This window comes from Haemaphysalis longicornis, unplaced genomic scaffold (genome assembly GCF_048455015.1).
Source record: "Haemaphysalis longicornis isolate Haplotype H1 unplaced genomic scaffold, Haemaphysalis longicornis Haplotype H1 scaffold_18, whole genome shotgun sequence".
Lineage (NCBI taxonomy): Eukaryota > Metazoa > Arthropoda > Arachnida > Ixodida > Ixodidae > Haemaphysalis > Haemaphysalis longicornis.
Window position 1 is genome coordinate 6880081 of NW_027526282.1, and position 71948 is coordinate 6952028.

Consider the following 71948-nt stretch of genomic DNA (forward strand, 5'->3'; position numbering starts at 1 on the left):
TGTACACGCCGTGTCGCAAAGGGATGGACACTGCCAAAAGCGTCTTCTGCGGGCAGTACTGCGCGGGCTCAAGCGAAGCTCGGCCCACATCGACCGAAATTCGTCGACAAACTTCGCCCATCGCCCAGCGGCAGGAGCCGCCAGAACGTGCTGCGGACCCTTTGCCCTCCTAGACCCCCCATATTCCTGCACAGTCGACCATGGAGGAAAGAATACTCTCAGCTGTGCATATAGCAGAGCTGTATAGCCGGCGAACAGTCTGTGTCGTCTCCGCGACCCTGAGTTTTTCCGCTGCAACTTCGATGCGTATGGGCCGCGCGTAGCAACAGCTACGGCATCAGTGATAGGAGACTGACAAGAGGCTCAAACTCCAATCGTGCATGTGCTCGTGAATGTGAACACCGTGAAACACACAGCTGCTATGTAGAAGTAGTGCAATATCAGTTACCCCCAGTGAGCCAACGTTTCTACGTCTGCAAGGCCCTCCTTGCACGGTCAACAGAGAAAGTGGCGACGCTGTACAGATGCTCCGCACTTATTCCAGCAAATTTCACGTCGTCAACGCATAAATGAGGCAATCTCAGCATCATTTATCGACACAGAAGTTTGTAGTGAAAATAATGGTTTAATATGCCGACCATCAACGGGTTTTCCCACTGGCGCGGCAGCGACCAAGCTGTCCCTAGCGTTTCGAGCCAGGCGGTCTCGAGAGCTTCTGGCCCGTGCGGGCAGCCTTCCTCTCGGCCCGGATGCGGGCGTTGCGTCGGTAGGCGAGCATGGACAGGTAGAAGAGCACCATGCTTGTTATTAGAATGGACAGCAGGCCGTAGAACAGGCCCCTGGCCATGCCCTCGTTAGCGTAGGCTACGCAGTTGCCCATCGAACCACAGGAGCGCTTCCACGTGAGGCACGACTGGTCCACGATGCCACCGAAGATCACCGGCGCGGGGATCGAACCTGCCGGGACAGTGCAAAAGTCCGAATCAGTATGACTCCGACGCATTGGCAGGAGGTTGCTGTATTTTAAGAACAGCTGATGCGGGAGAGTGCCTCATATACTGCCAGTGTGTATGCGGAAAACACTTTTATTCACCTAAAAGGGGGGCTAAATGTGGCAACCACAGAAGTCACCCGGCCTCCTGGTATGTATCCCCATTGTGCGACATGTCTTGTACAATTTATTTTTTCGAGAAAAAAAGGTCAGCCCAACTGGAGCCTCATGAAACAGATGTTGTTATTAACTGAAAACTTGGTAGTACCGCATACCTAATGCCAAGCACAGTTTGCAGCTTCGCGGGTACTAATCTGTAAAAGAAATAACGTGCGGGTCTTTATCTACCGTAACAAGAAGTCTTTGACTAAGATATGTTGCACAGAAGGAGCTCTTTTAAACCAAGAAACATGCTGGCAGCATTTCAGGTTTCAGGCTTATGTATTTGGAGTTTTAAACATTACGTTTTTAATCATTACAACCCTATATGGCGAAGGTAGAGCGGTGAGGTAAGCTCCGCTTTATAAATTTGTCGAGATGTAAAGTAGCATTAGGAAGGTGGACAAAAAGTATAGGCTTACGCTGTCATTTGATAAAACTCGCCAATAATAAAATATACTATATACACACAAACAACACCTATAAATATATGATGCCTGAAGAAACCCTTCCCTGCCTTAGCACTGCGTTAGGATCCACAAATCTATAGAATAATTGCGAGTATGTTCAGTCAGCGTGGACGAATTGCGGAGCACACGTTATCAGTTCTCGAACTTATGTCCCCCTCCTGGCCGCAGTGTACGACGAGTACCGACTGGTATAGGGTTTGAACCCGAAAAGTTCCCAATCTCTCTGCCGTGACAGCGACAACCAGTGTGGTCAGTGGGTGTTTGGCGAGTCTTCTTAAGAACAAACAAACGGCAGAGAAAACGACGCAGGAATTGCTTGCAGATACCAGGTGGTCGAACAGGAGCTCGCACCAAGACGTCATAGCCGGGGCAATAACAAACATGACGGCGAGAAGACCTCATCATCCATTCCTTTAAATATGTGCTTGATTATGCAGGGTTCCATCACACAAGGATCGACGCGCGTGCACAAATCAATCACATCTATGTAACTCATAAATGTCACACCGGCTTGTTAATTTCGTACACTCTATCGCTCCTCGGCGCGAAGATTGCGTGCTGCAAGGCAACCGAAGACTTACACATAGCTGGTGCGAAACGCAGACCAGGTTCAAATGTCTGATTGGTGATTACGGTATAAGAGGTTGCCGCGCCAGTTAGGTAGGATATGACGTCAAGTAATTTGGTGCCGTCGCCTCATTGGTTCGTACTCATGCATTCGTACGAAGAAAGTCCACCCTCGAACTCATTGTCATTGACATACTCAACGTGCCTCAAACCGGAGAAAATGATAAGTGCCCTTGCACATTCGACGGTCGGCGGTTTATGAGACATCTCAGGCAGCATCCTGTCATGTAGCTTCAGGTTTGAAGGGGTTGTTGCTCGGCCACCACTTGTGAAGGAGATATACGTCACGTCGGTACGAGGTCGTGGTGGTTAATTTGTGTGCCATCGCGCAGAGCAGATACAGGCAAACCCAGCTCAGGCGCGTAAACGTTCTAGGCGGTGCTTCGTTTTCTCCGGGAGCACGTGCGAGGGCAATTGGTGCTGCGGTGATCGTAATGGGACCAAAATCTGCACCCTTACTCTGATGATGGCAAGTCCCGTGCCGATACGGTCGTTAACGTCCTTGTTATTTTTCTTCCCGTGCGTCGACTTTTCAGAATAATGTTTCTACGCACTCCTTGGCAGTTTTCTTTTTCGACCCCTCTACCCAGCGCATGCTGGTAGAGAGGGCAACGCGAGCAGGTCACCTCCAAGGCATCCTGGACTGAGGACGCCTCTCACCGGGCGGGCGCCCTAACATCGCGCTTGCTGTTTTGAATAAAGTTTATTCAATCAATCAATCAATCAACTCAGTCAGCCTAAGAAGTTTACTTATAGGCAGATAAATGGAGTTCCTTTTGACAGCGGCGGCAGTTTTAGGGAAAGTATAACAATCGGTATTGGCGTACCAATACAGGGACTGCAAAAACCCGAAAATGGACAAAAAAGAAACACTTTGCGAAGATAACATGTAAACAAACACGTCTTCAGACGCACAAGCTACTTTAGAGAAAACAGCAGTTTTACTGAGGTAAACAAGGGGTGTAAGCATGAGAATTCAAAAACTCACCGAGAAGACGGATGATGATGGTTTTAAGGCCCAGAGCGAGAGACCGTTCAGCGGCCCTGACGCACCTGAAAGCAAGACGTCGGTCTTGTCAGATGTCTGCGACTTGCATTACAATTTGCTGCTGCTGCAGCGGCAGCAACATCGCATTCTAAATCTTTGTGATCCTCGCTTGCTCATCTGCGAGAATATTTCCGTAATTTTTGCTGCAGCCTTAAAGCACCAGGGAATAAAGCCGCCGTGTTGGGTAGCGATCATGTCGGCCTTCTTAATTTAGTAGCGCCATTCTGGTGCACATTTTTGTTGGTTTCAAAAAGACTAAAACCAAGACTCAGGTTCGTGTCACAACATGCCCGATTGAAAACATGGCTATAAAGATAGTACACAACTTCTTTACTCGTTGGACACAACAGTTATTACGCTCAGTAATATGAGAAAAGGGCCCGAGTGTTGTACAGTAGCCGACCGTTTTTTCGGGCTCAGAAAATTCAGACTAGATGGATATTTTGGACTTTGCCGCGGAACCACCTGTTGTGCCATGGGAGTAACGACTCGCGTGTTTTTCTGACTGCTCATTTATTTGGACTATTTTTTGCTCCCCTACAGGTGCGAAAAAGTGATCGGCTATGGTTTACACGGGAATGGCTTTGGATGGAGTTTGCATTTTATATTAACAGAAATATCCCAGAGAACATTTCTGGTTTCTTGGCTACAAATAAATGTCTTGAGGTTGACTTAAAATTGCAATCCGCTCAAGTGGCTGAGATAATTCGACTTCCTTAGGACGTGCCGTGACAATCGCCATATTCGAACCACTACATTGACCTCACCCGCGTAAAACAGGCGTATTATGCACGCTGAGGCACTCACCAAGTCGCACCTAATGAACTATGATAACAATAAAGTTTATTAATTAATTTCCATTAAGAGAAAATTGGTAATGAAGGATGGGATTAGGTTACGTTTAACCTAGCGTCACTAAATAAAGGCTTTTAGAGTATCGGCACTCTTTTCTCTCATTGTTATGAGCCGCCACGATTTTCATTGGTCGGTCGCCACCATGTGATATTCGTTTACATATGGGCGCAGCCAGTTCTCTGCTGCGCGTACGCTACAGCGGCGGTACTCTGCCCGTAATAACCGGCGGCGGTTTTGTTGGGGGAGATGGCAACACTGCAAGCCAGAAACAAAATGGTCCCCAGACGCTCCGGGAGTATGGTGTCTGCCAGACACCATACCGGGAGCACGAAGAGGCGGTACTCTTAAGCGCAGCTTATTTAGTGACGCTAGTTTAACCTATGACGTTCATTCTTGACTCCACAATTATGATCTTCCTGAAGCTGACGAGACCGTCAATTTTCCAGGGTGCACTGTATAATCCGGCTGTAGCTACACTTGAAACGGCGAGAAGAGATGGCCCTCCAGCCAGCCCACCTGATCGAGGCGGCGGTGGAGGGCGCTGCGTTGAGGAAGGTGGAGCTGAGCGACAGGAACACGCCGAGCAGGTACGGGTGGAGGAGGGCGCAGTCTACGGGGCAGCGCGACCGCGTGGCCTGCACGCCCGCCAGCAGGACTTCCTCGTCGCTCACGCCAGGAACGCGGACCATGGTGTCGTTCAGGCACAGGCACTCGCTGTACATCTGCGCCGCCACAGAGGAAGGAGAAACAAAAGAACCCCGTTACGTGCGCTATGGCGACCATGAGCCCAAGTTTCTGTTTTGTGCTTGGACCAGAACAGGGCTCAAGGTGAGGCCAGCTGGCACGGCAGCGTTGAAAATATCATGCCGCCGTGTTACGAGGAAAAGAACAGAACGCATTGGTGTTTCATTTTCAAAACGGGATAGAAAATGGGGCAGATGACATTGCGTTGAGGCAGTCACCGAGTGCGAGAAATCGACTGAACAAGCAAGCAAACACTTAAGCCGGATAGAAAGCTAATGAACTGCTTCGTGATGGCCTGTACGCTACAGGCAAGACCACAAACAAGCCATTAAAGTTTACAAAGCAGCAAATAAAAAGTTTACTTTGGAATATGAATCGACATACGGCCACAGAACCACGGAAAGTATGGCACAGTAAAGTGATAACGCAATTAAAAGGTGCACGGGCTGCTAGACAAGGGCTTAGCTTTCGCACAGCCACGTCGCAATGCGGAGGGGGTGCTTACAGCAGCGGCAGCGGCAGCGGCTGCTGTTCCGCGGCCGCGCTTGGGACCGTGAGCTTCGCCCTCCGAGTGCTTCTACTGCTCTCGCGCAACGGAAATTCATCCACTAGTGACCCAGGGATAGTCTTCTCGGCCCGGGGCGCTCCCCGGCCTTGAATTAGACATTCAGCCGCGGTGAAAATTGCTTAGACATCTTCGGAGCTTTTTTTTGTGAACCCCTGCATTAGAATGCCATCAATCAAACACGCACCTACACAGGTGGAAGAGTTGGTAGTTGGTTGTGGCTGCAGGGAATAAAATTTCGTAAGTGCGCTATTAATGTTTAACATTCAAACAACACAGGATTGCTTCTTCAACCAAAAGGCCAAGAGAAACAACAATTATGTGCGCTGTGCAGATTATTTTAAGTACGTGAACTTTACAGTAACCCCAGCGGCGAGTCTTTACACCTGTCGGAAGCAACGGAGCAGTTATCCCAACACATTGAACACAGGGATGGTCTTGGATAGTGCAACCTCTTCCCCAGTTCTTACTCATTTTTGTTAGGTCCGTGCGACTTTCTACGGAGCAAGGGAGGACTAGGCAGCGGCTACCAGACAGCGAGTACTTGAGGGTCAGCTGGCGACCCAACATCTACGTAAAGTGAAGCGTTCAGGCTAACTTGTTAACGCTGCCTACGAACTAGGATGCGGTGTTGTGAACTATGGCCCCCATGCGCAGCGTCATTAATCCTGTGCACTTTTGCTGAGTGGGAGCTGCGCAGTGAGTAAGTGTCCCCAATCCGCACTGTGTGCTTTCTGCTTACGAAAAGAGCATGAGCGGATGGGTTGTCAGAGCTATATTATGTATCGCCACAAGCAGTGCTCCCGGCTGTAGGTTCCAGAGAGTCTGCTTACTTATTCACCGATGTCTGCCGTCACCTTGCCAGTGGTGAGCCAAGCTAATGAAACGAACTACAGCTCATTTCGGTTCATGGGCGTCGCCACGCTCACTTCTGTAAACTATCGCTATGGAGAATACAGGTCGGGGCGAGCCTCCTTTCTGCGGACGGAGGAGACAAAATATCTGACAGACAGACCAATTTTTTTTCTTGTAAACTATTACCAGTGTGCGTTACGCTCGATTAAGACCGCCCTTTTAAAACACGACCATCACTTGTGACTTCAAAAAAAAAAAAAAAACAAAAAAAAAAACCGAGAACTCTTTAGCACCTCCCTCTCAGATGCCTTTCTCGTCCCTTCGTCGGATAACCGCTGATACGGGGGCCGCATGGGGGGCCATGTCTAATTTTTTTGCTGCAGTTAAAACGGAGCCGGATGCGCTCTGCTTCTATGGACCACGTGTGTTCCCAAAGCACGCATTTGCGAGCGATGTCTTATGGTTTATCGGGTGATGGGGAGGCACTCTTCTTTACCTTGTACAGACCGGTTTGCTGTTCTGCTGATTGCGCTTCCTCAGAGTGACAAGGCGAGAAAAAAGTTTACATCCACCAACCGGTTGTACTGGAACTCTAAAAGTTGTTATCGTATGACTCATCCTTTGGAACTTCATTTTGTCCGTCCCTCCATCACTTAGTTTTGCTCTACGGAGTATACATTGTTCCCATCCCGGTGGTGAAATTAATGCTAGATAAAATCACGCAGAGTATCCCACATTGAGATGCGCACAGCGCGCCAGGTGTTCTCGCTGTGCAGATGGAGCGGTATCGCTGTACCTTGATACCATTGATCTGTATCTCTCTTCGGCATCCCGCCATGCAGGGCGAAAGGTACACCACGTTGTCTGCGCCGCAAATGGGGTTCAGGCCACTCTGAGTACAGTTGCACTGTAGGTTGCAGTTGAAGTCGAAGGGCGTAGTCCTCCTGCATAACGAAAGCAAACGGGAAGACCTAAGTTAACGAGAATTGGCATGACTATGGTTATTGATTTCTGCCTCAAGGCCGACTACGGGAAAATGCGCAAAAAAAAGAAGTTACTTCACGGCAGTGTTGTGAAAGTAAATATTAAAATCTGTCCACAGAAAATAATATGAAATGAATTTGAAGACAATGAGAAAGGCTGGTGCACATGACAAGCTTGTGATTACGAGTGGTATGAAATGACCGGTTAAAAGTGAAATCTCTGATAAAAACACGCGTAATGAAAACAATGGGATCGTCTGATAAAGAGAGAGAGAGAGAAAAAACTTTATTTCTGGTCAAAGAAGTATGATTGGTTTAGAGGAATATGTTGCCTGTAAAGCTCTGAGAAGTGTTTGCGTCGCGTTGAGTCAAGTGCGTTGGGCCATATTAGACTGTGAGCTACGGACAGGCCGCCCCCACACCAGCTACACACGGGTATCGGTGACCCAGTGAGCAGGTGCGAGTGCCTTGCATGAGCGGGGCCTATCCGTAACCTGGTTAAAGGGACAGACAACCGATTTTTGTCGCGTATATGTTCTCATAGCTCATATGAAAGCCAGCGTTTTATATAGCCCGGTAACCACAAGCAATTTCTAAACAAATCGGCGGAAATAATTTTAATTTGGCAGAGAACTTCCTGAAATCGGAAGGGTGGCGGTTCGTAGTGTCGAAACTGGGCACTACAATATGTGTCCCTGTCACGTGACCTGCAAACCTAGCAGCTACTGTAACTGCTGAAACGTTTATTTACATATTGAAAACCTTTCAACACAAGTATTTGTACAAGGTTCACTTGTACATGGATTTCTAAACATTATTTTGAAAATTCTAAAGACACGCCGCCCGCCGCCGCTGGGTTGCTCTCAGTGTGGCTAACTGAGCCACCATGCCCAGAATCAACGGCAGCGTTCAGTAAACAGGCCTAGTGAAGGAGCTTTGACGATTCTGCCTGAGGCAGATTTGTACTGCCAAAATATTTGATTTCAGTTCCAAATACGCCAACGGCAGCTTAAAAAAAAAAAAAAAAAAACGGTGCGCCCGGGGAAGAATCGAACTTCCCACCTCCGCAACGTGAAACCAGATTCTACCTATCGTCTATCCCAACAGATGGCGCATTCGTGCACAATAGAGCGTTGCACTGAAAAAACACATAAAGGAACAGGAAAGCCTGCGATTCAAACTTTTTTTGCTGGCGACAAGTTTTTAAATATCGTTTTTCATCTCGCATACAGGCAAAAGTATGTTGCCGAGCTACTCTATGTCATGGTTGCCAACATCATTTTTGGGAGGGACACATACGGCGCGAAGATCTAAAAATTTTGATTTGAAAAGTTCTAGGGCGTTATCAGCAAAACCGTTTCTCGTCAAGGTGCTTTAAGTGATGCCCTTTCATACGGGATATAGAATATATACTCGACAAAAATCGGTTGTCTGTCCCTTTAAGGCTACGTATCTCTGTCTGTTGCGGGAGTCAGTTTTGTATTGTCACAAGAGTGGTTTTATTACGTGTAGTTTGTTGTTCGTCAGTGTACTCCACTCTGCTTGCTATGTTTTACGAAGCTGTGATCTGATGTGGGGCTTGAGGTCACTGTAGGGAACTGTTATGGTCCACTGTGTTTTTGAGTGCAACGCCAGCTGCCACATTACGTCCGCGACCGCTTTCCCGGCGATCCCGGAGTGGCCTGCCACCCAGAACATAGTTATTTCGTTATCTGAGGCATATGCAAACAAAATGCGGACAAATGCGGACAAGAGTGATTATATAGTTTTCAGAAGGCTTTCTTGATGACAGTGCACGCACAACGCTTAGGGTATAAGTGTAAACAGTGTAATGTGAAAGGTGTGTTGGACAATGTGATTTAAAACAAATACGATGCCATAATCTCCTGCCACGAAAATAATGTTATGAAAGTTCATTGTTTTACAGGCAATAAAGTTTGGTTCATGCCAAGCTCAAGACACAATGAAAGTAGTTTTTGACGCATCGGTGTAGAATTCTGCCCACCCGTACTTGTACTGCAGAAAAAAAGAAGTGCTGTAGGATTGCCCTTCTTGGTACCCTAGTTTTCTTTATTTGCATAACAGACAGGCCGCAAGACACTAGGCGCGCTGTCATGGCGGAAGAAAATCAATGACGGGTGTCCTGTGGGTGTCTGAAAAAAGGACCTCGAGTTCAAAAGCTCCTTCTCTCACTCTGAGAGAGGAAGGCAAAGAAATAAATGACGTCTTTAAAAAGACGTAATTGTGATGTGTTTAATAATGATGGGTTTTTATTAAAAGTATGGTTGGTGAAAGATATAATTTTAAACTAACAGAGCAAGTCCAGATCCGCTGATGCCCTAGGCACAATTTGTCGCACTCTGTGTAGACTCTGGACAGGGCTAGTGCGGAAAGCGCCACAACGTAATAGTGATGGATTTAAAAGTATGGTTAGTGAGAGATATAATTTTAAATGAACAGAGCAAGTCTAGATCCGCTGGTGCACTAGGCACCAGCTGTCGCACTTTGTATAGACTCTGGACGTGGCTAGTGCGGAAAGCGCCACACGCAAAGTAAAGCTCCGAGCGCAGCACAGGGTCTGGCATTTTTAGCGCTGTTTTTCTTGCTGACCCATACACAATACTCCCATAGTACAAGCGAGGCCCTGCCAAGGCTTAGACCGCCTTGGCAGGGCCTCGTAACAGCAGTTGTTTACCGGCACCATATATAGGAGTGGTGCGAGAGGATTTTAAGACTGTTGATTGTTTTTAGGAATCTATATTGAGTTGAATGTGAGGAACAAATATGATTTTTCCGTCTAACACTAGACCCAAAAGCTTGGGTTCGTTCTATGCATGAATGGAGTCACCGTTGTGTTTAAAGGAGCCGTGAAGAGAAAATGCAAATTGGTTTTATTCGAAAGATTTCGTGTTTTATAGTGCCCCCAGCGCTTGTCCGGATACAAACGATGTTTTATTCACTGAGAAATTAACCAATTTAGGTTAAAATTTTGATTTTCCCGCTAAATCGTTTGTTTTCGGTGTCTGCAATGACATCACAGGAACCGACCGCTCTGCAGCCTAGAATACCTTCATTCTCCACCGTACAGGGTAGAGACACGTATACACTGGTGCCGCCATTTTGTGTCGCTCGCTCACCGCCGAAGCAAGTCATTGTGTCAAAACCGCGCTAAAATTATCGCCGCAACGCGGTTTACTGAAGGAGTTTGAATCATATTGTCTGTTTCGCGTTGCTAGGTCTCGTGGGAAACGAAAAGAACAACGCGTTGAGCCCGTTGGCCCAATTGCGGCGGCACGGGACCGTTCAAAGGTTGTCTCCACCCTGTACCGCGGTTTTGGGTTTTTCCCACGTTTCTTTACGTTACCCGAACCTAGATGGCGCGCCACCATACCGTGTCAAGCGTTTGGTTTGTTTTTGCCCGTATTTAAACCTGGCTTGTTTTTGTTCTGGGAGAAAATATTCGTTCCCTGAAGCAGTGCTCGCTCGACAAATGTGGTCACGTAAGACACCGTTGCTTGCGTCAATCGGCCAGTGTCGTCTGAGACAACCCCAAAACCCGTAGTGCCGTGCAGCTAAACCAAGCATGCTGTGCGCAGTACGAACAGCAGTACGCATAAGTACTTCTATGTTTACATGTGCTTTCGTAACTTCCACTGTTTGTCCCATCATTCTTATTGCTTTGTAAAGAGTGTGCGCTAAATTTAAGCGCAAATCGCTCGTTCGGCTAGTTTGTAAGCTCTACCTAATTTGCGTCTGCTTGTGCCGGCATTCGCCAATCGCAGAGCTCGCTCGAATGACATCATAGGTTCTGTTGCGGGAAATGAGCTGGTGGGTCGCATCGTCATTCCCTTTTTTCCTAATTATGTAGCTTATTTGAGCGAAGTTTACGTTAAAAGTGGTGTCAGTATGATTCTAACGAGGCAATCTTTTGAATGAACCAAACTTGTGTTTTCTCTTCATGGCTCCTTTAACGTCAGTGTAAGCCTGGATCCCGCGCCTCTTTAAGAATACAACTCAAGTATTTTTTGCAGGATTAAGTTTAAAACCATTGTGATGTGCCCAGCGAGCTATTTTATTACCCCCAAGATGGACTTCGGGTTGGCAGATGGGCAGATTACATCATTTAAAATAAATTGGCACGTCGTTAACATATATAGAATAAGAATGTTAATTTTTATAATAAATAATGTGCAGCTCAAGGCTCCCGCATGAGGCATACCGTTGTCTTGCACATCAACCCAAGAAAGTGCAGAACCTACGCTCACCCGAAATGTTCTTTTGACATGTAACGAGCAAGAGTGTTCAAAGTGTTGCCCGATAAACGGATTTAATGTCTCTAAGAATGCTGTCGCGCTATGCCGTATCATAGGCCTTTTGGATATCAAAAAATACGGTCATGCAGTACTGTTAATATATAAAGGCATCCTTAATATACGATTCAAGGGGCACGATTTTATCGTTCCCGTATAGCCCCGCCATGAAACCTGGCTGGCAGCCGTCGAGAAGACCATTGTATTCTAAAAAATACATAAATCTGTGTGTCATCTCGAGCAGCTTGCACACGCAGCTGTGTTACGATTCAGCGCGCTGTTGTGCTGCATATTTCGTGCAGTGCTTTTGTGCTTTGTGGCAGAGCCTGCACTACGTGCGCCTTCCGCGTGGGCTCCTCTCTGTCGGACATTCAAGCTTGCAGCGACAGCCAACAGATTCCAGCATGCCACAACGCGCCTGAGAACGGTCGGACCGCTGGCGCCTCGCAGTCAGCCTGATTCAAACTTCAGCGACGGCAAACGCGACGTGTGGATGGTGGTGGTGGTGGTGAAAAACATTTATTAAGACTATGTACAAGTGAGAGATAGGGGCGGCCTTAAGGGCCGACCCTGTACAAACTCTAGGAGGAGTCCCTAGTCCGGGACCCCTGTGGCTTCCGCGGCGGGGCGCGCGCTGGCCACGAGGGCTCTTTGGCCCTCCAAGGTCGAGCAGCCGAGCAGGGCAGCCTCCCAGCTCTCACGGGTAGGGGGGGAAGGGGACGTGATTGGTGGGACCACCGGGTTGGATGGGCAGGCCCACACCATGTGGAAAGTATCCGCAAACGGATGATCACAGTGTGGGCATTCCCCGGAGAAGGCCGGATTGAGGTGCCTAAGTATCTCCGGGCACAATACCGTGTTTGTGTATAGCCATAAGAGCCAGCGCTCGTCCGCCTTAATCAGGCCCGGCGCCAGAGGCGGAAATCGGAGCCTGTTCGATTTGTACATCGCTGTGATGTCGCGAAATGAGCTGACCGGGTTAGGTTCTGGATCGTCAAGAGATGGAGGGCGAGGAGGGTCCCGGGAATCAAGCGCGCGGGCTGAGGAATCGGCAGCCTCGTTACCACCTAGTCCTGCGTGAGCTGGAGTCCAGATGACGGAACGTGTATTTGGGCGGTCCATATAAATAACAGCCCTTGATGATTCGAGCAGCGCGAATGGTGATGCGACCTTTGGTAAGATTTTCGCACGCACTCCGCGAATCGGTAATAATGATCCGAGATGCGGGGTCCGCTGCGGCGAGTGCTATGGCGTCTTCCTCCGCATGAGAAATGTCCGGTGCTCGAAAAGTGAGCCCTTGAACAGGCACGTTTTGATGGATTACGGCTGCCGTGTACCACCCCCAGTGGTGAGGGCCAGACGCGTCCGTGTAGAATACTCCAGGCCGGGACCCATAGTCTGAAGGACGTGGAAGCCGCAGCGGAGAACCCCTCTTTCCCCCTCTCCCGAACTCAGCAAGCCCTACTGCTACCGACCCCTCACGAACTCTGGAAAGAGTGTTTTGTGTGTCTGCACTGCTCGCGCCGTGTGCAGAAAGCAGGGGGAGCGCTTGTTTGATCGTTAGCGCCTTGGGTATAAACACGATTCTCAAAAGCCGAAGTGCTGTCATTTTGTAGCAGTAAATCAATGATGTCGTTCTGTCGAATCCTGTACTGTAACCTCGTCCGGAAGGGCGTTGTTCTTGTCTCGCTTCGATTCATCTGTCGGCGTAGAGTAAACAAGTCAAGTTTGCCTTCGGCCTCTTGTCGTCGCCACCAAGGCAGCAACTTTCACTGGCCGCTCACCATCACGCTACCACACGCATGACGGAGGCGACGCAGCTCGACTCGGGGACGCCTTCCCGTATGCAACAACGGGTACCAGCGGTGAGATGGTAACCTCACAACACTGGGCAGGGCAATTGGACAATAACTTGCGGGTGAAGTTCCGTGCTTTAAGCGGACAAAGTGGTACCCCCTAGGTCTTGCCCCACAAAGAGCGCTTGTATGCCTTCGGTCTCATGCTCCGGCAGGCCAGTGAGTGAAACCAGCGCATAATAAAGATGCCGCCGTGCCACTGAACGTGCATAGAAGCGTCCTGCACTCACGGCGCGCCGACAAATCCCTCGGGCGTGGCGTAGGTGTTTTCCTGGCAGTAGAAGAGGAAGGTGAGCACGCCGAAGAGCGAGAAGCAGGAGTTGTACATGCAGAGCCGCATGATGCCCAAGTAGTCCAGGTTCCAGCGACTCACCAAAGCGCCGCCCATGATGGCGCCAAAGCCCCCGCCCACCAATATGATAGGACCTGTGGCAGCAAAAGATTTTATAACCATAATTCTCAACACCATCATCACCCTTACAACTCGTAGTCCTGTACTAAATGAAAAGCTAGATCATATTTCTCTTCCAGATGCTGCAAATGCTTCAAACCTATCTAGATTTAAGATTATTTCCGGGAGAATATGTTCGTGTAGCAGCAATTTCTGCCGAAAAGGCGGCGAATCACCTCACAATTTTATCGCAGACCCGTACAGTTTGCTCATGTCGATCTACTAGGGAATATTATTCAGCCACTCATCGGCTACTTAGAATACCTGAAGCGTTTGTTGAGATGGTACCTACAGTTTCTTTATGCGTCCAGATTCGAGCGTGCTGTCTTAATTCGATCAGTTTCAATGTAACTTACGACGCCAGTAAACTTCGTATAATTTAAGCGCATTAGTGCTTGTTTACGATGACAAAAGCCCATGAGCCATCACCAGTATAAAGCACATTCTCGAATCCGCTTCCAAGTCACTGGGTCAGCTTCGTCTCATTCCACAGCTTTCCTTTGAAACTTCAAATCCGCTTTAATGAACTACGGTTGAAGCTCTGGCTAGTTGGTTGAAGTTTATTATGACTTCACCAGAAGGACATTAAGACAAAAAACACTTTTGCCTTTGTTAGCCTCGGTCAACTAAAATGACATGTCCTTGCGGTGCAAGAAACAAGCACGCCTTTCTAAAGAGTAAGCACCAGCACGATGCTGAATACTGCATGACTCGGACACTGGAGACCTGAGGACGCGTTTAAGGAGGACGCAACTTCACGAAGGGGCTGTTGACAAGAAAAATGATAAATGAAACTGCGAGACTGAGTGCTCAAGAGGATTGAGTGGTGCTTGCAGTTGACTTGGTGAGTTTCTATGTGGGAATGGCCAGGCAAGTATAGCAGACAGCAACAAACGTTGACGCCGGGGCTCTCAATAAGCGCATACATTCTTTGACAGTTCCCCCTCAATTATTAGTTATGGATGCAATACATATTCCCGCCGTTTCACGCACAGGTCATACAAGCATGCGGTGCCGCTATTACGGATCCAATAGCTCTCTATAGTGCAAAAAGCTGCAACTTCACTTTTTCCCCATAAAGAGTTGAGACTTCCATAATTATACTTGGGACAGCCATAACAGTATTTATGAGAATAACACATGAAAAGCGACTTTTGTTTTATTACACAGCAAACAATGTTTTGCTTTCAGAAGTACAGGAGTACAAATATTTCGGTGTTTGAATTTCAAATAACCTCTCTTGAACGAAACATATCGATGTAACCGCAAAATGTCTTCGGGAACTTTTTCTTGCGGCGTTGGTTGAATTCCGCCATACCGGATCTACGTCTTGAGTACAATTCAATTATTCATCCAATAATGGTGTACGCAGTCGTCATTTCGGACCCTTTCACTAGGAATAATATAGAAAAATTAGAAAGAATACAAAAGAAAGCCGTTTAATTTATGTATAATTCATATGGTCGCTCCTCCATTACTGAACTCCTAAGCAGGAGTGGGTTCCAATCAGTTTCCCAGAGAAATCACATCTGTCGCTTAAAAGTTCTTTTTCAGTTAGTTAAAGCAGTTAGTTAAAGGGCACTACCGTGTAGATACTTCGCACATTCTATCCTATTCTTCGGGCTATGCTACCAGAAAACTGCACTCCCTCATGATTACACCACTTGTTCCGCGAAATAACTGTTTTAAATATTCTTTTTTCACTCGTACCATTGTAGACTAGAATGACCTGGCGAATGATGTTGTTTCACAACGCTCATTATCCTTATTCGAGTCGCACTTGCTTTGATTGTTGTTGTTGTAGTGTGTCATATTTTTCTATTACCTGGCATCGACTATGTTTCTGTATAATTCTGTGTCATGTTATGTACTCGTTACAAATATGTAACCCACCCTGCCAAGATCTCGTTACGAGATCGCAGTGTCTACTAGTAACAAATAAAAAATAACTATCAGACTTCGCATAAACTTTCCATTTTAATTCTTAATATGAATAGGGCATCAAATATTTCTGGCTGTAATGTTTAACGCCTCAACGTTTTGAAGTCATTTCCACGATAGTGTCCATTCATTTCTAAACGAGGTACCAAAGGCTAATGAGCCTACGTAGAATAAATAGTTGAAAACTCACCTATTACGCCCACCATAACCCGAATCTTGTCGCCAAGTGCACATTTCTACTTAATTTCCAGCAGCCCATCCGCTTTGCTCGGCACCGACAAAGACAGTGTCGCACACACATCGAATGAAGCTAATGACGCGATTGAGGCATTCCCTATAGGTGAATTACTCTATGATAGTGGTGTCATGTGCTAGTTACCATAAGAGGCAAAAGTGGCGCTCAGGAAAGCAACCTCCCCTTGTGAGCTCACCGGTCAAGTAGGCCACCCTGGATGAGGGCATCCCGAACTGCGACTGGAAAAGCTTGGTCATCATGGAGGTGATGCCGATGGCGAACATCTCTGTGTGTGCAAAGTAAAAAGGAAGTTAGAAAAGATCGCCTCACAGCGGTTGCAGTAAATAAAAAAGCGAAGATCCACCGCACCATTTGTCGAACTATTGGACGAAGTTTGAAATAACTGACTAACGTGCGATGTGTGCATGCTAAACGCCTTACAGTACATCCAACGTTAAGAGCTCTGATGAAGATGTCATGAATTCACGTTCGCAGGTCTGTGGGTAAAGAACGGGTGATTCATTCAGCTGAAGAGAACGCGGTTACGCGGACACGTGCTTGTGAGCGAAAAAAATTCAGAAATGAGAAAAAAAACGGAAAAATGAGAAGTAATAAAATAAAATAAAATGCCGCGTTTGCCTCTTTTTTCTCTAGTGAGGTTCAGTGTTGGTGGCCGGTCGGTTTTTCTTCAAGCTAATCACATGTACGGACAGGTATTTGTTGGGGGTGATTTTGCTGCGAAGTTTGTGCGAGATCCTAAGATGATAGAGACAAAGCAAAGAAGAAGAGAGAGCAGTCATCATCTTTAGTGACGATGACGACTGCGGTTCACCGAACACAGAAGAAGATGAGATCGTGTCGAACATTGATGTTTTAGGCGAGATCGAAGTCCGCACTTTCATTGCTCAGCACAATGACGTACCCGATGAGGTGTTGTGCAAGGTGGAATATGTAGAGGCATTCCTAATCGGTCGTGCGCGCTGCACGCCCCACGAGAAAATCGCTCATCTTCAAATAAAGCAGCTTTGAAGTGAGCGCAACATTTTAATTTAAGAGTTTGCCTGTCTGGAGACGCACGTACTGCTAGCGTACGTCATTTTCATTCCCTGCTTTGAGCACTGGCTTATAACCGCAAGTTTTTTTTATCACAACAATATACGAACGATTTTCGGCGCCTCCGCGTGATTCGTTAAATCGAGATTTGGCTGTACTTAACATTTTATGAGTTGCTCTATCTGCTTCTTAATAGCTCAGTATAGTATTGATGCATATGCGCTGGTCATTCGCACTGCATAACGAATACTTGTATGCAGCCTTGATATACTGGCTAGATCCCAATGCACGTGGTTAGTCCTATTGCTTACCAGCACAATTTGTTTTGTACCACGGGCTGCTAACGTTTCGGAAACGAAAACAAAGGCGTTTAGCGAGGCTTGAAAGGCAAAACTTTAAATAAATATGGTCGAAATTTGAAGTTCCCCCGTTTACCTGCAAAACGATTGCGATGAGTTCTCGCACCCCTAATTACGCAAAGTAGGGCTGAAACCGCCAACTTGGGGGCCATCTCACTGCAGTTGGAAGAGCTGACCAATCCATGTCGGGCATCGAATTTCAGCGCATCGTGCAATGACCGCAACGGGTAGTCGCCGTATCGGCCTGTCATATGTGACTAGATTTTAGGGGCGAAACACCTTAAACAGGTCATGAAGACAGAACACTAGTTTGGTTCATTTAAAAGTTGCCTCGTTAGAATCAGACTGATACCACTTTTAACTTAAACTTCACTCAAATAAGCTATATCAATAGGAAAAAACGGGAATGGCCATGCGATCCACTAGCTCGTTTCCCGCAACAGAACCTATGATGTCATACCAGGCAGTTATGCGGTTGGCGGAGGCCGGCAACAGCAAACGCAAATTAGGCAGAGCCTATAAGCTTGCCTAACGAGCTATTCGTGCTTAAATTTAGGGCACATTATTTTTAAAGCAGTCAGAATGGCGGGACGAAAGCCCACGTTACGAAAGCACACGCAAACATAGAAGTACCGATAAGTAGTGTTGTTGCTACTGCGCGCACTATGCTTGGTTCAGCTGCACAGGACTGCGGGCTTTGGGGTTGTCTCAGACGACACTGGCCGATTGACGCAAGCAACGGTGTCTTACGTGACCATATTTGTCGAGCGAGCGCAATGTTTCACGAAGCCATTATTTTCTCCCTGAATACAAACAATCCAGGTTCAAATACGGTCAAAAACAAACCTAAGGCAAAAAACTGCTTCCCGCGGTATGGTGGCGCCATCTAGGTTTACTAACGGGAAGAAAGTCTTCAGAATAGGCTGCAGAGCGGTCGGTTCCTGTGATGTCCTTGCTGACGACGAAAACACACGATTTAGCGGGAAAATCAAAATTTTAACTTAGATTGATTAATTTCTCAGTAATTAACACATCGTTTGCATCGGGACAAGTGATGGGGGCACTATAAAACACGAAATCTTTTGAATAAGACGAATTTGTATTTTGTCTTCATGGAAACTTAAAGGGCTAGGGCGGTTGGCGTCTCCGGTCGTCGCCGCCTGTAGTCACGGCACTAAAACACGGGACACATGTTTTCCAACGCCTCGCGTTGGAATGCTTAAGCCTTCAAAAACACGAGACTTTAACAGCAAAGTTGTATACCTCTACCCCCACAATGGTTTCATCTGTGTGGGCAAAATTACGGCCAGAGATCTTTCCCTCTTTTAATTGCTTAACTCCAGTTCAATGCAAGAGAGGGTATATAGGTATATAGGTTATATACCCTATACAGTAGAACCCCGCTGATACGTTTTTCACGGGACCGCGGAAAAAAAACGTAACAACCAGGAAACGCAAGAGCCGAGAAACGGGGAAAATGAAAGAAATAAGCGTGCGCAGAATTTTATTGCATTATTTCTGTAATGTAGGGCAGGTGGCGGATGTTCTTCAAACAGCAGCCTCGCCGTTCACAGTACGGTAAGTTATGCCGTGCCTGTTTTTGAAACCGTCGATCCAGCCGTTAGATGCAGTAAAACCATTGATGCCGAGCTTGTCGGCGATCTCCAAAGTCTTTTCCCGCAGGATGGTGCCGTCGAAGTTTACTCCTCCTGCCCTGGCTTGCTTAAACCAAGTGAATACGGCCTCATCAAGATGAGTGTACTCTGAACTCCGGGCTTGCTTGCACTTTACGTCGAAGACGCGGGCGTTCTCTTCAATTTCGCTTCTCTTTGCTACAATGGAATTCAATGTGGAGGGTGTCAGTCCTAGCTCCTTCGCTATGTCTACCCTTTTCCGCGTAGGGTTTTCTTTCACGACGCGGATAATGTCCAACTCCTCTTGAAGTGAAAGCGCTTTCCGCTTTCTTGATGCCATCCTGTGTTAAACTAGTAAAAGGAAGCACTTGGCAGACGCACGTTTCCACGGCCGGCGCGACAGGTACGCAAAGAAAAACACATGCGAGAAGTTCGCAAAAAGCACACGAGTTGCACTGGTTGGCGATGGCGATGGCGATTGACGATAACGATGACAAGAATGACGATGACAATGAGTCTAAGCCAAGAAAACAGGCAGGCAACAACCGAAAACAAGTCCCCGGTGACATTTGCAGCTAAGCCTATAACCAAGCCAGGCCAATCAGCGGAAAAAGCCAACATGGCCGCTCTCCATGGCCGTAACACGCTGGAACGGGTCCTACACTTGCGACGTAATGGCGGGGTTCTCAATACATTGGATTCAATGGGAGGTATACCGGGACCGGCCAAAAACAACGTAACAGCCAGGAAAACGCACCACCCGGGAACGTAACTGCGGGGTTCTACTGTATAGGGTATAGGCGTGCGCCATGTGGCAAGAGAGAGAGAGAGAGAGAGAGAGAGAGAGAGAGAGAGAGAGAGAGAGAGAGAGAGAGAGAGAGAGAGAGAGAGAGAGAGAGAGAGAGAGAGAGAGAGAGAGAGAGAGAGAGAGAGAGAGAGAGAGAATCTTTCAATACATGCACTGCACGTTTCGCCCCTCCCCAGGTTTCACGTTTGTGGAGACGACACGAGATTTTTTTTCTTTTTTCCTCATGGTTGTTATTTTCCGAATCCATCTGCAAAATGGCGTTCCAGTGTTTGTTAAGATAACGTTGACACCTTTCCTTAGGCAACTTTACAGAGGCATTTGATTGACACAGTTTTGTTAGGTATATAGGGTGTCAAAAATACCAAAATACTGTCCTTAGTTGTTACTCACGAAAAAGCGAAAAAAGAAATTGCCATTCCATTCTTACAAAGGGTAAATAGCGAAGCTGCGCAGCAAACGACACTGAGGTTACGCGGAATTCTGAAGAGAGGTACAAACCTAAGTAATGCGTTTCCAGAAAAGTAAATTAAACTCGGTGTAATCATAGGGTGATCTTTGCGGCAAATTGTTGTATACGCTTTGTTGCGGAAGTACCGGTGAAATAACAGTTACGGACGTTTTCTGCAACCGTTACGGGCGTTCTGCAACCATTAGATACCCGTGCATCAACAACAGACGAGTAAATGAGACTCAGCGTATAACAGAGTCAGCGGTAGTAAGACACTGTTGGCAAAGTAGAAGTCGTTCCCTACATACTCTGGAAACGCAAGTGATGTCCGCGCGACCGATGCCCTGATGCCGGTAGTTCCTGGATGTACAGTATCATCTTAGCGGCCAGCTGTGATACTGTTTTGGGGAAAGTTTCGATAAATCAGGAGATAGAGCCGCTTTGTTTTGAGCATTGGCGTAAAGTTCACTTTGATGAACGGTGTTTCTGCAAGCACACGTGAAGGGTACATGGAATGTAAGCCATATAAAAGTGCTCGTTAAGAAGTGGGCCACTCTACAAGTGATGTGCAAGGCGGAGGGTGGGATGTCTGGTTTCATTGTTGAACACGGCGGGTGATGGCGGCTACTTGCACAATCTGCATTTTGGAACTGCAGACGGAACCGAGAAGAAGCCCACTACTCACGGTTGAAGGACATGGCGAGGTTGAGGAGCATGAAGGGCTTGTTGGTGAGCAACCGCCGAATGGCCTTAGGCAAGTCGGTGATGCGGCGGCCAAATTCCCCCGTCGGAAGCATGCTCAACATGGAGACGCCCGACGCGTCCGCTTTCTTCTCGGCATAGACGGCCGCGTAAGCTGCGCAAGAGGCCAGGATACAAAACCCGATCGGACGCCATCTGGACGGCAACTACAAGGCACCACTCGTCACAATTAATGACCCCAAATAGGTACTTACGGTGGCGTTAGATGTCTCAGCGGTTCATGGTCTTTAGAAAAAAATTACCAGCGGGGGCAAATGCCTTGCGTTTATCTGACCCGCAGCTCTGCTTAGCCACTCGACTCCACTAGCTTGCGTAAAATTATTATGGGCCCCGTACCTTCTCAGCATGACGAAGCCTGCTTAAATATATTCTGGACTCGGTGGGAGCCGGGCTTATGTGTGCATGTAATAACAACAAAATGTTTATTTACAACTGTCTTGTATATGAAACAAGAAGTCTTTGTAGCGGGCATATTAGTGTACCGGCGGTCAGCTGGCGTCCCCGCACGCACTTACATGACAGGGGTAAGTTAAAGAAAAGGCACCCTTCAGCACGAGTTATGGGAGCGGCGCTGAGTATGCCCCCTTATAGACGTACAGAATTTACCTACACCAAACATACGATGAACGGGGGGGATTAGAAATGAAGATAACCATTTTTCGTGGGTGGTACTGAACCCATGAATTTCGGGTTGGGCGTCCGATGCGTTATCGACTCGCGAACTGGGTGACGGTATTTAAACATTAATTCGCCACTTCTGTGCTTCGTGAAACATAAGAAACGTTAGAAAGACATCGTATATATGTAACCGATCCATGGGTGTGCGTCTGTGCGTGCGTATTGTGACGTGCATGACCTATTGGACGCCCAGCTACTGTTCCCCTCTTATTAAAGATTACAGGGACACCCTCGGTCTTGCGGCTCATCGTAAAAGCTGTACACACATGCATTTGTTTCACGTACAAGGCAGCTGCTTGGGAAATGTGCTTGTGAGGACGCCCAAGGTGACGCCCATCATGGAAGCTATCAGGAACCCCAGCCACCAGGCGCCGATCCAAGAGGGGCTCTTGCTGGTCAGGCCGAGGCTGCGACGACGCAGGCCAAAAGAAAGGAGCGCTCGTTACAGTATACGATGAAGCAAAGGAACACGCGCTGTTAAGAGTAAACTTCGCCTCTTTTGGACAAATATTTTGTACTAAAGATATGCATTCCGGTAAAGAGAACGAGAACGCAAAACTAGATTTTACACTCCCTTGCCTGCTCCTGTGTGTTGAACCGTCCCGCCCCTGTCCATATCACTCTGGTAAAGCAATCCTTACAGCGAATATAGACCTATTTGCAACAGAGACAACTGCACAAAACTAAACCCAAAGGTGTTGTGTTTCGCCTAAGAACAAACGCTCATCGTCATTACTGCACACATTTTTCTATGCATTGTGCACTCTTTAGGAGGAACGCAATACATGCCTACATAGATCGGCAGCCTGTACGGACGCATTGAAATTACGGAGGAGAGAGAAAGCAGTAGCAACACTGATTTATCAATCGCATTCCCGTCTACGAATAGTGTCACGACTTACCAATATTGCGAGTACTAAAGAACCGGGTCTGGTCTATAAACCGCGTTGACTCCTGACATTACAGAAACAATGCTAACCAAATATGGAGTGGGAGGTGAAGACTTACGCAGAGATATCAGTAGTAATGTCGACGTAGTGTGTCAGCGTGTAGCCGCTCACTATGAATCCGACTGCAGGACCAATGATGGCCATGCTGTTGAAGATGCCTGCACGCAGTGGGAAGGGAACAGGAGCAGTGCCTTTGACTACGGGTTTTCAAGTCCAGGTAAGCATTTGAAACAAAACAGTGCCTTCTAGACAAGAACTATGACCGCTTAGCAGAGTCACCACGGAGGCAATCCTGCTGAGCGAAATGGGGCAAATTAAAAACCACTACAGGCAAAGAAAAACATGTAAGCCAATGCGATTATTCATGTCTTTGAAAGTCACGGCATCCCTACTCATCACAGACCTGAGATTAGACGGTGCAATAATGCAGGTGTTTTTTTTTTTAATGCGTAGCATTCTTTGCCGAGTATCTCCACAGCCAGGACCAACTAACACCCTCCATTTCCACACAATGCAGATTTCGCGAAAGTTGCAAATGTAATCGTGTGATAACTTACAGGGAGATAATTTGTGGAACAAAATTTTGAAAATCCAGGAAATAAGAAAAATATTTTAAAAATATGGAGAATGTCCTTACGTCTACCGCATGTCATTTCCACAATAATGCAGATTTCTGGAAAGTTCCGCCTGTAATCGCTATAATAGCGTAAATGGACATCATTGGTCGAACGTAATTTTGAAACAAAATAATAAGAAAAAAATATATAATTACGGACAATGGCGAACCGTGTAACGCAATGCATTTCCTCAATAATGCAGATTTCGTGAAAGTTCCATATGTAATTGTTGCAATAACGTAAATGGAGATATTTGGTCGAAGAAATTTTCGATAAATCTAGAAAATAAGAGAAATATTAGAAAGTGTCAAAACGTATGCCGCATGTCATTTCCATAAGACACCCCCTGCCACTGCATCGGAATGACTTTGGGCCCCACGCTGCTTAGCTACCTTTGGCGGTAGCGAAACGGCCTTGCAAGATGAGAAAAACAGGGGGTGTGTTGCCCTAAGAAGAACAGCGGAGCAAATGACGCTCCCACAACAGATATTTCCTTGCGCGCGCGTGTGCCCTCGCCTATTCTGCCGGTGAACACCGTGATAAGGCGCCGACATGCCGATCGGTCGTCGCTCCCGCTATATTATTAAAAGTTTCGGAGGCTGTACATGCCATCGGACTGTTCTGAGCACGAACAGCCACACAGATCTGTTCTTATGTCAAAACACTGTTAATGAGCATCTTTCTGGTTTACGTCACACCTCCGGTGACCCTTGGTTTCCGTCATGGCGTACTACACGTTTGCAAAAAAAAAAAATCATTAATTGGTTAGAAAATGTTTTGGTATCAGATGGAGCACCGCGAAATGCCGTGACGTGCCCTCGCACTTGCGAGTGTCGAGACAAGAAAGGAAAAGTTGTAAGGAAAACAAGTCGGCGTCACCTGCCGGGCGAAATTCACCTAATACGATCTTTGATTTAAAAATTGAGAAAAAACAGCGTTTACGTAAGGCAACTTGTTGATTCTCCAGTGCGACGAAATGTTATATCAGCAGCAGGGATCGATCATCCGCCCTGCATACATGAGCGTTTCAATGCTTAAAGGGACCCTGCAACACTTGCCATCGACTACTAGTAATGTATTTTGGGATAAAGTCTATTGTCCCAGAATTCTCCTCTCGCAACAATTATGAAACTCCGTTCACAAGTAACGAAACTACGCGCGATGAGAAATCGCGCATAATCGTTCCCTCTCAACTCGACCGCGGACAACGCGACGAAAGCTGCGCGCTCTCTCCCGGAGAGGGGGGCGGCTCGCGGCGTTCTCTTCGGCGGCCTTCGATATATTACATGCCGGGTAGTTTTCTCCTTTTCTCCGCAATGCGGAGGGGCCTATTTCCGGTCTGGTGCCACAAAAAAGCAGGCATAGGTGCCTGCTCGCAAGTGCGCGCTTGGGCTGGTAGGGCGTTTTTGAAGTAATAAACGTTTGTAGTCGAGTGGTCCCGTTGAAAGGGAAGTATTGAGCTCATCACTCAAGCTCCGCGCGCACTCAAAACACAAAAGAAACGGCAAAATTGTGCCTACAGGTTCAGGCATAGAAGAGGTTCGTACACAGCGATGACGACGACGGAAATGGGAGAATCTAGCCGCAAAGTTGACCAGTGACAGCCGATCGGGCAGCCATGGCCTATGTGACGTCCCTTAGGCCATGCCAGGGGTTGCATAATGAGGACAACTGAAGAGAGAGCGGTTGGTTTTTCCGCGTCTTTCACATCGATTTGCGCGCTCACCGCTTCACGTGCACGTGTAATATTTGGCTCAGGTATTCCTGGCAGTGTAATCTAAACGTCGCGCAGGTTTACTTGCACTGCTCAAAGAGTGTTGCAGGGTCCCTTTAAGCATTCTTTGCCTAGTTCATCAGCGAACCAAAGCTGTACAACCCTGTATTGGCACACAAATGCATAATTGGTGACGCTAACACGTGTAATTGTTAGAAAAGTATAAATGGATATTGGTAATCGAAGGATATATTGATCGTTTCTGAGTTAACCGATAATCATGGGAATGTGTGCACATTTATATACGAGCAGAGGATCCCAACTGACCGGGCGGGCATCTTCCAGATCCCCCAAAAGCTTGCGTTTTTGTCTTTTGACGCACCGTGTTTTGACGTCCTACGTGTAAACCATCAGCATGCACACTGAAGAAAAGAAGACTCCTACATGTACGCACCAATGTACAGGCTGGACTTCTTCTTGGGCAAGTTCTCGTCCAGGTAGGCGATAGTTACCGTGTTGATGGGTGTGGCGCCCAGACCAGCCATCAGCTGACCGGCCATCAGCATGAACCGGAAGTTTCTGCGAGGGCAGGAGGTGCCTTAGAGCCCTATATATACGAAAGAATTTCTGGCCCTGGTTTGTCTGCCGTGTACGATTGCCGAATTGAAATGGTATTCCAACGATAATATTGGCGTAGTAAATGTGTAATAATGCAAGGTGAGAATATGCTCTGCAGCTGCGCGCCACTGACGTCGTTCTGAATGTGAATCAAGGACAACGCGTGTAACAGCATTTCGGCAGCAGAAGTGGGTCCAAAGATGCCGTTTCGGTGCATCTTCGGTAGTGCTGTTAGCAAACTACCCGGTCGAAGTTAACGGCGATGCCGTTGATGCGGCAATCTCGCAACACTGATAAACGCCAAATGGCCGCTGTTGCTGTCGTGCATGCCTCGGTGGCGGTACTCCCATACCTTATCTACTGACACTACGCTGGGCTTCTCTGGCAGCAAATGCTGGGGCCTGCCTAGCCTGTCGAATGCGGCCGGTGTCTTCTGCAAGAACGGCTCTATTTAGTGACACTAGATCCTTCCTAGTCTTCAAAAATAATGCGCAAACAATCTTTACCACGAACACATGCGGGGCGGGGGGTTCCCTTCACAAGAGCTTTATCATCCATAATGCGGTTTCGATGTTCTGTGGTTTTCTTAAACGAATCCTGAGCTCAATGCTGTACGCCCGATTAGCCTGACGGATGCGCTCGGCGTCTTAGGCCTTGACACCTTGGAGTTTTTGACCACGGAGACGAAACCATTTCGGGGTGGAGGCATACAACCTTACGTAACAAAAAAGCTTTGCTGGCGAACCGAAGCGAAGTTTTTAGGGTAAACCTTAGGGTCGGTCGGTCTATCATTACCTTCATTTCCATTCAATATGGTATCATTGAGTGCAGACCGAGCGAGGTGGGCGCCTTTATCCCGCGCCAACGCCGCTTATAAGCTAGATGTACCTGATGGTTCCAGACGCCGAGCAGGCGTTCTCGACTTCCACCTGCGGGCAGAGGTCGGAGCCACCACTGCCGCTCAGCTGGTAGGCCGGCGAGAGGAAGTGCACGAGCGAGATGACCAGGTTTCCGAGCCCCATGGTGGCGATGCCGACGCCGATGAAGCGAGGCTTGTGGCGCTGCGTGGCGAGGAAGGAAACGGGCAGCATGGCGATGCAGCTGGCCACGTCGTTGCTGCTGAGGATCATGCCGCTCTCGTAGCTGCGCAGCTGGTAACGGCGCTCGAGAGAGGGCAGCACCACCATCATCACGCCGTTCATGGAGAAGCTGCGGGTGAAGGACACCAGGCAGAGCACCGTCAGGGCGCACTTGGCCGTCCTGTAGCCCTGCAGGAAGGCTGGGTACACTCCGAACAGGCCGCACCGCGTCTCCACCTCTTCCTCCTCCTCGCCACGCTTGGCGTCGTCGGCGCCCTTGGGGACGAGGATCTCGCCGGGTTCGAGGTGCACGACGTCGACGCCACTCACCGGCGATGAAGCGATAGGGGATACGGTATCAGTAGGCTTTAGGACTGTAGGCCTCGGTGGTACCGGTAGTCTCGCGCCCAGCGTCGATGCCGCATTTAACGCGGGCGCTGGCTGACCTGCTGGCTGCGTCCGCGACGAGGTGGCAGCACCGCCCGACGAAGCGGACGCCGGCTGAATGGCGGTACGCTCTTTCTTGGACGGCATCGTCTCGGCCGCCGACGACATCTCCGTCGAAAGCGTCATCGCCAGCTTGTCGTTAAATGATGTTCGCCGTGGCGCCCCCGAGGATGTGGTCTCGTGGTCTTTCTCCATCTTTCGACGCTTTTTCTTCCCGTGCTGCTTCTTCGTGGGCGGCGCAATGTCGCCGCTGCTTGCCGGACCAGGGACGGAAGCTGGGCGGGTTGTCTTGGTGCCCTGGGGTCGGGTCTGTGTTCGCAACTGGTCGGTGGGAGCCGGTGCTAAAGGCTGGACATCCCCGGTTGGCGGCGAAGTGCTCGCTCTGTCGAGAAAAACATAAAGACGTCAGAAATCAGGATTTAATGGCCAGTAAAAGTTCCTAGTGTTACTGTGAACAGGCGAACTGCGTGGGAGGAGGGGGTGTTCTATTCAGGAGGAAACGTCTGAAGAAGAAGAATCCGAATCTGAAACCTGTGGGTGTAGGGTACGACTACAAGCAATGTTTACGTATCAACTGGCACCATTCTAGTTAAATCAGCGCGGAATAGGTTCGAACGGCAGAATAGTCGCTCTCTGTTGCTTTCGCCGAACGCGTTCTCCCCACCCTTATCCTGCCCGTCCTCCCTAACTTCCTCTTCCGTGAGAGCCGTACATGGCGCCGACTCCATCGAATTCCCGCGAAGTAAACGCATCAGCGACACGAGGACATGCTTCCCGCTACACCTATGGTTCCTGCCGCAAGGGATGCATTAGTAGCGTTTCCTGCGAGCGCCAAGCTTAAGCGCGAAAGAAGGTTGGTGATCCAGGCTTCACGGTATATATTTTGCGTCGGCAACGACAGGCAGGGGATAAGGAACTTCCGCTTCAACTAACCCTTCCTCGTAAGCGATACACCTCTTGCAGACGCAAACCTCGTAAGCAATCCACCTCTTGCAGACGCAAAAAAACAGACTACATGTGCACGGTTGTAACTTACGGGAAAATAACAGTTTCGGAAACAGTTCTACCGAGACGGGATAGCACTTGGTTACGTGATCGAATGTGCACGGTGCTCGCCATGGGAAGGTGACCAACGACTTACCGCCGAAGGCCAGGATTTCGGGGCAACAGGAGGAGAGAAAGAACCCATCTTTTCGTGTGGGACACGCGCATGCTTTCTACATGTTTTGGTCTGATAGTTGGCGTTTTTTCACCGGTGTTGGCGCTCCAAACACTAATCTATTGAAGAACTACTAGAGTTGACCAAAGGTTTTCAATTACGTCATCTGTTGATCATTTCATGGAACAAATCGATGTTGCTTAGAGCGAAAGTGTTCATTGTGCGAAAAGAGAAAGGAAGAAATTGGCTGTCGCTGAAATTAGTTATGGCCATTGGGTGTGCGTAGCGAGAGGTACGGTTAATGTGACTGTTTAGCTTGGTTCTCTGTACGGTTGCTGCGCTTCTCGAGCCGTGCGGCTCGTTCTTCCGCCGTGTCCTCGGCTCGCTGCCTCTTCTTGGTTTCGTTCCGATGGCGAAGCCGGATGACGAATCCCACCGAGCCGCCTTTTACATATATACGAGTTTTTCTATTTCTATATTTATTCTTTATTTTATATTATTTGCCTTTTTGATTCTTATTTTATTTTTCTACTTTTTACTCTTTAATTTTCATCTTTATTCATTCTTTTTTTTTTTTCATTTTTTGCCCCGGCGAGCGGTGCTTCCAGCTGCGGTGGCTAGAGAATCGCTAGGTTCCCTAGCCGCCGCAGGTTCCCTACTAGCCACTGCCAGGTGCGGCCACCGAGGTGCGGCCACCGGTCACAGCGAAACGGCCAGAATACGGCAATTGTAGCTCTCGCTACAAAATTCCAGTTTACCTAACGCATAAACCAGGGTCTTCAGAGTATCTGCTTTACCACTGTGCTATCATCGCATGTTGCCAGCAAGAACAAACGTTACACTGGAGCATGCCACGTGACAAGTGAACGTGACAGCTTTTAGTACAGGTCACCTCAGCCGCGCATAACTGCTACTCTGGGGAAAGCTTGGCCTGTGTCACCAGACTAATTGAGCTCTATTCTTCGGCTGGATCAATTTTAAATCGCGGATGTAAACGGATTCGGTTCGGCTAGTTTTTTTGTGCATGCTATAGTTAGTAATGAGATGGTCGTCATAAAAATGTTATAAAAAAGGTTTAGCTGGCTCTTAGGTTTTCTGGTTATCTAGAATTAGCTGATTATCATGCTTACTGCTGCTAAAACGATTTTCAATCCAGTCCAATTAAATAGAATCTAATCCAATCCAGTCGCGGCGGCGGCGGCTCCGACGCGCCAGCTGTGCGCCGTGAGACGTCACTGCTCCTCGCGCATGCGCAACACAGATCTCCAGGAGCCATGCGAAACTGCTCAACCTCGGCCAGTGTAGTTCACGCTAAAAAATTCTAACCCGCTGCGGTGGCTCAGTGGCTAAGGCGTTGTGCTGCCGAGGACGAGGTCGCGGGTCAGATTCCCGGCCGCGGCGGGCGCTTTTCTGGTGTAGGCGAAACGCAAAAACGTCCGTGTGTACGAGATTTCGGCGCATGTTAAGGGTCCCCAGGTGGTCAAAATTAACCCGGAGTCCTACACTACGGCGCGCCTTATCCCCTGCGTTGCGTCGGCGCGTTAAATCAATAAAAACTATACAACAAAGTTTTGAAGATCAGGCACCACCCCATAAGGTAATGCGCACCGTGATGCTGCCGCATCCGCACGTAGCCCGAAGGCTGAGCCCAAAGCGACTCATGAAAATAAACTGCCAGCTTCGATTGCTGCCTTCTAGCTGACGCAAAGACTTGCCCAGCAATTAGGTAAGTTATGCCACTCAGGTAACTAACGACAAGCGAACGCACATGCCTAATCTTAGCGGCTGCTGCCATAGCACAATCGTATCGTGCTGGAAACCTGAATTAGACGACTTAAAAAACAATCGCACCCCCCTTACGAAATGCACAAAATGTATAAAAACTGGTACCATGAGGTACGGCAGCGTCACTCACTTTCATTCCACTGCCGCTCTTATACATGGTGTCAAGGAAGGCATGCTTTCGCTCTCAGTTACAAAAGCATTCCGGTTTATGGCGGTTTAGGAAATATTATTCATGGCGAATAGTAACCTCGTTAACTTGTAATAGACAAGATCACTGATAGCCATGGGCTACGCAATTGGCTCATTTGAACCTACGGATTTTCTTCAGCTTTAATGTTACACCCTATGTCCGCAAGTGTGGCCTATATTCACGCAGGAGCCAATTCATTGAGGCCCATACCTACACAAATTCCAGGTCAGCGCCACGCATTCTCAAGCAGCCTCATGCCGCCTCACTTGGACAGACTCACTCGGGATCACCTGGGCTCAAACTCACTCGGGATCAGTGGGGCGCAAACTCAATCGGGATCATTTGAGCTCAAACGCACTCGGGATCACTTAGGCTCAAACTGCCTCGGGCTCAGGAGTGCTGAAACACAGTCGGCCTCAAACTCAGTCGGGATCACTCGGGATCACTTGGGCTCAAACTCACCTGGGCTTAGCAGTACTCAAACTCAGTCGGGCTCAAAACTCACTGGGGATCATTGGGGCACAAACTCACTCGGGCTCACTCGGCCTCAAACTCACTCGGGATCACTTGGGCTCAAACTCACTCGGGATCACTCCGGCTCAAACTCAATCGGGATCACTCTCTCACTCGCGCCCACACGTACTTACCCAGGTCAAACTCACGGTGCCACACCCGTCTCACGCTCAAAAGAGCTCAACTTCACGCATTTGCTTGAACAGGAATGAGGCTCAGTGAGGGGAGTAGTGAGCGGGGCCGCCGACCTCCGGTGAGGCGCGAAGCGGGAGAGGTAGAGGTCTAGTCCTCCGTAAACGTGCAATGTCGGACCTTACCTCTAGACCAACGCCGTCTCTATCTTACGAGGAGAGCGCACACTACCAGAGCGAGAGTCGTAAGAAAGCGTTGGAGTCTCAGGGCGTGAGCGCAGTTCAATCAGCTCTCCAGGGTGCCATGGAATTCGTCGGTTTGGTACGGCGAATCAGAAGTGGCTACTCACCAGCTCGTTTCTGTTTCCATTGAATTTTTTCCGGTTTGATCGGGAGCCATACATCATCGCGGTAAAAAGTGTCAACCGTGCACAGCTGTAGTTCTGCATTATTTATTTATTTATTTATTTATTTATTTATTTATTTATTGGGGTACTGCTAGCCTTGGGGCAAGGCTTTAAGCAGGAGTGGGCGGTACAACGAAAGGAAACAGCACAACAAAGAAAGAAAAAATAGCACATCATTCAAGCACAAATCAACATTTCGGTGGGTTTGGGAGCTCACGCATAAATGATAAAACATCCGGTCATTGTACAACATGTGCAGGCAACAGGTTCCATTCCCGTGCTGTTCGGGGGAAAAATGAATTTTGGTAAGATTTAATTTTGCATGCGTAATCGCTGACTTTTTTCGGGTGGTGCGAGCGTGTCTGCCGACGAATAAACGGGGTGATGTATGCGCTGGTGTCGATTCGAAATTTGTGGTGATAAAGCAAATAAAATGTTTTTAATCTTTCACGGTAGCGTCTAACTGCGAGACTTTCTAAATTCGCGGTATGCAAAAGCGCTGTAGGGGACGCGAGTCTACTGTAGGAATTAAAAATAAATCTTGCAGCCTTTCTTTGAACTTTCTCTAGTTTCGAAATGTTGGTTACACTGTGCGGGTCCCATATGACCGAGGCGTACTCAAGTAGTGGCCTGATGTAAGTTTTAAAAGCTAGAAGTTTTATATCATAAGTGGATTTTCCTATAGTTCTTCTTAAATAACCTAGCTTCTGAATTGCCTTTTTCTGAATGTAAGTAATGTGTTGATTCCATGTGAGATCCGACGTTATCATGATACCTAAGTATTTATAGCTTGTAACTGCCGAGACCAGATGGTTGTTTATGCTATATGTGAATGACAGCGGCGTTTTCTTGCGCGTGATTGTCAACGCTACCGTTTTCTTTAAGTTAAGAACCATCTGCCACGTGGTGCTCCAATTTTGTATTTTACCTAGAGCTTCATTGAGGAGGGCCTGATCGCTATGGCTACGGATTGCATGATAAATAATGCAGTCGTCTGCAAACAGTTTTATTTTAACAGGGATATCGTGAGCTATATCATTAATAAAAAGTAAAAAGAAAAGGGGCCCGAGAACGGAACCTTGTGGAATGCCTGACTCTACTGTGGCAGTGCGTGACGCTACGCCATCCACGGTTACAGTCTGACGCCGGAAGGAAAGATAAGATTTAATCCAGTCTAGCAAAGTTTCGTTTTTGAGTATTGCTCTGAGCTTGATAAGTAACTTTGGGTGTGACACGCGATCGAACGCCTTTTCAAAGTCTAAAAAGATTACATCGACTTGACCTTGTTCATCTAGTATTGTACCGAAATCGTGAACCGTCTCTAATAACTGCGTGATAGTTGACAGCCCCTGACGAAATTCGTGTTGCCGATTGTCTATAATATTGTTCTGGTCGACGAATTGGGAAATATGTTTGAATATCACGTGCTCAAGTGCTTTTACGCATGCGCTGAGTAAAGAAATTGGTCGGTATGACGTTATCATTGAGCGATTTTCAGTTCCTTTTGGTATGGGCGTTATTTTAGCGCACTTCCAGTCCTCGGGAAGTTCACCGGAAGCAAGCGATTTATTAAATATGAGGCTTAAATATTTAGCAGACCATTCTGCGTAGCGGACAAGAAATGCGTTAGGAATTTCATCCACACCCGATGATTTTTTGACATCCAGCTTGAGTAAATGTGAAAACACACCTTCCTCAGTTACGCACACGTTACCTATAGGTGATAAATTCTCATAGAAACTAAAACTTGGCGTGGTACCATCGTTTTTTGTAAAGACAGAACAGAAGTATTGGTTTAAAGCTTCAGCGATTTCAGGTTTGTCACGAATACTAGCATTGTTAACCTGAAGGTGTGAAACGAACTCTTTGTTGGGGGAGAAATGGCGCCAAAACTTGTTTGGTGAAGAAAGCATAAAGTTTTGTAATGTCACTGTCTGATAAAATTCCTTGGCTTTCTTTATTTTATCGCTTAGGAGGATACGTAGTTCACATATTTTTGCTTGGTTAGGCGAGGTGGATGACTTTTTATGCTGTTTTCTTGCCTTTTTTAGTTTTCGTTCGAGGTGCACAATTTCTTTATTTTTCCAAGGGTTAGTCTTCCGCAGTGTTTTATTCCTGGTGGGAACGAAGCTACGTATGCAATCATGAACCAGGTTTTTAAATGAGCACCACACGTGTTCAACGGAATACCTGTCCGATTGGCATTGAGCCACAAAAGACGGAAACAAACTATCAAATGCGTCCGAAATGCGCCCGAAGGACAGTAATCTCTAGAGAGATCAGAAATGCGTACTGCAGAACAAACGGTGCTCAGTTTTAAATGAGCTGTGAAATGAGCTGGACACATGATCCTACGTTTACAGGTCAGCAGCCGTTCCAGCAGCCACCGTCTGTAAGGAGTGCGTGCTCACGCCCCTCTCAGAACACTGCGATGCGACTTGCCGACACCGCGACAATCACACGGGGAGGCTAACGGGTGAAACTCCGAGTGTAATATCGTGAAAACTGCAAAAAATGTCTGGTTTTTCGTTGATGCAAGGGTCCAAGCTGTTGCTTACTTCCATTCTTACTTTCTTGTGTTTGTCCAGATATGTCGTGTGTTGTCCACGTTGCTTCTGCGAGATTTCGTTTTTACTACGCGTGTCGGAAAATGTGATCATTGATAGTGCTGGTGAAACCTATGAAGTACGGAAATCATCTGAGCTAAAGCTGCGCGACCTTCTGTTGTGCCTCTTCTGTTGAGTACGGGAACACCTGTAGTGTTTAGAGGGCGCAGGAGTGAGCTCAGGTGACATAACTGAAGGTGCGAACTGTGGACAGCATCATGCCAGCCGACAAGAGCCGCCAGGTTGAAACTGAGGCGCTAAAATTCATTACGTCTTAAGCCCATTCGAAGCTTACCGGTGTGTTTCTGCGTCCCGTTTTCCTTTCGTTATGAGGTTTGCGCTGTTCTTGGAAACAATATTTAAATCGCTTGTGCTCCACCTGTGTTTCCCTGCCTAGTGATTTCGGGTCTTCCGAATCACCCCCGCAAGCTATCGCATGAAATTTCGGACCTCATATTGCCAAAGAGCAACATTCGAGCAGCGCGGACCTAAGATGGTTACCCACGATCCTTCCTTTTATCAAGAGGATGTTGAGACCGATCAACTTTCCTCCCCATCTCGCCGAAGCACCGTTTACTCGCACCTTGGAGGCGTCCTCGTTGCCGACCTCAACGGCGGACTCTGCCGACTGGGGCGCGGCAAGCGACTTATCACTAAGGTCCCTAAAATTACTTACTTATCACTCTCTGCCACCTCCTCGTCGGCGGCAGCACCCGCGTCGTCCGGTTGCTCTTCGCTGCCCGGCGACAGGTCCGGGTTCTGGGATGCAATGGCGTCGTTCCCGGGCGTCCACGGCTGCGGCTTTTTGCCTGAACAGTAAAAGCAGATCGGAGAAGATTGCGCGCCGTATTCTTAGTCAAAGTATGTCAAAGTTAATACAGTGTGAATAGCGAGCTGGAGTATGTACCCAGCGATGCAGAACGAACGCAAGTGTGCATAATAAGGCACCGGAGGGATGCAGTTAGAGATGTAACAAGAAAATGTCCAGCTGGGTAGCGGAGGTGCCCATCCTCTTGAGGTAGAGCAGCAAGAGTTGTAAGAAACGGTGCCATATTTGATACGCCCAGAGAATGTTCTTACCATCCCTTCATGCTTTCGGGAGGGAAGAAAAAGTTGTTGCTAAACCTGAAATATATATTGCATACGAATAGATGGCACACAGTTTGCGGTGAATGGATGCTGAGGGTTGCAGACATTGTAACTGTTGAAGAGGACGACCGGATCTTTCCCTTTTATCACCTTGCGTTTGGCGACACAACCGTCTTGTGTGCTCTCGTACTAAACAACGCATATCGGTTTGTTTACGTGAAAATGACGCGCTTTTCTTGCACATTTTGACTAAACTGCTGATCAGGCTGCTCTAAGTTCCATTGAACATAATTCCGTGACTCTCATCATCCAGCCAAACTTTTTTTTAGCCATCGCGAGGACACCTGCCGTCCATGCGGAAGTATATGCCAAACAGAAAACAAGCGCTATTAAAAAAAACACAGGACGAGGCGTGTACGCTTGTTTTCTGTGTGACTATGAACCAAAACGCCCAAACCTTTTCCCTTCTGTATATGGCAAAGCAGTGTGCACCTGTTTAATCACTGCGATTCGCTCCGGGTCGGATTCGCAAAGCATTTTGGCTACTCCTTAGGAAACCATACCCTATGCAGTCGGGATAAGCTAAGGTGTGTTACGACGAGCGAATGGGTGCGCGAAAATTTCATTTATGTTGAAGTTGCAGCCAAAAAAAAAATTGGGGGATTTACGAAATCAATAAGGTGGCAGCGTGAGCCCGGTTAGCATCAAGGGGCCCTTTCGGACGCCGAGGGTCCCACAAGCTTGAAGCCCCGCAATTCCGCCAATTTCGGAAACCGTGGAAGTAAGCGCTCTTTAAAGAAAGGGGGTCTGCGCAAGCGGTATTTTGTGCACTGAAGCGCGGTCCTAGAACTTTGCAACGCCTGGGCTCACGCGACCAGGCATAACGCTGATTGATGAAACCATGATTGCGCTTTGCGCGTGTGTAAAATCCTAAAACAATGCCGGCGGACTTTTGCCTCCACAGTAAGTACTCGATTTAAAAATCTAATATCGTGGTGTTTCTATCGTAAAATATTACATACTGCAGTTGAGGCTCTTCATGGTTCAATGAACAATAGGACACGATCAATAAATTGATTGTTTCCTTACCACTGGGCCCGCTTCATGGTAATATAGCGGTCATTCGTTCATTCGTTCATTGAACGCAACGCTTCTATTTGTCACGCACTTCATTAAACGGACATTTAAAGAACTTTGTATCCGCGCTGTTCCACAATTTTATAATAACACGCTCCTCAAGCGTTACTACGCAGGAATGAAGCGAAACAACATTATCATCGATCAATTATCAACTATGAAACGAAACTGTCCTGTTCGTCATACTCGCCATGCTGACACATGGGTGATTCCCCTTACACGCAGAAATTATGGTCGCCAGTTGCTCTCCTTTACATTGCCGTCATTACTTAACTCGCTGGGTACGTAGATATTCCTTTGTGTGAAACTGTTATTATAGAGTATTTCTCATTTTTGTGTCTGAAATGTGTCTTCGCGCATGTGCTGATCAAGAATGTTTGCTGTATAAAATTTCAACTGTGTGTATTAGTTTGTTACCGTTTCACACGCACGATTAGTTTTTTTTGTACATTACTACGAAAGGGGCACAGACCCCGTCAAGCCTTCTTTCTCTGGCTTTTTGTCTGTGCCCCTGGTATCTGTGTTGTTGTTGTTGTTGATACCAAATAAAGGTGACTTGACTTGACTTGACTCCCTCTATCCTTACCGTGCAGTACGTGAGTTCTGCCAACAAAGACAACTCAGGTATTATTTGGCATGTCAAAAATACCCGGCGTGGTTCCACTTTCGAGTATTCATGCGTCAGCCACCGTAATGAAATGATGGGTGCTGTATTTGCCATATCCGGTCGGAGCTGTACACACAGCTAGAGACTCGTGCACGATGCCCTGACACGTACCTTTGCGGGCATGCTTCTTGGACTTCTTGGCATGCTTTTTCTTGCCGGTTGGCGACTGGGCAGTGCCTTTGTCCGTGACCGGCGCTGCGTTCCCGGCGTTCGTCCTCGGCGACCCCGTATCCATTGCTGATTAGCCCTGCGCATACATGAGTGGCAGTGGCTTAGCGTCCTTAATGCGTCACAATAACGGCCTACCATGCATTGTTTTACCGTCGCAAGCAGTATAAATATTAGCGTAGCGCTCTTGCTCTTTCACGTAACGCGAGCCGGATTCTTGATGTCAGCCACGCGCGCTGCAGCCGAGACTCCATTCACGCGCTCCTGTTACGTTATCTCAGATGCCAGGGCAGCCCTTTTGTGCCTGCAGCACAGTTCGCCTAGCAGATGATATTTGCAGCTGACCCACCACTTTGTACATTGGCGTCGCTTTAGATTTTCACTACGACGTATGGTTAGTGAAGTGTTGTTTCACATTCTCGAGTAATGAACTATGACCGACCTGGAAGGCCGACCTGAGGCCAATTTTTTATGCGCGTCATACCTTTGCAGCAAGCGTTGCTAATGAGAAACCACCTTATGTGACGGCTTTAATAAGCGAGTGTTAATATGCATCTGCATGTACAATACCATGGGCGTCAGCAGGATTTCATCTTGAGTGGAGCCAACCCATTGCATTGAGGGGGAAAAGGAGAGGGCGAAGGGGTAGGGCCATTGCGCTGGGGAGGCTTGGGGGTGGGTGGGGAAGTGCCCCATTTGCACCCCCTTGTCGACACCCATGTAGAATGCGTCGGTGGTAGAAGTGCTGCGCTAAAGCATGTTCCCATGATAATTGCTTGAGTAGTTTCGGGGCTGCCCGCAGCGTAACACACTAGGTGCCATAACCGTGTTTCTTCAAGAGCATAGTCCATAAAAAGTCGGTAGCAATCGAACCGAGTGGTAGACTGCGCCCACCGCCTAAAGCGTTTGCAGTTAACATAAATTTCCCTCTACTTGTAAGCAAAATGCGGCAGTTATACGCTCATATTTTCGTATTCTTGTTCCATCAGGAATGCAAGCGCCACTTTAGGAACCGAACAATGGCGTCGTGGGTACAAGACGGCTTGCCAATACCGTGTAGCACAACGCCGATGGGATATACTCAGGGGCGTTGCTATTTATACAACGCGATAACTGACCAGCCGTATATTCCCGTGAACAGAATTCTGGAAGCGTCTGCAGCCATGACATCAAAACGAACTACGTCACTTTAAACACACAATCCGAAAGCGAGCTATTCGTTAACTGCATTCCCTCAAAGCGATTTATTTGCACATTGAGGGCCCACAGCGGAGACGAATGGACTCTGCCATTTTCTCTCGCTACGGTAGCCGGCAACCCCCACCCTTTCCTCCGACACATCGCTAGCTGTCTCCCTCGATACCTTGGAGAAAAGCATTAGGTGACGTTCCGTAACGCTTGAGAAGGTGTGTCACACATAGCAGCAGCGCTGCCGTCCCGTGCTTACCTCTCAAGCGCTGATGGCACAGGGAGCAGAGCCAAGTGGCGACCAGCTCGGAGGCAGGGCGTCTTCTTCTTCTTCCCTTTCAGGCGCCGCGTGGTGAACGCGCCTCGTGGACACGCCCGTGCGCTCGTACGCCGTTTCCCTCCAAATGTTCAATTGATGGTGACGATGATGGTGCCATGATCGAATTAGGCACGTGCCCATAAATGTGGGAGCGTTTCAGAGCTACTTGTTGTCACAGTTTATATATCTCGGTTTATATCTTTTGTTTCATGGGTTTATATCTTTGTTTCATGAAACGCGTTACCAACAGAAATTTTGAACCCTTTTACCTTGCGAAGATTGAAAACCAGCGAAGGTGACCCGTCAGTCCTCATATGCGCGGTACGTAATTGGAAGAGGAGGAATGAACTTTTTATCACAGTACGCAGTTTAGGGGCGGGTAATGACTACTGAGCAGCCCAGCAGTGAATTCGGTAGCACGTTCCACCGGGGCTATTTGGTCCCGGGAGTCAGAGCCACCCAACACCGCCTCCAATTGATCAGTAAGGGGGATTAGGGGTGAGGGGGCAGGTCCACATAGTGTGGCAGATGGTGTCGCCATCTCCGCAGTTGGGGCATGGGTACTGATCGGGGTATAATATGCGATGAAGGTGTGCGCGACACGGAAGGGCGTTAGTTTGAAGGAGCCGCCATAAGCGTTCTTCCGTTGTAAAAGGTCAGGGGTTGGGGGGGGGGGGGGGGTATATCTGCCCTTCAGTACAATCCCCCCGGAACACCTGTGGAGCTCGTCTGGACTCCGGCCCACAACGTATTAAAAGGACATGAGGCGACCTACACAGCTGCTCGAGATCTTACTGCCCGTGCAGGCCCTTCTGTTACTCCTAACCACGGAGCGAAATCCACTCGAGACAGCCTTTTCAATAATCGTAAGATGATGTGTTCTCTGATTTTTAACGTTTACTTAATTGGTAGGTCAGATTACTGCGTTCCCATATTTCAAACTGTCCGGCCAGCTTCGCACTGTTCAATCTTCACCACGCGAAAGGGCTGAAATTTACTTGAGTGATCAAGAATCTGACTCTTTGGCGTTCGCCTTACGCACATTACCGATCCGCACCAAATGGTGATGGAACCACAACTGGTAACACTTGACGCAATTAGCTCCGAAGTGTCAATACGAGAAGTCACTTTGGACCATAGCGTTCACGCCTACGAAGTTGCTCTCCCTCGCTTTACAGCCCCTCACGTCTCACAGCATCGCGCGCCTGGCAACTTTCTGATTTATCGTGTCGGTTGGTTGGTTGGTTGGTTGCCTCCCACCATGGCACATACCCACGCGGGGGATGGGCCAAGAAGTTTAGTGCCTAATGAGGATGTGACCTATATTACTTTAGATCCCAAAATTTAGAAAAGGAAATACCCAACAGAATTTTTTAAATATGTATAATATGAAATTAGATTCAGGAAGAAAAATGAGCTAAGTGTGAACGTTTAGCTGGCTAGCAGGAAAACCGGCCTGTCGCCGCAACATAAGAATGGAGGGCAGACACAACATCCCTGTGGCAGACTCCTAGAATGGAAGCGCCTAGTGACAGGACCTCGGAACTAGATAGCGGAAGGTTAAGGCGTCTAAAGGTTGACTCCAGATGCGTGCGTCACATTGTGGAGAAGCTGCGGCAATTAAATAGGAAATGTTCTATATTTTCCAGTTCGTCGCAGAAAGCCACCTTCCATGCATGACGAAGGTGGCTATAATCTGTAGTCTAGAAGATAAAAGGGCATCTTGCTTATGAGCGTGCAGTAGCTGTAGACGTTTAAATCTCACCCCCAATAGCAAACTGTCATTTGGACATTGCACGACCACAGGGCCACCAAGAGACATGCTGGCTAATTGATCAGCCACTTCATTGTATGAGATTCCTGCATGTCCTGGAACCCACACTAGCCTAACCTCACAAAGCTGATGAGGAACAAATGATTGGAATGTGCGGATAATTGGACAATCTTTTTTCGGGTGTTAATGCGGAACACACAGGAGGAGTCAGAAAGTATAACTACATGGGAATATCTATGCTGAAGTTTTTGAAGAGCCAAAATTATTGACAATAATTCCGCCTGGAAAATAGGTGTGAAATCAGGTAATCTGATCTAAAAGGACCAATCGAGGTACTGGGAGAATATCCCGACTCCAGCTTTCTCATCAACTTGTGAGGCATCGGTAGCAATGACGATATGGGAATGAAGGGTTGACAAATGATCCTCCAGCAATCCATTTAGAATTCGGGCTGGCAACTTCTTTGCATTCGGGGGGGAAGATATTATCAAAGTTTATTTCAACAGATGACACACTAATACAAGTAGAGGGGAGCCGGAAAAGGTCTGCGTGAAGTGGCTGAAGCCATGACTGTACTAGATCCATCTAGGGTCTCTGGAACCGCGTCCACTGAATGCCTTGAAAAATATCAGGCCTCAGGCGGAAAATAAACTGTGCGTCATGCAGTGGGGGTTCAAGCAATTTGACAAAGGTTAATACGGTCAATAATTGGAATTTAAACTTCAGTGGAGGAAATCGTGCCTCAAGGTGTAAAATAGGGTTAGCGACATATTTTGGCAATCCCAAGCATAGTCGCAAATCCATTCTCTCGATGATAAATAGGGGATTTAATTTGTGCGCCGCACAACCAGAAAATAGGACACAGCCAAACTCTAATACCGGGCGGACATAACTGCGATATATCATTAACAGTGCACCTACGGAACCCGTATTTGTGGCTACATAGCCTGCGGAGCACGCCTGCAGCTCTTTCTCCTTTAGTAGCAATATGTTTAATATGAGGACGCCATGTAAGGTTGTCATCATAGATTATACCGAGATATTTTAATTCTGTATCTTGACGGATGGATTGCTGTCGGTACAATAGGCATAAAGATATGGGGATGGTAACCGGAAATACTAAGACCGCACATTTTCCCACATTAAGTGACAAATGTAGTCTGCTAAGCCAATTATCTAGGGTGGCCAGTTAGTTTTGTAGTCTTTGACACAAGTCATGAATGTCTCTGCCCGAGGAGTAAAAAGCAATATCATCGGCATAAACGTAAGTTGATATGCCATCCATTATGGAAACTGATCTGAGAAGAATATTAAAAAGAACCGGAGAAAGGACTGACCCCTGAGGAACCCCTCGAAACTGCTGGTATTGCGAAGATGATATGCCATCTTTCGAACAGAAGAATGTCCTTCCAGTTAAAAACGCACCAATCCACGATTGAATGTATAGAGGGATTTCGCTACTCTCAAGATGTGACATTAAGGAAGTATACTCTACGCTGTCATAGGCCTTTGTTATGTTTTAGGCTACGGGCTAGTTTAACGCGGCTCTCAATGTCAATATGAGCCTTCCAAATGGAATTACCGGGTGTGAAGCCAATTTGAGTGGGGCTTAAAATCTTATTGCTTTCAAGAAATCGCATAAGGCGACCATGCAATATCCTCTCGACTAGCTTTACCAAGTTGCTAGTTAAGAAAATTGGCCTGATGTTATCTGGGACGTAACCTAATCCTTCGTTTTTTAGCAATGGCACTATCTTAGAGAGTTTCCATTCTGGAGGTATCCAGCTATGTTTCAGCGACGTGTTTACTATGTTGAGTAAATCTTCAAGAGGTTTCCTCAAATAAAAACTGTAACATTGGCACAGCAATGCCATCTGGCCCCGGAGCAGCCTCAGACAGCTGTGAAACAACGTCAGCCAATTCCGACCTTTTCACTGGGTTGAAACCAACATTAGAAAGTTGACTGACAAAAGGAGCGGAGAACACAGAAGAAAAGCGAAAAGCGGGATTTAAGTTCTTGTGCAATTTGTTCGAGAGCTTCAATAGATTCCTGTGTTGAATGAACCACTGAATTTTCATTGTGGAGCTCTTGAACCACCTTTCTCGAGCGAAGAAACTGGTATAGCAAGCGCCTATTTGGATTTGAGAGAGCGGCAAACTTCTGGGTGTTATGAGCTTCTTTCGCTTTAGACACGGTCCGTTCGAATATGGCGGCCGCAAATTTGTAATTGGTCCAATTAGACGGGCATTGGTTTCTTAGCAGTACCTTACAAGCCGCCTGCCTTTGATTATACGCTAGAGCGCAATCTTCGTTCCACCACGGGCTATTGCCATCTTTTTGGGAAGAAATAATGAATTGAGAAGACTTCAGCATCCGAAATGATCGAAGTAACTTGAACTGCCCTGCGTTCCTCGTTACCGGATGGAATAGATTAAAGTGCTATTTTTACTTTGTTCTGCATACGGTGTAAATTTGTATGCCGAATCATACGAGCACGTGGGGACCTAGAAGGGCACACTATCTCAAATAAAATAGGAACATGGTCACTACTTGTCGCGTGATCCAAAGTAGACCACGAAGAGACATTGCCGGAGTTTGAAAAAGTCAAGTCTAAGACTGAAGTAGTCTTCCATCGAAAAAATATTGCTGAACCAGAGTTATAACAATGCATATTGTTATCATTCATCAAACCACTTAGCCGCCTACCACAGGAATCTGTGCGGAGCGCCCAAGAGACATGGTGGAATTAAAATCACCGCAAAAGAATAACGCGATTCTCACACGATTGCAAAGCAGCATCGAGAGGAGAGGCAGAAATGACGCCTTCCGGAAAATAGGAGTTAACCACCGAAAATGCAAAACACCCGGGCAGGCTAAATGTAACTGCTAGAATTTCACAATCCACCGACATGAATTCAAATGACTTATGGGCTTTATGGCAAAATTGCAATGACACGAGAATTAACAATCCACCTCCTCTGGTTAGTCGATCTAAGCAGAATATCCGATAATTATGGAAATAAAATGGCCTACGCGGAGTCAGCCAGGTTTCTTGCAGTAAAATAATGTCTGGTTGTTCTTTAAAGACTATGAAGTCAAGGTCTGTAAGAGCTGACATGACAGTGCGGCAATTCCATTGTAGAACCCGAAGCGACATTACGATGAATTAATGGCTGCCACCGCAGCTTCCAAGATGTCATTTGCTTTGGGAACGCCTTGACCTTTCTTTGCTTTTTGTTTTGGAGACGATTCCAGTGAGCCCACAGTCGTAGATCCAGTTCTTATAAACGGAACTGTTTGATACTCCATGTCCACCGGAGAGTTCAAAGAACTGGCACTAGGTTTGTTTTCAGGATGAATATTGGAGGATTGCAGCAAAGTGGGCTGTCGAAAAACGATTTTGGAGGAAGATGGGTCACGTCCAGAGCAGGACTGAGGCTAAGGGGGCACACTAGGGGGAGAGGCTGGTGACTGCTGGCTGAGCTCTGGAAGTTCAGGGGACTGAAGGGCTTTAGAGATGACATGGCTTGGCGATTCCCGAAGATTTGACTCTCTAAAACTGTGCTGGTTTAGTGACCCGGCAGCTTTTGAACTAGACCCGTCTGTTGAATCGCTTTGTACCGCTACGCCGCGCAATGCAGACACAGTCTGGGATACACGGGATGTGGGAGCTGCCAAAAGTTCTGTCATGGCATGCATGTACCTGTCCATTACTTTAGCCTGGCTTTTTTCTATTGCAGAGGCAATTATTTCAGCCAGAGGCGAATCAAAGAGTGTAGAGCCACGGGCAACTGCTGAGGCATAGCCGGACAATCTTTCGCGAAGGACTGTCATCGCCTCACTCCGCGTGCACCGACGTTTCTCAATCACTTCAAGGATCTTCATTTCCTGCTCGCGAACCGGACACCTTGAGTAGTCCGCCGGGTGAGAGTTGCCACACAGACAGCAAGTTATCTTCTCCGTACTGCATGGTGCGGGAGGATGATCACCCCCACACGAACAGCAGCGAGCCGAAGATTTGCATCCCCCGACACTATAGCCAAATCGCCAGCATTTCTTGCAGTGCAAAGGACGCGGTGAAAGAGGCTCCACACGAAAGATAAGGGGCCACACTTTGAGTTCTGATGGGACAGACACCCCGGCGAAGGTAGCAATCACGGATTCGGTGGGATAGCGGGAGTCCTTCTAAATTCTGCTGCACCGGTGTACAGTGCACCGGTGGTGGTGGTGGTGGTGGCCCATAAAGTGGCGCATACCCACTCAGGGGGATTGGCCAAGAAGAGTGTGTGTGTTTTTTTTTTAACTAAAAACCAGATTGGCAAAAAAGGTGCAGTCGAAGAAAGAATTTAGAATATAGGTTGAAGACAGAAATAGAACAAGAAAGAGGAGCGAGAGAGCCTGATCAGAATCATTTCAACAAGGCAGACGAGCCGTCTCTGAAATGAAGGAATGAATGGCTTGACAGACATCCCCATGGCAGTGGCCTAGCTGCGCGCCTCCAAACGACAAAAGCACTGGCAAGGTTAGTGGCATTCCAAGACACCGGTGCTAACCACCTACGTTTCGCTTCTTCGCTCTCTTCTTCTGTACGGGTCTCCCAACGACGACGCTTACATGATGATAATTATGATGATGATTATGATTATGTCCTCAATGTTTTTGAGACGTACTCACAAGGGGGATTGGTCAGGGCTAATTCATTAGTTGTACAGCGATACCATTTTAAACTATTAATTCATTTCCTGAAAAAAAAAGTCTGTGAAAGGAAAGTTCGCTGACTGAAGCCCCAGTTACCCATTGATTATGTATTATTTAGCAATGCAAGCCACCTGTAGCAGAAGGGCCCGCTTAAGTACAATTTATACATATAAAAAAGTGCCCGACTGACATTGCATCTCTGGAAATTATAATCCCAACCGAAGAAAATGGAGGAAATTGTGTTCTCGTAAATACGCGATTAACTCGTTCCTCCGCTCACATATGCAAGTGCTTTAGGCTGGTATGTGTTGCAGGGCTGGGCGCCGGTTAAAAATTTTATTCCGATTAATCGGTAGGCTTTAATCGTTTAATTGATCGATTATTCGTCTCCGTTGGTTTGAGAAGAAAAGTGGCACAATATTATTTTAAATAAAAAAAATAAATTATTATCAATAATGACACAATAAATGTTATCATAACTCTCCTAGGCCTGTTCACACCTTTCTGTAGCGGTCTGAGGGAAGAGAAAAGGAAAGTAAGTGCACTGGCGATATTATTAAACTCCGCTGGGAACTGACCTGCATAGAACCTTTAGTGCGGGGGAAGAGCAGTAGAGGGGGAGTGAAAGGATAGAGTATAAAGAGAGACGGCAGAATGAAAGGTAAGGCAAAGTCATCCTAGCACATCACAGGCATCCCAGATGAGCTGAGCAGATCATCCTCATGGCGCTGATTTGGGGGGGGGGGGGGGGGACGCCTATCACCCCGTTTGTCTCTCGCACATTTATAGAGTATATAGGGAGCATTGGCACGCGCCATAACTGCAGGAGGCGTACATTAATCCTGGTTTACTTACGTCCACTTTGTTTATATAACGGTAAAACAGTGGGAGTGCCCGCTCACCACTTTGGTTGTACAGTTAAACCAGGATGCAACGAAGTTGACAAAAGTTCGCAATTTTTTTTCGTTACATCCAGGTTTTCGTTGCATGCAGGTTTCGATTTAAGCTCGTGGGAATGAAGCAAAAACGGAGCCAAAATGCTAGACATCAGGGAAGACGAACTCTCTTTAAGAATTTATTTCAGAGTGAAAAACTGCGCGAGTTGCGCATGCTGCTTTCGCACTAGCTTATAAGCACTACATGGCGCACTTCCACTTGTACTCCCACTTCACCCCCTTGACGTGGAGTTTTCCTACTACAATAAAGGTTACCTCCTCCTCCAAAGTAGCGAGGTCTTCGGAAACGCATTCGTAAACGTAAACGTAACTGAAGCGTCACTTATGCTTTTGACACTTTTCGGTATCTTAACGCGCTCCAAGAAGCAAACGTGTGCTGAAAAAGCTCCTTTTCGTGAACTTGATGCTCTTTTCCGCCTAATTGTTAACGGGGTGCTAGCTTGAATACCGGGGGGCGGCATTTTTTTTCGCCGGCGGAGACGGCATTTAAAATAGTGGGCTTGTCTTGAAAAGGCAAAACTTTGTTTTCTGGCATTAAAACCCTTCATCGGTGAACATACACCTCAGATAGCATTTGAGGCCTGCGCCGCTACAAGCCGATAGGGAGGCGTGGCATCTCAAAACCTAAGTCTCGAACCGATACCGCACTCACACGTGGAAATGCACGGTAGTTCGCGATTTTGGTTAAAAAAAAGTGAAGTGTAGTTACTCTTGCTACCTGGTGTGGTGTCACGCTACAAAAGCAAAACCAGAAATAGATGCTATACGTTAGATACGGGGTGGTGCTAGCCGCTTAGTTCGTTCCGTTTTTCGTTTTTAGGCAATTCTGGACGTTTTCGTAGCTGCTGGCTCCTTGCAGTAGGGGTAGGATTAACTAAATTCGTGCATTTGTCCGGCCAATTTCGCAGTAAAAGCGCGAAAAACAATGAATGATCGGCTTAGCGACTTCGTTACATCCAGGTTAACAGCCGCAACTCCTTCGTTACATAGGAGTCGCAAACACATGGGTTAGAAAAGGGCTGGAAATGGAGAATTGAAAAACTTTGTTAAATACAGGAATTCGTTACATGGAGGTTTGTTACATCCAGGTTTAACTGTATGTATGTTAGCAGTTAGAGTAGCCATTTTCCCGTCTGTCTTGGCTATCAGCTTGCAATTTTATTCACAGTCATGTCCGGTAATACTTGCATCGTTTTTTTTTGGTTGTGAAGTTAGGCGGCTTACTTGAACACGAATATGATTTTCAACATGGTTGCGAACAATTTAACCATGACACCATGTTTTATTTCGCTCAAGAAACGTCAACCGACTAACCGATAAAAAAATAATCGTGAAAAAGTATTAATCGATTTATCGGAAGGCTAATCGATCAAATGCCTACCCCTAATGCATATCTATCGCCTACCCCTAAGAATATCTAAAAAGTAGTTCTATGGTTTCACCCTAACCAACACAATTGGGACGATTCTGCATTTCTGAACGAAATGGCTGTTCTTAAAAATGCTTCAATAAATGTTTCACTGATTGATATATACAATTACTCTTGCTAATAAATGTTACTTCAACAAATGCACAAAACCGATTTTAAGGATTCCTCCATGCGACGCGGTATAAGGGCGAAAAAATGTTTTTTGAATGACACCCCTGACGCGCCTAAAAGGCCTTTCCGGATTATGTCAACGCCTAGAAAAACTGCAGCTTCAAAATACCTCAAATTTCATGCGCACATTGTGATTATGCTGTAGGAGCTCAATATTGCTGAAAGTTTTAAAAATTACTCCAGGCAGAGAGTGCAAAGTGCCAGAAACTTTCAGATATTTATTTTTTCCGCAGGCCAATTCATATGTTGTACTGGTTTTTGTTGATATAGGTAGCTTATGCTTGTATCTTGACACTGTTCTTATACAATTTTTAATAACACCCACCAATAGCGAAAACCTGAATTTCGGGAAAGCTGTGTGTTTTTACAGATTTCTCCATAACTACACAGCGCATTGATATATCCAATTCGTTTTTGCTTGCAAATACTGCCGATGCAGTTGTCAAAAAACCAATTTCACGATTTTGTCCTAACACGCGTATATGGAGGCGAGCGGGATTTTTTATCTTACACTCCTCTGTTAAATTTTCAGTTAAATTTTCCCGCGTTCACATAGCGCTCGCTATTTGCTGTGAGTTTTTGCAACCACCCGCCTGCCGTAAGACCCGTGTTATTTATCGCAAAACTGTGACGAATGAGTATCCTTCATACCTACTGAAATAACGCTTGCAATTGGTAAGTGCACGTTTGAGCACATCGTCTAGAAACAGTTTGTTTAAGGAGAGTTGCAGTAAAACACGAGTTCCAGACGTTTCCCATTAAACACGCCTTCGGCAGGAGCCCATGTATTGACTGTAGGCGGGAGTTCGTAATTGTGTACAACGTTACAGTGAAATAATTAGTTATGGCAAGTAAGAAATAACTGAATACGCATTATACGCATTAGTGTCATTATTATAGTGGCCCACCCTGGCATCGCTGAGAACTACCGCAAGTAATATACAGTAAACGCCCGTTAAGACGAAACCGGTCAAGACAAATTCTCGGTTATTCCGAACAGCGTGGGAACGTTTGCTTGGTTTTCCATGGACCCAATGCAAAAAAAAAAATTGCACCATCTCCCCGAAGGGAACTATGTGGTGGTGCAAAGCATGGGGGTTCCGTGTAGGTTCCACACCGGAGCAGAACCGGCGCAGGCGGTGTCTCGGAGCAGACTGAACGCCGCGCAGCGTGCGCACCTGCTTTTATACAGCTGGATGAGAGGAGGATGGAGGAGAGACGCGTATGCGCAGTGGGAGTGTGGACGGCGCAACAACAAGGGAGGGACATAACCCCTCCCCTGGAGCGACAGTGTCGCCGGTGTCTTCCTGGGCCGGCACGAGACGAGCACGCTTTTAAGTGCTCCTGGAGCAACAGTGTTGCCGGTGTCTTCCTGGGCCGGCACGAGACGAACCGAGCGGCGTTATCACAGCTGGTTAGGGCTCCTGGAGCGACAGTGTTGCCGGTGTCTTCCTGAGCCGGCACGAGACGAGCTGAGTGGCGAGAAGGAGAGCGGCGTTATCACAGCTGGCGTGGAGAGGGGACGATGAGGAGAGGTGCGGACGCCGGACGCCGACGGACGACGAGGGTCGACTAAGAGATGCTTTGCATCTAAAAAAAATCCGCTTAAGACGAACAGCCTTGCACGTGTTCTTCGGCTAGGATGACCAACTTTTGGGATGACCGCTGACCACCACTGCTGTCGATTCTGGGTAGCGAACGTGGCAGTCTTGGCAGTGTGCAGCGGGCATTCCCGCGATTAGAAGGAAACAAACGTACGAGAAAACCACAGAGCGCGAAACGAATTCGTGCCACGGAGGTCGGGAAGGAGCGAGAAAAAAAGGCACGCGGATAAAGCAACCACTTCTCCCACCCTTCAACCCGCGGAGCTAGCGGCAATGAAAAGAAACAAAAGAGCGAGGGCAAGTTTTGTGGCCGCTCTGCTCTGGAGGAGAGGCGCAAAACTAGGAGGACCAACAAAAATAAAAAAGAAAGTGGCGACGGAAACTCCCAATTCGCGAAAGCAGCCGCTCTCCTGACCAATACTGTTTCTAAGCGGAAGCATGTCAGTTAGCGTCGGTTCGCGTCGCGAGTCCCACCGCGTCACCGCCGAGAAAGCGAGGAGCATCCACTCCATATCTGCTGCGATGTCGCTTGAGGTAGCGGGTGGACGCTGTCCGTCGCCGCTTGGACAGGAAAAAAAAACCAGGCAAGAGAACTTGAAGACAGTCTTCTATCAAGTTGCGCATTAAAATACATTATTTTTTTATTTTTTTCGTTCATTGCAAGTCCACTTCATTCACCGTCTTGAATCACGATATTTACATCCACGTGGGCGTTTGGGCGATTCATTTTTTGTGAGGGCTTCTGATAAGACGAACAAATTATCATCGTCCCTTCTAGTTCGTCTTAACAGGAATTCACTGTAAATCAATTTTTCCGTACTCCAAATTCGTTGCCCAAAAAAGGATAAGTGGAACCTAGAGGGTCAACCCCATACGCTCAATTGGCTCCTACAAAAACAGCTGTCCAGCTGCCGAGAAGTGGGGACAGGTGAGAAAAAATGTTGCATTGATTCCGGCACCTGTAACCGCACATATACTTCCGTAGGGGTAATCTAGACATACATAAATTTAGCCTCGGAATCCTGCAGCTCAACTCGGTGAAAATCTGTTCGCATTGCCGCGAACCACAAAGACGAATATTACACCCGAGCTTTACGTTCCCATTGCCGTTCTCCAAGTCGCTCGTCTTAGGCGAGTTGCTCTTCGGCTGTTTCAACGAAACGCACCCGACCCATAACATCGTAACAACACAACTGACTCAACCTACTAATGTGGGTTTATTTCATCACCATGTCGTTCTACCAAACCCGTAAGGCGAATGCAACGGCCGGTGCAGAGATCCCCAAGACAAACGGGTCATCATCACCCGTGACAGGCACGGCGAACACCGTGGGAGAACGGCGGTCTTGTACCTCCGCTTCGGTGTCATTCAGGACCCCTGACAGCTGCGACGCGCTCCGTACGAAACTGGCGGTAAAGAGCTGCCTGACCCACTGGGGGCATCCATTTACGCGTTGGAAAGGTAACTAACCGCATAGGCGCGCTCTGCTGTTCGCCTCTTTGGCGAGCAAACGCCGCTGAGTAAATTGTCGCCGCCGGGGCGATAACGTGCGATCCTAGCCATTTACTCAGCGTGTTGCAGCATTACGCTTAAGGCTCAACCACCTGAACGCGTAATATCGACGTAGTTGCTCATCTACGCAGTCCAACGTAAGCGCACGTGAACTAGGCGTACTGCGGCGTACGCCTAATGCATTGCTTCGCTCTGTCTGCGCCGAAGTGTGCTCCTCCTGGATGGGTGTTTAACCGGCGGATTCGGTATCGAGTACGGGGTTCGTTGTATTACCCTTTGCGTTTATTCAAAGTTTGAATTTTCGCTGTTATGTATAAAATATTTCTGCTTTTATCGTTCTTTTGTTTGGATGGATGTTGTTGGTCTTAAAGGGCAAAGACAAGTTTTGGTTGTAGCCGATCCTGTGGCGAGGCCGTTGCGGTTACAGCGCATACCATGGAGTTGCTCGCCCTCGTCGGCATAGTGCACGGCAGCGCGTACTCCTGTACGGACGCCTATGTCGATGCGCGAATACGTCGTTATTGATCTTGGCAAGACCAGCAGCAGAGCGACCGTGATGCGGTCGCCGCCCGGAGCCGTACCTCTCCTGGTGCCGTACCTCTCCCGTAGCCGTAACTCTCGCGTGAAACAGAAAAGTCATTTCTTTGTGTGTTTCCAGAATTGGAGTAGCTATCATCATCAACATGTCAAGTGCCAACAGCAACGCCACTACAAAACTGTGGTTAATGTGCCGTAGCCTAGTTTCATACTAATGTATACTAGAGGAAAATCTAGCGCTGCAATCACGGACCGTCGTGGGCACCGCCATAGTATCTAGTGACATTGCTTGTATACTTGGCTTTGCTGTCCACTAGGCTTCGTTTTTGTCTTGAAGCCGAAATTAACTAAAATTGTTAAGATGTTTCTCTCGTTTATCTTGTATGAAGCTTCCAAATTACACCTGACAAAATTTTTTTCAGCTTCAATTTTACAATAAAAAACAAACTTGCTTAATCTTCTGAAGTAGTATTGATCACCATGTAGAGTGACAATTGCTAGCCCCACCACAAAGCTGTAGTTTAATGGGCAGTAACTTAGCCAGCCTAGCCGCTTTTGCCCCCTTTTCTCTCTCGTTGCTTGGGGTGTCGCTGGATGTCCGGTCGGTGGTTCGGTTGTCTCTCGCGCTATTCCCGTGTGCGGGCAGGTATTTCCTTGGTGTGAGGGATCTTGCTGCGAGAGAGAGAGAGAAGAACTTTATTTAGCCGCACGAAATTGCGGCGACTACGTGTCGGATGGGGTGGTTCCCTCTTCACGGCACCCATATGCTTCCGCGGCTGCCTGGCCCCTGGAGATCAGGACGAGCAGGTCTTCCAAGGCGGGGCTGGTTAGCAAGGTCTCCCACCGCTCGTTAAGGGGTGTGGGAAGGGTGATGGAGGGCTGGGTAAGGGGTGGGGGGATTGCCTCGGTAAAATCGCACTCTCCGATGACGTGCCGGAGCGTGCCCAATTGCCCGCAGAATCTACACTCTTTCTCGTATATCTCGGGGTACATTCTGCTTTGGAGATAGGGGGGCGGGAAGGATCCTGCTTGAATTTGGCGATAGATCGTTTGCTGTGCTCTGCTGAGCGACTTGTGCGGGTCAGGGTACCGCTGTCTGCCTTCCCTGTAGTGGCTGGTGATGTCCTTGTAAGTCGTTATGGCCTGCGACTCATGCTCGTCTGCCCGGTGTTCAAGTTCTCGGGCAAGCTGGTGGGCGAGTTCGTTGCCCTCCAGTCCTGAGTGAGCCGGTGTCCATATAAGTTTGACTTTCTGCTCGGGTATGCGGCGTATTCCTCCCTCTAGTATTCTGAGTGCCGTCAGAGAAACCTGCCCTTTTCTATAGCTGGCATACGCTTTTTGCGAGTCCGTGATTATTTTGCTCGCGTTAGGCAACGTGAGCGCCAAGGCTATTGCCGCCTCTTCCGCTTCTTCCGGGAAAGCCGTTTTGACAGATCCGCACGTCACCAGCGCTGTTTCGTCGTGACCGATATCGCGGCTCGCGTCGAAAACTTGGGTAGAGAGGCGTCCGTGCAGAGGGTGTTCCCCGTTCCATCTTCTTGTTCTTCCGCTTGTCTCAGCGTTTCGGTGAGGGCCTTGACCCTGGCCTTTCTGCGCCCGTCGTTGTGACCCGGTCTCATGTTTTTGGGCAGGGGTTTGATCTCGATTTTCTGAGACCAAAGTATGGGTAAAGGTCCCATTTCCTTGTGATCGGCCTCTTGCCAGCCCAGCTTGGCCAGTACCATTCGGCCCACCGAGGTTTGGCTGAGCCGCACTCTCTGGGTAGACAGATGAGCTTCGACCAACTCCTCCACCGTGTTGTGTTTGGCCATGCCTAACAGCTTCTCGGTGGACGAGTGGCGCGGGATACCTAGCGCCACCTTTGTTGCTTTGCGGAGGATCGCGTTCAGTTGATATTTGTCTTTCTTGAGCAGCTGTAAGTACGGCGCCGCGTATACGATGCGCGACGTCACAAAGGCCTGGACCAGCGTGAGCACGTCGTCTTCCTTCAGTCCTGTTCGCCTGTTTGTGACCCTTCGTATCATGTTCGTGACCTGTTCCGTGGTGGTCTTTATCTTGCTTAGCGCCGCTGCCGCCTTGCCGTTGTTCTGGAAGATCACTCCCAGGATTCGGGCTTGCGTGGTCGGCGTTATGTTCGTCCCGTCTATGGTAATACGCAGCTTCTCTTGCTCTTCTTTCTTCTTCGGGGCTTTATGATTAGGAACTCTGATTTTTGTGCCGAGCAGTCGAGGCCGCATGTCTTTGCATAGTCGTGTACGGTGTCGGCCGCTCTTTGAATGGTCTCTTCCATCCAACTCTCCGACCCCGCTCTAGACGTCCACACGATGATGTCGTCCACGTAGAGAGCGTGGTAAATGCCCTCTATGTCTTGGAGCAGGGCTCGGATCGGGAGTAGCGCCAGGTTGAAGAGCAGGGGCGATAGGACCGAACTTGCGGGGTGCCCCTGTCTCCCAGCGCTATCGGCCCCGAAGTCTCGTCCCCGATCTTAATCTTGGCCTTTCTATTACTGAGAAAGTCCCGGACGTACTTGAACGTTCGCTCTCCGCCCCCTGTGTCTCGCAGGTTGCGGAGTATGCTGTCGTGGGTTACGTGGTCAAAAGCTCCCTTGAGGTCGAGCGCCAGGATCGCCCTCGGGGTGTGGTTCTTGGCTTTTTTGATCACCAGTTCGTGTAGCTGCACTAGGACGTCTTGCGTGGTAAGGTGCCCTCGGAAACCGTACATGGTCGGTGGCATCTGGTGAGTGGTGTCTAGGTGCTTCTGCAGTCTCTTAAATACCATGCGTTCGACCACCTTCCCCACGCACGATGTGAGAGAGATGGGTCGCAGGTTTTCGACGTGAGGTGGCTTCCCCGGCTTGGGAATGAAGCGCACCTCCGCTTCCTTCCATTCTTTCGGTAGCGAGCCCTTCTCCCACGCTGCGTTTGCGAGGTCCAGGAGCTCCGTCCGACTCTTGTCGCTCATGTTCCTTAGAACCTTGTAGGTAATGGCGTCGATTCCCGGTGCGCTGGCTTGGTTGCTCTCGTCTATGGCCGCGATCAACTCCAGTTCGGTGAATTCCGCGTCCATGTCTTCGTTGCTCGGCCCGTCGTACTCGAGGGACGGTTTGCTGCTCTTTTCCGTTTTGAGGTACTTCTGCGTGAGTTGCCGGACAAGCTTGTCACCGTCCCCGTCGTAGCTGTTGATCGTTCGGGCGAGGTCGCGGGCACCTGCGCTCTTGCTCTTCAGTGGGTCTATTAGGTGCCTTAGCAGTTTCCACGTCTTTTTCGTAGACAAGGTGCCCTGGAGACCGTCGCAGACCTTCATCCAGTTCTCCCTGCATAGTTGGATCGCATACTCGGCTGCTTGTCTGTTGAGGTCGTGTATGCGTTTCCGCAGCTTCTTGTTGTGTCTCTGTCTCTTCCACCGTCGGGTGAACCCGTGTCTGGCCTCCCACATGTGGGCGAGCCTGCTGTCCACAAAGGGAACCTGCGTTGTCGTGGCTATCTTCTGCGTGCACTTCTCGACTAGTTCGCGTTGCTTCTCGGCCCACGCACGATACGTCTTGACTTCGTCGTCACTTTCTTCAACCTCATCGTCTTCCGCTTCGGCTTTTTTGCGCAGGCGGTCCCAGTCCGTGATGCTGGCGTGCCCCAGTTTTGCCTTTATGTCGGGTCCCCTGAGGGTCACACAGATCACGTCGTGGTCCGAGCCGAGGTTCTCCCCGGTGTTGTGCCCGGCAACATCGAGGTCCCCCGTACTAGTGTCAGGTCCGGGGTGGTGTCTCTCGCCGTGCCCGTGCCCGTCCTGGTCGGTACGCCCGGCTCGTTTACAACCGCCATGTCCTGGTCTTCTAGCGCTTTTGCGAGTTGCTTCCCACTCTTGGACGAGTATTTGTAACCCCACTGCGTGTGAGCGGCGTTGAAGTCTCCTAATATGAGTATCGGTCTCGTTTTTGCTTCTTTCACGCAGTCTAAGATGGTTCCCTCAAAGTCGACTGCCGGTCTCGAAGGTCGGCGGTATGCGTTCAGAACGAACACATTACCGGCGTTTCCCACTTTTCTGTCGTGAATTTCGATTAGCGTGTGCTCGCAGCCGCGTTGGGCAGTAACGTGCTGCGTAGCCGCCACGTTACTCCGCACCAGGGTCGCCGTGCCCTTCTCGCTGGGGTCCGTGTAAGTAATGTACCCCGCCAGCTTGACTCGGCCATTGGTTTCCTGTAGCGCAATGACGTCTGGTTTCTGTTCTAAGTTGTCCACGTATAACTGAAGGTCCCCGAAGTTGTGTCTTAGGCACCTGCAGTTCCATTGTAGTAATGTCGCGGTCTCTTTCTGCTTGCCCTTAGTCTTCTTTTGCATGTTGGGTGGTAGCCTTATTTTTTGTGGTGGTAGCTTCTCGTGGCCTGCCCCTCAGTGCTACTCGAGTCGTTTTCTTCTTAATTACCATAGCGTGTCTGAGTTTCGCGTCGAATGTAGACATTCTGTTAGATAACCGGTTGTATTTTTCTTCATTGTTACCAACTCTTGTGGTTAAATTTCCTACTTGCTCGATGACATGAGTTACTTGGTTGGAAATGTGCGCTACTTGGTTTGTGAGCTGCGACAACACATTCATGACCGTCTGCATCGTGGGAGCGGCGGTAGTATCATCGGGTGTAACGACGATCGCTTCTTCAGCCTTCTCTTCGTCCATTGGTACTACTGCTGTTGTCGGCGGTGCCTCCGGCTCTGACGCCATCGGCGGCGACGGCCCGAGGGTGTCTCTTTTGGCTACCTTTCTCTTAACCTCATTGGCGACCCCGGTGTTACTACTACTGCTGCGGTTACCGCTCTTGGGTTTATCTAACGCCTCGGCACGTTCCATTAGCGCTCTGATCTGTTGATTCTGCCTCTCTATCATGTTCTTGAGTTCTGAGCATTGCTTGCACTTCTCGCCAATAGGAGGGGTGGTAGGAGGGGTGGGGACGAGGGGAGGGAAGTTGCTGCTGGTAAGAGCGACGGGAGGCCCAGCCGCACAGTCCACATATTTCTCGGCGACGTTCCGCTTGGTCTTCGACTTGGACCTCGAACGCGGCTCGCGTCTGCGGGCCCCCGTTGCAGTGGAGTCGCCGGTAGGTGTCGTCGCTCTCGAATCACTCCTCGCTGCACTCGCGCTTCTCCCTCTCCTGGTCAGGGAGCGGCCTCGGCGTCCGGACGACTACCCGTCACACCACGGCGGCGACTCGGCTTTTGCTCTTTGGCGTTCCCATCTTCGCTTGCGTACCACGTACGGCGTCTTGTACCTTGCTTTACATTCTTTGTCCCCGGTTAGGTGGTCGCCCCCGCAGAGGCTGCACTTGGGCTTACATTTGTGAATTGCGTCGGGGTTCTGGATGCCGCAGCCGCGGCAGATCCGGTTCGTTGGGTTCGGGCATACGTCCATGCGGTGGCCGAGGTGGCCGCACTGGTAGCACATGTCGATCTGCTTGCGGTATAGCGAGCACTCGACCAGCAGGTTGCCGTACTTTACGTAGTTCGGTACTTTGGGGCCTTCGAACGCTATGACCACCGACATAGACTTGCCTATGCGGTTGGCTTGCAGTGCTGTGGGGTTATACTCGTACACTATGAAGTCCTTGATTTCCTGAGCGGAGTCTGTCAGCGGAACTCCTCGGATTAACCCCTTGACGGTGCCGTGGGGGGCCGATTCATATGCACTAACCTCGTGTTTGGCTCCATAGACGGTGAGGTTACTGACCGCTGCGTAGCGGTCGGCGTTCTTCCTGCTCGGGGTGCTGACGATTATAATATTTTGTTGCTTGTTCGGGCATATCACGTCTTGCCTCGCTTCTTCCCCGCTCACGTTCGCAGCGGCGACGATGGCTGTGCTGATCTCGAACCTTGAGACTGCGCTGACGTCCAGGCCTCCCCTGGGTCACATGACGATCTTGATGTCGTCCCTTGGTAATTCTGGCATTCTTGCTGCCTTAAGCAGCTTGCTCTTGAAATTCTTCAGGCGGTGAATGCCTTCTTCGCCACCGCCGACGTCCGGCTGCGGCTTGCTCGTTGTTAGGTTTAGTTCTCGCTGCTTCGCTTGAGTCTTCTTTTCCCCGGCGACTCGCCATCCGAGAACTTTGGAAATTTGATCTGGCTAGATTTCCACTCCCTCCACCTCTACACGCATGGCGGAGGCCATTATCTTGAAAAACCTCGCAGCTGGGGCGTCGGAAGGTCGGCGACCTTGCCGGGACACTCCTACGCTTAGCAGCTAGGCCTAGCACTCGGCGCTCGCATAAAAGTCTTCCAAAATCCGAAGAAATGGATTCCCACCTCGAACTTTGGTATCCAGTCGTTCCTTGGAACTTCAAGGACGTCATGGTGGTGAAATTTCCATGGTTTGGGATGAATGACCGGGCCCATCGTCAAAAATCTTCGGATTTGATGTGGTGGTGGTGGTTCTAATGAAATGGCGCGTATCCACTCAGGGGGATTAGCCAGGAAATGGGCGCCTTACCGAAAGAAATTAGGTAATTTTTGAAGGGAAAGAAAAATTTTAAATTATTAGGATGGATTAGCAGTATATGAGGAGAGAAATAAAAGTAAGGAGATTAGAGAAAGAAAGAAAAAAAGGTAAAAACGAACACCATTTAATGAAAATTGGAAGTCAGAAACACGAAGATGGTGGCACAGACGAAGCAGTGAGCTTGGCGCGCATATTCTTGACAAGAAATCCAGTTAAGCTAAATGCTGTCTAGCACGGCAGACGGCCTGATTCCAGGATGAATGAGTGCAACGCACTGCAGAGATCCCCGTGGCAGAATCCCAGTTCCTTCGCCCCGAATGACAAAATAACTGTAGCAGATAGCGGGAGGTTTAGCCGGCTGCATGTACTTTTTAAGTATCTTCGTCTTATCGAGGAGAACCGTCGGCAGGAGAAGAAGAAATGGTCGATTGTTTCTGGTTCTTTGCAAAAGGCGCATAACGGCGACAGGGCCAGATTAGAGCGGTACAAGTAATAATTTAAATTTGGCACGCGACAGCGAAAGCTAGTGAGGGTTACTTCCCAAGCTCGCGACTGGCTTATGCTGCACTTCCATGAGTACCGGAGGTGCTCGAGCTCCGAGTCATCGTAAGTAGAATCAGGCCGACTTTGAAGTAAGCGCAGCCTACGGAAGCGAGCCGAAGTTATGAGGGAAATGGGCGGAACAACCTCCACTACTGGACCGCCCAATGCCATTCCCGCCAGAGCATCCGCCGATTCGTTAAGCCAGATACCTGCATGTCCAGGTACCCAGACCAAACGAAGTTCACGAAGGGAGGAAGGCGCTAAAGAAGCAAGGACTCGACGTAGGGGGGATGAAGTTGAAGAAGTAAGGGCAGAACAAACAGAAAATGAATCCGTGAGAATTATTGCCTGCCGTTTCGAGGAACCAAGCTTACGAAGGGCCAAGTCTATTGCGAGAAATTCTGAGTGGAAAGATGTAGTAAAGTTGGGCAGCTGGAGGGAAAAGGCCCAGTCTAGACCGGGAGAAAAAATACCTACGCCTGCCCTCTCCTTCCGGACAGAAGCATCGGTTGCAACAATGGCGTGGAATGGGAAACCGTTCAGATGATCCTGTAGGAGGCCTGTTAAAAGGTTAAGAGGGGGTAATTTCGCGTTAGAGGGAACGATTTCATCAAAAGAAATATCTAAGTGCGACACTCTGTCAAGTACTGGAGCCGACAAGAAGGCCACATTTAATGGGCCAAGCAGAGATTGTACAAAGACCGCCTGTGGATGTTTTGTGGTGTAGTGGCGCCCTCTAGTGGAGCGCCCGCTCACTGTGGGCGCTTGGTTGTGTTAATTGTAACTAGATGTCGTTGCTGTGGTCGCACGTGACGGGTCACGTGCGTATGCGTCTAGGTGTCGTCTTGTCGAACAATAAACGTGCTCTTTGGGCTCTGGTCTTGGTGCGAGCAGGCCGCACTCTTTCTTCTTGGGCTTGTGGGTGGGCCCGGCGGCCGGCCTTCGCTCCCGTCGCTGCCGAGGCCGCTCGCCGTCGCCCACGACACAACATGTTTGAACCACGGCCATGAACTACCGAAGAACAACGAAGGCCATGTAACGAAGGCAGTTTGCGGCCTGGATATGGGTGATTCCATGACTCGTAAAAATGCATCTACGGTGAGGGCATGCATGCGTGAGACTAATTGAGGAATACGGGCTTTCATGTATAAAATTTTAATTGGTACATAACGGGGAAGACCCAGACATAAACGTAGAGCTTGTCTTTCGAGCATTATCAACGGGCGAAGTTTGTAGTGGGGACTCCCGGAGAATAGCACACATCCAAATTCTAGAATTGGTCGGACGTACATTTTCTAAATCATTAGTAGGGTGTCACGACGCATGCCCAATCTTTTGTGACTTAGCCCTTTCAAGAAAATCCGATGTGAAGCTCGTATGACCAGCTCGGTTCTTCTTCTTCTTCCCTTGCTGCGAAGATTGTGCGAGGTTGTGCGAGAGCCAACGATGAATGCAGCTATCCACAGAGCCAAGAAGAAGCGACAGAAGTCATCGTCTTGATATGAACGAAGATGTCTGTTTGTCACAGAACACAAAAGAAGATAAGATAGTGTCAAAAATTGATGTTTCACTGCACATGAACAAAATCCACACTTTCATCGCTCGTTGCGATGATGTACCCGATGAGTTATTACGCAGAGGGGAATTAGTTGTGCGTGCTGCACTAGCAAGAAGAAAATGACTGATATCTTCAAATAAGCCTGTTTTGAAGAAAATGCAACGTTTTCATTTGAGAGTTTGCTTGTCTGTACACGCGTATACTTCCAAGGTATTTCATTTTCACTTCTAGGTATGAGCACTGGCATATTGCCGTAAGTTTTTTATTACAACGATATTCAACATAACGAATGATTTTGGGTGGTCCCACGTGATTCGTTATATCGAGGTTTCAGTGTAGTTCTTAAGTTGTACCCAAATATAGAGCATTGAGGGAGCCATCTGCCGACGGGAGAAGCCCTCGCGGCAGTTCTTCTTGGTGGTCGCTTTTTTCATTTCGTCTTCTTTCGTGTCGTCGATTTGCCAGGGGCCAGTAGTATTCACCAGTGTGTAATGTCAATCCTACTTCGTCCATTTCCGATACCATGTGTCACCGATACCCGGATGCTTCCTGCAACTTCCGGTGAGCAGTTGTCAGGCCAGCTTCTCTGCCTCTTGGCCTTTATATATGATTTTTATACAGTAGTTTATGCAACTTAGAAACTGGTTAAAAGAAGAGGGCAAAACATCAGCTTTAGCAGATCTTCCCTGACAATTTTGTTATCGCCGGAGTATATAAGACGCAACCAAGTCTGTGTTTGGTCACAATGAATGCAAAGCTTAAAACAGAAAGGGTGGGAAGTTGGTCGCGGGGGACATAGTCTAGGCCCCTGGCACGCTTTTCCGGTCGATGCTCGCGCAATGACCTTCAAATCGTGCGCTACTGGGCTTCATAGCTGAATATACATATATATATATATATATATATATATATATATATAGAGAGAGAGAGAGAGAGAGGAATTTTATTTAAATGAAAAAAAAAACACAGAAAGGTCGGCCTGATGGTAGTATATCTGGCCAGCTATTCTGTGTGTGGGAAGTGAAAGAGGAGGGAAGAGCGTGGATAGAGGACGAGAGAGATGAAGATGATGGAGAAATGAATAAATGGCTATGTACAGCAGATGCTTATACTTATACTGTGCATGTGTTAAAGTTCAGCCGGACGGGCCTCAACTACAATATCGCTGAGAGGGCGCTACTGCGCAGAAATGTCAGTACAGCTTTAAATGCCCTGTGAGAACGCTACGCGCCTGGCGAAGGTCCCAGCGTACTTCTTCCGACACCACACGACAGTCCAAACGGGCCATTTGTTCTCGCTATTTGTTCTCGATGATGCGCGTAGCGTGGACAGTGGCAGAGAACATACGAAATAGTCTGTGGTACACGGCATGTTTCACAATCGCCGTCAATCGGGGTCACTCATAACGCCGATGAGGTGCTTGTAGCGACGCATAAAGGCTACGCCAAGCCGTAGTCGGTGAAACAGCGTGGCGTGGTTTCGCTGAATACCAGGAGGTAACCGAAACTTGCAGTCAGGGTCCAGACGGTGTAGTGTTTTTTTACGGTTGTCAGGGTGGGACCAGTGACTCGCCGAGGCGAGGCGGAGAATGGTAGACAGAAGGGCCGTCGTGTCCGTCCTTGAGAAAGGCATACGTACAACTTCTGCATTTGCAGAAACCTTCTTTGCCTCCTAGTCAGCCCAATCGTTACCAGCTAGCCCGCAATGGCCTGGTACCCACTGAATGGTGATGGACATGTCCTTGTTGCAGTGCCAAGGAGCATAATTTCAGTACTTCCGCAACAAGGGCATAATAAGGTCCTTGCCTCGTAACTACGTTGAGGACCTGGAGTGCTGGCTTTGAGCCATAAAACAGGGATCAAGCTTGAGGTGATTCACGGGAGACTAAACGAATCGCCTCCCGTATGGCAACCAACTTAGCAGCAGTAGAAGTTGTCATGTTGTCTACTGTGAATCCTCGGGTAATTCATAGGCTTGGAATTACCACAGCCGCGGTAGACCTGGATGCAGTCACAGAGCCATCAGTATATACATGTACAGTTCCGGGGTACTTGCTTGTCAAAAATGCTAGAGTCAACTGTTTGAGGGCTATTAATGGTAAAGAGGACTTCTTCCCGATTCCCGGGATGGAAGGGTGGATTGATGGTTTTGATTTTACCCACAGAGGATCCTGTGAAACCACCATTGGGGCGAAACCTGATGGAATTCTATGTTGATGTCGCAAAAGAGCTGCCGCAAAACTACTTCTCGAGCACGTAGTAGGAAGAGCCGATAATGGATGATGTTCATGCCTTGTGAAGCATCTAAGGTAGACTCGAAGGGGTTCGCACAAAAGAAGTGCGCCCATTGGAAACACACGTGCCTCGGCAATTGTGCCCACAGTAGAAGTACATCGTGGTAGTCCCAAGCATATTCTGAGGGCTTGTGCTTGCAAATCCTCCAATCTACGCCGATTTCAAACTTGGATAGAAAACAATGCGAAAAAGCCTCGGGTGCCAAACACCCCCCCCCGCCATCTTTTGGTAGAGTGTGCTCCTCCCCTGCTCCCCCCCCCCCAAAAAAAAAAAAAAAACATTCCTCGCTACGCCACTGGCCTTTTGGCTCACCACTGAAGTCGACCGGCATTAACGTCGATAACCGCACTGTGAACGCGACACCAGCCATATTTGAAAAATCGAAAAACCCCACATCTTTAACAAGAGCCTGTCTTAAGCGAGAAATAAATGTGAATTCTGACACAGCGTTGTTTGCTTATAAAACACGGCTTCGCAAGCAAGGATTGCACATTACAGGCTAAATTGTGCAAGACGAAGGCGTTTTTTATGCAGAAGGTTTACAGATCTGGTCAAAATCCGATTAATTATCACTATAACTATCTAGTATAACTGCTTTAGCAACCAAAAAACTTCTAAAAACGAAGTGTGCTCGCTTCTCTGCGCACGCTCCCACCCGGCACGCTCCAGAGATGAAGAAAGAAGTTGCGAGCCACCAGGATGGTGAAAAATCAGCCTGAAAGCACCGATGCCACCTCGAAGACGCGCCTGAAGTCTCGACATCGTTCGTCGCAAGAGGCGCAGTACAAGGTGGCAACCCCACCAACTGTAGAAACCCTCCCGTCCCCACCAATGGCCATGCAGTTGGTATCGACGGCTTTCGCCGGTGAATCGCTCGGCCCTACGCTGCAGCACCGAGGTAACGACAGCCCAGCTGCTCAGTCCTTCGGCATTGTGTCCTCCGATATTGTCTCGAAGAAGCGCAGAAAGTCGAGGCGTCGTTCTGCGCAAGAGGCACAGGCCAAGGTGGCAACCTCACCAACGGTGGAAACCTTCCCGTCCCAACCAATGCCCATACAGTTGGTACCGACGGCTGTCGCCGGTGGACCGCTCGGTCCTACGCTACAGCACCGAGGTAATGACAGCCCAGCTGCTCAGTCCTCCGGCATTGTGTCCTCCGATATTGTCTCGAAGAAGCGCGGACGGTCGAGGCGTCGTTCTTCGCAATCGACATCGGCCAAGGTGACGACCCCGTCAACGGCGGAACCCTTCCCGTTCCTGCCAATGCCTACGCCGACGGGGTTGCCGGCTCCCGCCAGTGGACCGCTCGGCCCTACGCGAAAGCAACGCAGTCACGGCAGCGACCCTCCTCCCTCCGCCACCGTTTCGCCTTCCAGGTTAGTTCTAGTTGAGGAGCCGCCCTAAGCGACACAACACAGTGAAAAAGGGAATAATGAGAGGCGGTATAACTGCATCATCAACATATTGCAGTGCGAAAGCTCATGTTTTCATAACATGCGCATCAGCAGCACTTGCCGAAGTGACTAATGTCGTGACTACCCCATTCCCTCGCCAACCCTATTTCAACCCCACACAACTCTGCACCACATAAAAGCAAAACTGCCGATGCCGGCAAATACTGCACCGCCTCCAGTCTTCTTCTCTAAAACCGACGCGGTCGTCGTACGATGAGCCAACATGCACTCTCATCATACCGTTTCTCACACATCTTCACCCAGTATCCCGCAAGCACTTCCACAGCGGGGTTTATAGATCTAACGCACGTATTCCTACTGTCATCACGACGTCGCTTTTTTCCCGCTTTCTCTTTCCTAGTAGGAGTGGCTAGATCCTCTTTACTCTACAGAGAGCGAGTGTGAGGAAGGGAAACAATGCAAAGAGTGAAGTCTGAGTCTCAGGCAGCCTCCTCAGAGGCAGAAGGTGAGGCAGCTTCGTCTGGTTGCGCGTCTTGAGGTGTGGGAGGCTGCTCCAATGCTAGCTTGTCCTGAACACGGGCAATGAGGAAGTTCTACCAGCATTGTCACTAGTGGCGATTTAGAGCGACCGAATCTTTCAATGGCGTAACACTGAGGTGCGTCGGTGAGGACCGGCCGACGGCGGTCTTGGCGTCCATCGCAACGCAGCAGCCGTACTGCAAGATGGATTCACAACACGGATAGCCTCCGCAGTACATGCACTCTTCGGTCGGCCCGGCTGACCTTAGATGTGGACAGAATAAGGCCTTTGTTTGTAGGGCTGTGCCTGTCGGATTAGCGACGAAGTAAAGCGATCGAACGTGTACGAGAGAGTATATAGTGTATCAATGGTTTTTTATTTAAGTTGCTGTGTACAGGGAATATTCTTCAAACAGGCGGATATGCACCATACTGCATGATGCCTTTTAGCTCGGACAATGTATGGTTTCTCGTTTCGCCGGTTAGTCCGCGGGCCCACTGATTCCCATCTACGCTTTGGTGGCCAAGTGTGAGGGGAACCAAATCGAGGGATATCGGAGGCAAGCGTACCCCAACTGCCGTAAAATCATGTCGCGCGATGCGGATTCCACCCTGGGCAGTGCCCGCTCGCAGGTTTGGAGTACGGCTTTTTGGCTCTCTGTAGCAACGATACTGTGGTGCGTGTGGTTATTGGAGTTTCTCTTTACCTCAGCGAGATATTTGCGCGGCTTGGAAGAAAGTATACAATTATGTCATCGCGGGTGGGTTTTACGTGGGCCGATTACCATGGTCACTCTTTTGGCGTCAAAATATTCAGCATCCTTGTAAAATACATCGAGTAACGTGTCTTTGGCCATCAGAGCTTTCGTTTGTAGAGTATTAGCATTGCCTGTTAGGCCGATACCGTATGATATTCCTCGCATTATGACGCGAGGAATATCATTTCATGGAGGGCATTCAGGGGGAATGGCAAGGACTTGGCGAGTTGTTCACCCGACTGGTGCGGTGTATGCCTTCCCGGGATAAGCGACCGAAGGCGTTGTGGTTGGGCCAACCTGTGGTTGCACACATATCCCCTAAGCGCTTCAAGCACCACCGTCTTAATGATTTTGTTACTCAATTGCATACTGGTGAGTCCCTCAACGGCAAGAAGGCATCTGTGTGGCTGTGCCACAGGTTTGCGCGTTTCGGTGATGGTAGGATTCATGTGGAAGTGAGAGTATGACATATGTCATGTCATGTGAGCCATGCTCACCGGAGAGGACTACCTCTTGGTAGCGCAGGTCACCACGTTAGACGTATAATATAGTGTTTCGGAAATGCATAAAACTTCTAACCCCCGACAAGAATTTCCTGGACGTGGTTTTGAATTCCTTTCAATTAATTTTTTTTTCTCAATCTATGCGCTGTCATAATATAGACATGCGCTCGGGCGCTACTCTTAAAAATTTTACCAGCTGCGTATTGATAGACGAATGAAACACGAAGGTAAAACTGCTCCTCAGAACGAAAAAAATTCACAATGTCTGTTTGCGGTGTATGGAGAAGGCACCACAGGTGCAGTTTAGTGCTGAAAATTAACCGTGCGCTATTTTTACTGACTTGAAAATGAATAGCCTTGTGTTCTGTCCCCCACTTAACACTTTCGCTTTCACTGTGCGTTTACTCACGACTAGGGTAAATGACCTTTTCGCGTAACTTTCTTTTACCGACGACTACCAGGTCTTGTAAGTAAATCCATAGGGCAAGGCTTCTAACGTTTGCAGCAGCCAGGAAAGGGGAGTATGAGCACTGAAAATTCATTTTTTCCAAGAACACACGTGGTGAAATAGGTGCACCGGTGTCAGAACACTCTCCAAAATTTTCAACTTTTCTGCTTTAAATACCAAGACCTGGTTTGGCTACAGGCTGTAGTTTTATTTTTTAACGACGGCGTACAGCACCCGAGAAAAATATTTCTGGCTATGCCACTTTCCCTAAGAGTGATTTTACGTGAAAAAGGAACAAAGCTGTTTGAGCGTGTGTTTGTTCGTGAGGCTTGGGCGTAGTACGTTACATTGTAATGTAGTGGTAGAGTATATTTGGGTACGCCTGAGATTCTCAATGCTGTATCAACAGAGCTAAAAAACAGTTTTGAATAGCGACAAGTATATAACTGAATTATTTCACAATCTACCGAAAATGTGCAATAAAATGCAGATTATTTTTCTATTGTGTCACCGAGAAGCTTAAAATCTAAAGTTCAGTATTCTTGGGACTCGGAGTTTTAGTGTGCATATAACACTAACACTTGTGGCAATCTTGTCTTTCAGTACCGATGTAACCAGACCAGCGATCGCTCAGGCAAGCGATCTTTCCGTGGCCGCCGTCGAGACACCCGCGTCTCACAGCGACATGACCACATCGTCGGGCTTTTCAAGCAGGCGTAAAAAGCCACGGCGCGCCGGCATCGCTCGGGCAGACCACCTTTGGGCAGTCGACGCTGAAGTAGCCGCGCCTATACACCAGGCCATCATATCCCAAAGCTCTTCAAGCGGGCCTAAAAAGCCGCGCGGCCGCAAGAAAGCCAAACCGAAGGATCGCCCTCAAGCTGAGAAAGTTCCGAACGCTGTCTCCGACTCACAGGTCAAGCAAGGCCATCGTGACACTGTGTCACTACGCCGTCGGCCTAGCGCGACTCCGAGCACCCAGCCACCGACGCAGTGGCTCTTGATCCGGGAGCAGGAAGGGTCGCAGGAGATGGTAGCGGTGCCGTACAGCCGCTACCAAACAGCGCTCCTGCCTGGTGAGGTAGCAGTCGTTCGGGGGGATTTGAAACTACCGGTTGTGCAACGTCCTAATTGGGTCACACTTTTGCCACCGAAATCTGCAGCAGTTAACGACGCCACTTCAAAGCCGCCGACGCTACAACCTCAAAATAGATTGATTGATTGTAGGGTTTAACGCGCCGACGCAACGCAGGCGATGAGGCGCGCCGTAGTGGAGGGCTCCGGATTAATTTTGACCACCTGGGGATCTTTAACGTGCGCCGAAATCTCGTACACACGGGCGTTTTTGCTTTTCGCCTCCATCAGAAAAGCGGCCGCCGCGGTCGGGAATCGAACCCGCGACCTCGTTACAACCTCAAAATAGAGGTGCTGCTACTTTTTCGTCCAAATCGGAGGCAGCGGTTGTAATAATGTGCCATGCAGCACGGGTAGCAGACAGGAGACCTCGTTTAAACTCGTTTAAACCTGGTTTTTAAGTAACCTTTTGCGACCGATAGCAGAATCAGTGTTCGTCTAAACCAAGAAAAGAGTAAAAGTAAAGTATAAAATTTTCATGATCGTAGCAGAGTCGTAGCAATCGCTTCCCGAAATTGCATTACAACGAAAGTAGCGAATAAAGTTTAATTATAATGAGAACCTTGAAAATAAAGTTTATGAATAATTTCCTCCATGAAATAAAATGTCCGCGTTCTTATTGATAGACTAAAAATTGCGAATGAAAGGGCACCAAGCGAAATGTCTTACACTACGTTGCTAACAAAAAAAAAAAGTTTCGATGCCTGGAAGAATCGTGCGTGTATGCATTACGCCTGCGATTGGGAACGAAATCGTAGTCACTAAGTTGCACTGCACACTACCCGAGTACCGCACGTCAGACTGCACTGTAGTGGTACTGTAGGCTGTCTGCCTGTAGCTGTTCCAATAGTAGCAGATCAGGAACTCCTGGTCTCCAAACCGTCTTGTGCGCAGCGAGCTCTCCCACTACTCGAGGTTGGAGGGAAATTAGCATATGTAGTCGGTGTGACAAAGCAGTACGATGAGGGGCGCTGTGCTTGGGGTATGGGGGTAGCGAGGGCAATCGTAGGGGTAGGTGCTTGGTAAGATTTTGTGAAGTTGAGGGCGATGGTAGTCCGTGTGGGTTTGCCGTCGGCGCTAGGTGCGAGCGTCTGCTGTGGAAAGGGTAGGGGTGGGGAGTGGGAAAGGTGAGGCGGGTCTCCCTGTAGTGGCGGAGGATATCTGTGTACGTTTAAGGGAGGGGCTCGTATTCCCCTTCTGGAAAGGCTCGGCGGAGGAGGTCGCGGCCGGTGGCCTGTGCCAGCTCATTCCCAGGAAGGAATGTACAGGCAGGAATCCATACGATGTATGTCTGGGGTAGCTCAGGCCATTGAGAGAGTACGGTTGCTGCGATAGTGGATATTCTTCCTGATGCAAAGCGCGGGCAAGCCGCTTGCGAGTCTGTGAGTACTGTAATGTAGGAGGAAGGGGTGTGTGTTACTGGGAGAGCAATGACCACCTTCGGCTGTGGCGTTGGAGGTGGTGAGGAAAGTATGCGCAGTAAGAGTGGCGCCGTTGGCTTGGATGGCTGCAGCCGCATGTGCGGGGTGAGTGCGATTGCGTGCGGCGTCAGTGTAGTATGCTTTTGGCCATTGGTGTACTTTGTAAACAAAAGGCCGACGCGATATTGTCGACAGCCGACGTTATAGATGGGGTGCGTGTGCCTGGGTAACGGGAGAACGCGAATGGCGGTTCGATTAGCAAGCAATATGCGGTGTATAGTGTTCGCCTTTTGAGGGAGTATCCTATCTTGGTGAGTACTTGTTGCCCGGTTTCTGGGAGCCGGAGGCATTGTAACTGGTGGTTGGTGTGCGCCTCCGTGTGCTCCGATACTGTGTGATGCAGGCCTATAGTTGTATTAGTCGTTCGGTGGAGGTAAGAGATTGGAGTTCGAGAGCAGTTTTGTCAGCCTTGCGGGTGGTGATGTCAGTCTTTCCTATCTATTGACAATTGAAAGCTGAGTATGGAGTTCTGTACGTGATGCGGCCCTAGAGCATTGCTTGTAGTATTCGGCAGGTATGATCTTATTTGAGGCCTCCCCGGTGCGTGCAGATGCGTTGGATGCAATGTGGAAATTGCTATATAGTTTTTCGGAGTCTGACAAGCAGGGCTGCAACTAAGCCCTCATAGTAATAAGGGGTACCTAATATTGGAAGGGTTTGCACAATAGGGACCCGCTGGCCCTTCATGGTGACTGTCGGGCTGGCGTAATGTTGGGAGGCCATTCCCGTGTCCGGGCCCGTAGGATAGGAAGAGAACACGAGGCCGCATGGTTTTATATACCACATTTTTGCGATCCTAGGCATCCCCTGGTTCTAAGCGCCCTCCCCTACTTCAAGAAAAATATTTTTGACAAAAGTGTGCCGGCGAATTTTGGCACTCCCTTTTCTAAGTGATCATAGCAAGGTGGATTTCGGACGAGTGTTAGCGGGTCCAAGGTAATGTTGTGACCAGGTCATTTATCGTAAGTTTTCCATTACAATTCACTTCGACAGAACACAGGACCTGCTGTGGGATACACAAAGCGACGGCTCAAACAGTGCAACGGATGGTAGTGAAAGTGACTGTGTGTCAGACGTAAGCAACGGGTTCCCTGCCTACAAATTTTTCTGCTGAAAGTTTGCCAAATGAAACATTATTCCTTGCGCCCGCCTCGTCGAGATACCGCCGCTAATAAAGTGTCTGTGAGGGGGGACCATGGTTTTCTTTTAAATCTAAGCACCCCCGTCTCACTTTGGGCATCGCGATCGTGGAAGGAAGGGGTTAGTTAGAATCGAGTAAATACGGCAGTTATTAATGGTTGTGATCATTTGCTGCAAGTGGACTTTTTGGTTGCCCAGAGATCTGCTGTTGGTCCGTATGGTAAGGTCCTACGCATACAATGCGTCTGAGATGCTCGGTGTAAGTTCAAGTAGGGGTGGTAGTATAGACAGTGCGATGTTGAAAAGGAGTGGTGAAATAAGTGAGCCTTGCGTGGTCCCCTTGCTGGTGTGTAACTTGTCTGAGGTATCAGAACCTAGATGGAGTGGTTCTGTGCGGTCCGTGAGGAAGGTGCGCACGTTATTGTAGGCTGCGGCCCCGCATTTGAGAGCGTCTTGTCTGGCTAGAATGGCCGTATGGGTGACATTGCCAAAGCCCTTTGCACGCCAAGCGCTAGATTGGAGGTGGGATAATACTTGCCTATGTTAGCAATGATTTGCTTTGTAAGTTGCAGGTGGATGGCATGGGTACATAGGTGGGGCCGTAAATCAAACTGTATGGTGGAGTGGGCGAGTCCCGTCGACATAGTCGGTGAGGATGCGTGTGACAAAGTGTTCAAAAAGTTCGCCAACGCTTAAGGTGAAGAAAATGAGGCGAAGATTGTCGGTGGTGATTGGGTTGATGGGCTCCGGGAGTAGAGTAATATCCGCGTGGCGCCAGTGGGCAGGTACCATGCCGTAATACCATTGGTGTTTGTAACAGTCGAGTAGCGAGTCGAGTTGTTCTTCATTGAGGTAGAGGAGGAGGCCGTAGGTGATCTTATGGTCGCCGGGTGCCGTGTTCCGGATTCGCTTTGCTAGAGCTAGAAAGAAATTTCACAAAGCGATGTGACAAAATAAAAGAAATGCATCGTATACATGTGCTCCGAAAAAATGAAGACCGTAGTAAAAAAACGCGGAAAAGAACGTCGGAAATATCAGTAAAAAGAAGCGCAAACGGACCAATCCTGTATTTACGTCTTGAATCTTCGAGAAAAAAGACATAAACAACAAATCAAACGCATTTCATCAATATAATGATATAAATTTAGATCGTTTGGGAAAAGAAAACAAAATGTAATAAAAATGAAGTATTCCAACGTCTTTTTCTGCTTATAGCAATATATGGCTGTGAAGACTTCACACTCTGACATGCGGAATAAGGATGGTACACATTAATAGGAAAGTCTCTGCATTTCTGGAGATTTTTCAAACGTCCAAATTTCGCGCTACAGTGACTTGTATGGGCAGAAGTGACGTCATGTGGGCCAGCGCTAAACAAATGCTTATCAGTTCTGTACGTTCGCATTCAAAAGTGTATACGGTCAAAACAAACTAGAGCTTCCACAACAATCTCCTACTGTCATGTTTCTTGGAGGTGGCTCGGTCGACGGCCGCCAATCGTACAAACAAGTTTCTTTGACGTCATAATAATGTGGCCGGAAAGTGGCTAGGGATTCGCACAGCTTGACATGTTTTCTTTAATACCTCTTTATTGTTTTGAAGTTTCCGGTAACATTACTAACATCGTTATCGTGACAAAGCAGTGTTTTAAAATACCCAAACTTGTATTTTGTCTTCATGGCCTCTTTAGGCCACACAGGGGCGCTAAATCTTTCGCTCAGAGGTCCTTGGGAAACAGCCTTGATTTTACGTTTCGTGTGAGCCCCAACACTGACATCGCGGTTCATATCCACAAAAGGAGCATACTTACTCGCATGACCCAGCGGCGCAGCAGTCACCACCGAGCTAGTCCTCACTGAGCTGCTACATGTACCTCACTGCTGGTTAGTCTGACTTGCGTCTATATCGCTGGCGGCCGCAACCCTGGCAGTACCGAGCGGTAGCCGTCAGCACTGTACACCGCAGATACCCCGCAACAGAACTCATAAAAGTACAGAGCACAACTGGAACCAGCCCTCAAGCTGCGCTCACTTGTTCAATAATCAATTCGCTTTAACAGTTCATAAGAAACGCTTAGTGCTTTCTCTCCTTGTGAAGTGGTACTCAGTGCCGTGTGCTGTATTTCCTTTTCCTCACTCTTCAGATCCTGCGACGAAGAAGAGACGCAAGCATTCGATGCCCTTCGCATCCGATACGCTGGAAGCCCTCAGCGTGCCTTCCGACGCTGTCGTTGACCCACCACAATTGGAACCCGCGTCGGCAACCTCCGCAGGTCCTCGAGATTTAAGTGAAGCAAGGAGCAGCATCGCCGAGCCTGCAGCTAGAGATGTGAGTAACCAACCTTTACTAAAGCCAGAGTCCTTCAATGCTTTACTGGTC

The 71948-nt window shown here is 48.4% G+C and overlaps 1 protein-coding gene across 1 annotated transcript; it reads right to left on the bottom strand.

Annotated features, from left to right (window-relative positions):
- Positions 1-671: 671 nt before the first annotated feature.
- Positions 672-27605, bottom strand: LOC144166555 (solute carrier organic anion transporter family member 4A1-like). Its single transcript, XM_077696054.1, has 11 exons — positions 26620-27605; positions 25568-25692; positions 22841-22940; positions 22118-22239; positions 21078-21248; positions 16287-16376; positions 13694-13889; positions 7111-7258; positions 4667-4872; positions 3236-3300; positions 672-957 (listed from the first exon to the last, which is right to left on the bottom strand). The coding sequence occupies exons 1-11, from the start codon at positions 27450-27452 to the stop codon at positions 683-685; spliced, it is 2331 nt and encodes a 776-aa protein (XP_077552180.1). The 5' UTR covers positions 27453-27605; the 3' UTR covers positions 672-682.
- Between the last annotated feature and the right edge of the window lie 44343 nt (positions 27606-71948).

Coding starts and splice junctions, on each gene's coding strand:
- LOC144166555 (XM_077696054.1), bottom strand. CDS start 27,452: ATGGAGAAAGACCACGAGACCACATCCTCGGGGGCGCCACGGCGAACA. Junction 22,240..22,840: donor ATTACTACTGATATCTCTGC/GTAAGTCTTCAC, acceptor GCGTCGTCGCAG/CCTCGGCCTGACCAGCAAGA. Junction 4,873..7,110: donor TACAGATCAATGGTATCAAG/GTACAGCGATAC, acceptor GTGGCGGCGCAG/ATGTACAGCGAGTGCCTGTG.